The 72089-nt window shown below is 41.2% G+C and overlaps 1 protein-coding gene across 1 annotated transcript; it reads right to left on the bottom strand.

Annotated features, from left to right (window-relative positions):
• Positions 1-22532: 22532 nt before the first annotated feature.
• On the bottom strand, positions 22533-48969 carry LOC308369680 (ribonuclease-like 3; the record flags this gene model as incomplete). Its single annotated transcript, XM_080844187.1, is given in 5 exon segments — positions 22533-22642; positions 34828-35018; positions 35020-35247; positions 47595-47678; positions 48905-48969. Coding segments are annotated over 5 exon segments (678 nt in total).
• Between the last annotated feature and the right edge of the window lie 23120 nt (positions 48970-72089).

A 72089-nucleotide genomic window follows, 5' to 3' on the forward strand; every position in this document is an offset into this window, starting at 1 on the left:
CGCCTTTCTGACAAGTTTGTCCAGCCGCCCAGTGTCCCTCTTACCCAGCAGACTGCAGCAAAAAGAGCACGCTCGCCATAACAGATTGGTAAAACATGCATAGCATCTCTTTACATATATCAAAGAACCTGAGTTTCCTCAGGAAGAACAATCTGCTCTGTCCCTTTTTATATGTAGCACCTGCGTTAGCTGACCAGTTCAGCTTGTCGTCGAGATGCACCCCCAGGAACTTGTAGGTCTGCACCACCGCGATGTCCTTGCCCTGAATGTTAATAGGCTGCAAATGTGACTTAGACCTACGAAAGGCTACGTTGTTGACAATTCTCACAAAGACACGCGATCTGAATTGCACAGAGACGGGCGCATATGAGACATAGCCCATACGTTGTTGACTCACAAAGACAAAACAAATAGCTGCACGTAGCCTATAAACGTTGTTGAGACTCTTATTAAAGATTTTACTCATTCTCGTGGTTGAAAGTCGGTACAGAATTGCACAGAGACGGGCGCATATGAGACATATACGTTGTTGACTCACAAAGACAAAACAAATAGCTACACGTAGCCTATAAACGTTGTTGAGACTCTTATTAAAGATTTTACTCATTCTCGTGGTTGAAAGTCGGTAACAAAACAGAGACAAATAGCTACACGTTCAAGCAATGTCATTTCATGTCATTTATTTCAAAAACAAACAATCAAAGTGTAAGAGCTCTGGTTCCAAGACACAAAAAAGCCAGGAACCAGGTCTGATGGCCCATCAACCTAAACAATAGGCCAGGAGTCGCCTTAATGGTTGTAACCTGGTGCTGTGTAAACTACCTTGTGGGTATTGAATTGGTATTTTTTTTGTTCAGCCACTTAACATTTTATAGTGTATTCATATCTATTTATGTCATATCATGCCTCTTAACTTACCACATATTCATTGTACTTATATATCTTATCATGTCTTACCTCATTCATAACCTCTATTGCTACCTTCACCTGTACCTATATCATACCTGCACTAATGACCAACTATTGCTGCCAATTACTGCTCATACCCCATATATCTTGTACTGTCATATCATACTGTATGCATCCCATCTATTTATTTTTATATTACCACTATGCAGAATACTCTGCACTCTTCTGCTATGGTTCCTTTGGTTAGATTCCGTTGCATTGTACTTATATCATATCAACATCAGCAATGATCTCACCAAAAGTCAAAGCTGCCCGAAAATGCCTCTTCTTCCTGAGGAGACTCAGGAAGTTTGGCATGAATCCAGACATTCTCACCAACTTCTATAGATGCACTATAGAAAGCATCTTGACTGTTAGCATCTCAGTGTGGTTTGGAAGCTGCACAGCCATGGACCGTAAGGCCCTACGCAGTGTGGTCATATCCGTTGAGTTCATCATCGGCAGGAAACTACCATCCCTTCAGGACATCTACCTTAAAAGATGCCTCCGAAGAGCTGGCAGGATCCTAAAAGACTGTCATCACCCATCCTTCAGACTGTTCACCCTGCTGCCTTCTGGTAGGTGGTTCCGAAGTGTCCGGTCTCGCACCCGCAGACTGGAGAACAGTTTCTACCCTGAAGGCCGAATTATGCTCTGTTTTAGACGTAACGCGTAAGCACGTAAGATACATAACCCCCCCTTGCGGGGTAAAATATCCCCCCTTACGTGCTTAAGTGCGTCGCCCAAAATTCCTGACTATGCGACTAAAACACTACGGCCCTACACAGCTCGCAAAGGCTGTGATTGGCCGGCTACCACAACCTTTCACAGAGTCTCACGTTTCCGGGTTAATAGCATACTACAGCCTTTTTTAGACCCAGACATTTTTTTAAATCATGAATACCCTGCAGACCGTCTCACAAGCCTTTTCTTATGGATTAGGAACAAACATAACAGAAGAGGTCCAAAGACATGAACTCCTTTACAAATCCTCTTTAAACACTTATAGAATGCTTAAATTACCGCGAATTTATGGAGAATAGGCTATCCCATTCTCACCCGCGATTGTTTGGAGAGAATGTGGTCATTCACGAACAAATAGGTACTTTCATATTCATTTTCCGCCACTTGTGAGTCATGGTGATATCTTTCATTGAGTTCATATTGACGTGAATCATCAATTGCACCAGCGAGATTGATAGAATGAGCCCGTCTGCTCATATACAAAAGTTAACAGTAACCTGCCGTTACCTTAGAGAATATCCCATTCTCACCCGCGATTGTTAGGAGAAAATGTGCTAATTCACGAACAAATACTTTCATATTCATTTTCCACCACTTGTGAGTCATGGTGGTATCATTCATTGAGTTCATATTGACGTGAATCAATCAATTGCACCCGCGATTTTGATAGAATGAGCCCGGTCTGCTCATATACAAAAGTTAACATTAACGTGGGCTTAACTGATGGCCAGCACCATTGTAGTTACAAGCATTGACAACATGATGAGATTCCCTCACCGTTTACCACCTCATCTTAAATAATGTAACTCATAAACACATCGTTTTAAAGCCTGTCGCAGTCATTAAAAGATGTCAATAAACGAACTTTTGCGTCATGTCTTTTTCGCCACTGGTACTGAATTGCCAACATTTGTATTTTGTGTAACACATGTATTCATAACATCAAGCCTTTCGCCCACTACACTTTCATGCTCCGGTAAGTTTTTTTCCTTTGTCCTGCTGCAATAAATAGGCTTACTTAACTCAAAATAAATCTACAGTTCTGGCGTCAATTTGCTTTGCAACACGCAACACAAGCCTTGCAACACGCTCTGCGTCTAAAACGAACCTTAAATCAAAACTTGTCTAAAACAAGTTCCTTGTGTAAATTACGTGCTTAGGCGTTACGTCTAAAACAGAGCATAATTCGGCCTTGAGGCCATCAGACACCTAAATGAACAATAATGCACTCCTCACTTTACACTCGCCACTTTACTCTTCACTGGCTCACCTTTTTTGCTGTTTGCACTACTTTCTCAGTCCAGCTCATGTTCAGTTTAGCTCATGTAGGTTGTTTATCTGTTTAGTATCTGTTTAATATGTGTATTTATGTTTAGTATCTATGGTAGTGTGGTATGGTGTCCTGTCTTAAGCATTTCAGTGCCCAGTCCAACTCTGTTGTTCTGTGTATCTGACAATAAAAGAGTTGACTTGACTTGACTTGACTTGTACCTGTATCATATCTGCGCTAATAACATACTGCAGCATTGGACCATCTGCACTACTAATGCGATGATGGTTAAGAGATATGGAGAGACATTCTGGAATCACTTACCACTGTTGTGTATTCATTAGTATACTAGTTCAACAAGGACACCTGGTGATACTATTGCTGCCAATGTTACAACTGCTGTCATATCATACTGAATACAAATGCTTTACATTATCTGTAAGGTTGTGAGTGTGCAGTGGTAATGTAAGTTGATATTGATTATGTTTTTATTCAGTCACACACAGTAACAACAAACAAGTTCAACACAAATAATAATACATTCAAAGTGACTGAAAAGGCACAAGCTGAAGCATAATGCTTGTATTTAAGCCTGTCCTGTTTGACCAATTTAAGCTACCCATCAACATATGCATTATTTTTTTTTGTTACAATACATGTAATGGAAATAAAAAAACAAACAAAAGAATTGCCTCCAAAAAGTTAGTCACAAGAAGAGCAATGAAGCAAGATCCCAAATAAACAGCACAAAATCCTGCATACATTATGGACACTTGTAGCCCTCAAAAATTGCTTTAGCTACCATCCCTTTGAAAACAAAAAATGTCTTACACTTTCTTAAGATTATGTTAGCATAATTCCATAATGAACTTCCAACAACAGATATAGATCTCCTTTTAATTTATTTTTTGGCATTTGGTACACTAAATTTACAGACATCTCTGAGATTATATTTTGTCTCTTGAAATGAGAAAAACCTTTGTATGCTGACTGGGAGTTGGTTTGATTTAGCTCGATACATTATTTGCATTATTTTATAATATACCAGGGCCTCGTTTCCCGATAACGATGTATCTTAACGTTCTACGTGGATTTTCGCGACATAGTTGACGGCCGAACTCTTTCTACTTACGAGGGTTTCCCAACCATCAACTTAAAGTCAGGTGCACGAGCGCAACGTGCACGAGCTCTTAAGTAGCTCTTAGGAGCTGTTTACGTCAGGTTAACCTGTTTACGTTAATTGCTGTGAAATTAGCTAGCCTATGCGTGCATCGAACGTGGAATGTGCACTCAATTCGGGGCGGGGATAGTAACGCCATCTCCAGCAGAGAAGCCTATTTAAACTGTGTTCCCATTGTAAGGACATTTATTACGATCTGTCTGAGAGTGGGCTGTCAAAGCTAGCATCATCGAAGTCATACAGTACAGTAGGCTACATACATTCAATAAAATTAACCTACATTTGAGTCCAACTGCATGACCATTCTTGCCCTACACTTACCCTTACAATAAAGAAGTGATCCTATTTCAACCATAACTTCATTTTAAATAATGTCTTTCTTTATGACATTTAGTTCATAGTTTAGACAGCAACGTTGACAACTACAGTATATTCAACTGCATCCACTACATAATCTCAAACTTTATTTGTTGGTAACTCTCCAAAAAGGCTACCATTAACACATTTCTTAATGAAAAGGAAACATGCATCACAATAATACTTCAGTGTAACCTGTACCTATGTGGAGTGCAAATATGTCTTGCCATTACACTACCCAACAGCCCTACGTCTGCTAACACTACAGAATGCATAATTCCTACGGGCACTGCACTAGTTTTGTATAGCCTAATCTTTATTTTCAAATACTCAATATTCTTTATTTCTATTTTGATGGGAATAGGCAGGTGAAACAATGACATTCTCATGATGTGCTATACACAGAAACATCGTTTGGATTTCTTCTACAATAGGCCGAACGACACCCCTGGATAAGGTGTCGAGGGGTTTGAAGCGTACGTCATGCGTGACTGTATGAGCTATGAAACTAGCGATTTAAAAAAAGTTTCAATGAAGAACATTGCAAATATGTATACAACCATCTAGCTAGAAGCTACCATATAAGCCAATGGAGTGGTGGCATAAGCGCTAAATGTGCCATCAAACTACTGTTTGAAAGCTTCAGTCAAGACCTAAATACTCTGCATTGGTCACGTAGCACATTTCCGATCAAACCGAGTCATTATAAACATATAAAAAGTTGTGTAGATAGCTTGTTTCATGTAAAATATTCCCCGCTTCAAGTAGCCATGTTTTTTTTTTTTTAAATCCCGTTTCTTCCGAACGACGGTCGAACGACGCCCCTGGTGGATTAAATCGCTAAGTGTGAAGTTACTACTGGTCCTGACCACACGTAGAATTCCTCTCAATGAAAGATACACTTAAGCTAAAGGCTGATTCATGCTTCCTTACGTAAGCGTAAGCGCAAGCGCAAGAGGCCGCGCAAGCCCCTTGCGCGACCCTTGCGCGACTTCTTACGTCTTGCGTGCGTCGGCCCCTTTTTCTAGACTTGCGTCATTTTTTACGTAAGCCCTTACGCGAGCCTCGCAGCCTGCATTCTATCAACGAATGATACGAGATGAGGTTACTAAAATATTCTGCATGTCTACTCAGTTTTACAGTGCTTCCCAAGTAAAGGTTTGAAAAGAACTTCAAGCTTCAGACTTTCTGTTAGGGAACCTGTTATCTATCTGCAGAGCAAATGTCAGGCTCATACAAAAACATTAACGTGAATTACTTGATGCTAATACCTAGCGCGGTGTCTATAGGATTTTCCATATACGTTAGCATTAAGCTAACGTATTTTCTACCACAGTTAAACATGCAATACTATGTGATTGTTTTTAGAAAACGAATGTTACGTGATGAGATTACTCAAATGTAGTATGCATGTCTGCTCAGTTTAACAGTGCTACCCAAGCAAAGGTTTGGAAAGAACTTCAAGCTTCAGACTTTCTGTTAGGGAAACAGCTTTGTATCTGCCAGGCAAATGGCAGGCTCATGACAACACGCGCAACCTTTGGGAGCATGAACTGCACCGAGTAAATTTTGCGCAACCGTTAACCCCCAACGCTGTAGCATGCAGCCGCCTTTAGTGTGGCGTTGGGAAACCCGTCTGCAACGTAGGAATCCTCTTACGAGCGATTTCAAGTGCTTTTTAGGCTAAGTGCGCGTTCGGGAAACTGGGCCCAGATCATTAAATTTCATAACAAATGATTTCATAAACAATGGGTTAGTGGGTGCATAATAATCAACCTTATTTATTATCCTTATGGCTCGTTTTTGCAAAATAATGATTTCATTGACAGTTTTTTTATATGTCAATCCCCAGACTTCCACGCAATATGATATGTAGGGAAGTATAAGTGAACAGTAAATAATATGTAAGGCCTTATAGTTTAACATGCTTCTTGATTTGTACAAAATTGCTATCATCTTAGAGATCTTTCCTTTGATATAATAAACATGTGGTTTCCATATTAATTTATGGTCAATGACAACTCCTAGAAATGTTGCTATACACAGAAACATCGTTTGGATTTCTTCTACAATAGGCCGAACGACACCCCTGGATAAGGTGTCGAGGGGTTTGAAGCGTACGTCATGCGTGACTGTATGAGCTATGTCAATCCCCAGACTTCCACGCAATATGATATGTAGGGAAGTATAAGTGAACAGTAAATAATATGTAAGGCCTTATAGTTTAACATGCTTCTTGATTTGTACAAAATTGCTATCATCTTAGAGATCTTTCCTTTGATATAATAAACATGTGGTTTCCATGTTAATTTATGGTCAATGACCACTCCTAGAAATGTTATCTCGGTCACTCGTTCAGCATCACTTATTTTTAATTGAATGTCCTTACCTATTTCCTTTTCGATTTCCAAAGACCATGAATTAGTTTTTTATTTTTCTATTGAGTGACAATCTATTAACATCAAACCAGGTTTTGAGGATTTCTAAATCTCTTTCAATAGAAGTCAAGAGTTGCTGTAGATTATTACCCGAACAGTAGGCTACATGTTTGTATCAGTTGGATTCGTAGAACGTAATAAATTACATTGCTTGACCGTGTGGCTATTTGTCTCTGTTTTGTTATTGTTGTTGTTACCGACCACGAGAATGAGTAAGATCTTTAATAAAAGTCTCAACAACGTTTATAGGTTACGTGTAGAATTGTGCCTGATTCGCGTGAAGCGAATGGCGACTCTCGCACATGCGAATTGTACCCGTTCGCAGACAAGACCTTGGGCCTCATTTATAAAACGTTGCGTAGAAACCATCCTACATTTTGTCTAAGACATTTCCTGAAATGAGCGTAAGTGAGATCCACAGAAAACAGACGTACACACAAAAAACACGTGTACGCCAATCCTTCGGTTATAAATCACAAATGGTCGTGAAATTGTGCGCAACTGAATCTCCGCCCTCAAAACGCCCCTATTTAATCTAATCAGCATATTTTCAATGCACAAACAGAGCGCATCCTCAATCCACAAACTCTCTGTGAAAGTGGCAAGAAAGAAAGAAACATGTAAACAGATAAATTAAAGTGAGGTTGACATCAACGTTCTGCTGATGGAACAGCAGATGCGGGCCAAAACATCGTTAGAAAGCCTGTCTGGTGGCGTAATGGCAAAAGCAAAGTATTTGACATGTAGTAGACACGTCTCCGAAGCACGAGCAGCACCAGAAGCCGCATCTGCGGCAGCAGCACCAAGGCTTTGGTGCGCTCCACTACCGACCTGTGCTGTATTGAAGTGGGCTTCCTAGGCTTTCTGAGTGTGCGAAATCTGGATGAGAATACATTGGGAACCCTGTTTTACGCAGGGAATCCTCTTTCACATTTAGCTGGGCACTGTATGGAAATCTAATAAATTGCGGGCATATGGGATAGTAGGCTATACTACGAAGAACATCGGGCAAAATTCTGCTTAATGATGACGGGGATTGCTCGACTGGTCTCCAATTTCTCATCGGAACGTTCCTGTAGGGAAATGTACTTACACGAACTGAAACCAGAAGTAGAGATACGTCCTTTTCTACGTCTAAGACGGTTTTTATAAATCTGTACTTAGACGTGGATTTGATCGCACGCACAGTCTAAGATCAGTTCTGTGCGTAAGTACGTTTTATAAATGAGGCCCCTTAGCTCACTCGGTCTTGCTGGTGTTTAGGAGTAGGCCATTCCTGTCACTCCAGTCGCCGAAGGCTTTCGCCACTCGCCAGTTCCCCTCCTGCTCCTCCCTCACACACGCCACTATAGCCGTGTCGTCAGAGTATTTTTAGACGTAACAGGTATCAGAATTGTAGATGAAGGGCCTCCTTTATAAAACGTACTTACGCTCATAATTGATCTGTGCGTGCGATCAAATCCACGTCTAAGTACAGATTTATAAAAACCGTCTTAGACGTAGAAAAGGACGTATCTCTACGTCTGGTTTTAGTTCGTGTAAGTACATTTCCTTGTGGCAATACTGGAGTACTGCAGGAATTTAGAACTCAAAGCACCGACACGCAGTTTCATTATCATCATAGTGCACCACCACCTAATACAATCAATTAAACTATTAGAACAATTCACACATGAATGAGATTCACGTCTAATAGGTATTCCGTTTTTATTTCACAAGTGTAAAACATTTCGCTCAATCTATAGCCTATAGAAAGTCTAATAGTGGCTTAGTTTTCATTAGGAGATATAGCTGCATTGGCGTTGTTAGAGGATATTGCCAACTGCGCAATAAGGAGAGAAAGGGTTTTTTCGTGATCGCGCACACTTTTTGACACAGGATGATGTATGGCTGATAAGCAGGTAGGCCTACAGCTTGTCGAGAGCGTTGTGCCCAAATAGCCTCTCGTCTACAGAGGCGCACCAGATGCAACCAGGCCATACACGTTCAGGTTTAGTCTGTTCTTGGATTCCTGGCTACAGGAACGTTCCGATGAGAAATTGGAATTCATTTAGCAGAATTTTGCCCGATGTTCTTCGCAGTATTATCAGTTTATATGCCCGTAATGTATTAGATTTCCATACAGTGCCCAGGAAAAGCAAAATGTGTAAGAGGATTTCCTGCGTAAAACAGGGTTCCCAATGTATTTTCATCCAGATTGCGCACACTCAAACAGCCTAGGAAGACCACTTTAAAGGCACCCAGTGCAACTTTCGAGGCCTAAAAATAAACATTCAATTTCTAGTCTTTTTTACACGTAGTGATACGAACTGATAGAAAACCGATAGCAACAACAATCGCCGCCATTTTCTTTATTTTTTGTAACCTACAATAAATACAGCAGGATTCCAGTCAATGGAAAAATGGCCACTCCCCACCGGCGATTGTTGTTGTTTACTATTTTCTATCAGTTCTCACCACACAACGACGTCTCATCTTTGCTCCTTGAATGACGATATGTAATGGTATGGAGTTATTGAAACGTACTACGTGTAAAAAAGACTGGAAATTGAATGTTTATTTTTCATTGAATGTTTACATAAAGTTGCACTGGGTGCCTTTAATACAGCACATGCCCGTGCGCGGTTGGTAGTGGAGTACAGCAAAGGCATGCCTAAAGGCATTTTTATGCTACTCCGTACGACAGGTTTTTGGGCACATAGGAACGCCTTCAGGTAAGTGAAACGCCTTCTCCGGTAGCTGAAACGCCCTCTCCGTGCTCTCCAGAGACGTCGGACAGCTCTCCGTGTCCCCGCAAAAATTTCTGTCGGTCCGCTCATGGCGACGGATACTCCTTGGCCGTGATTGGCACACTACAACCTCATTTCCATACGACATCAACTCCGGAAACTAACATTTCTGGACCTAGCGTTTCCTGTTTCATTACCTTTATATCCATATATATATATGCATAACAGCCACTGTCAAAGGCGCAGATCCTTTCCTTGAAAACTATTCCCTGTATATCACAATACATGAGCCGGCCCAAGTAGCCTACTGCCAGAGAACCAGCATGAGCGACGGCAATTAAAGATGTGTTTCAACAACGGTAGAAAACTGTGTGTGCTCCGTATTTTACTGAACTCATAATTATATGACAGTGGTATTAGTTACAGTTGAGACACCCGAAATAACGTGCATGCGCAGAAATCCTGAGACGTGACTTTTAGTCTGCACATGAATACATGAATTTCTTTGATCCCAGGAAATTTGAGCACACAACCCATCTCCCTTACGGAGATATTGGCGAAAGTTGTTTTACCTACTTCATTTCAAACGTTGCAAACGTGTCTAGTTTTTGTGCAGTAGTGAATAGAGTCTCAGTTTACTACACCGCATATCATGTTTGTAGAAAATGATTAAGGTGCAACAAATGGCAATGATTAAGGTGCAACAAATGGCAATGATTCACATTGCAAGTAAAATGGTGCGGCTGGAGCAGATACAGGGAGGGACAACGGTGACGCAGTTTGGATGTAGCGACAAACGTTTATGTGCTGTAACAAACAGTGTTAACCAGTATGTGAGTAACGTGGGTTTTATTAAAACATAGTGTGTAATGTGTAGCTATTTCATTCTGTTTATTAACCTTTCCGGCTGTCTGTAGGCTATGTATTAACTAGCCAGCAGTAGACGAAAGGGAATTAACCCCGAAGTTAAAAACATGTAATCTACTTCGGGAGCATTTTACTCCCCCGCATTCTCCCATGATAAAGATAAGTTTGCCCTATCAGGTGTATATATAGCATTAGACACAGTCACAATATTGTGTATCTGCTGACACCTGTTGCATTTGAGTAGTGGCAGCTGGTGAGAGAGTAGAAATTGACTGTTGTGGAGGAGAGGTAAAGCCAACTAACGATTTCCATCGCACAAAGACGTCATGGGGTAGCTTGTCTTTCGGGACTTAAACCGTTACTCCCCCTACTGTTGTGGAAGAGAATTGTTTTCAGCACCCACAGCCGTTGGAGTACTATAAGGGAAGGTGGCGATGGCCAGCGAGACTCCGATGCTGGAGCAGCAGTGCGACAGTTGCGGCCGCTGGTGCTTCGGAGACGTGCCTTCTACATGTCAAATACTTTGCTTTTGCCATTACGCCACCAGACAGGCTTTTCTAACGATGTTTTGGCCCGCATCTGCTGTTCCATCAGCAGAACGTCGATGTCAGCCTCACTTTAATTCTTCTGTTTACATGTTTCTTTCTTGCTTGCCACTGTCACAGAGAGTTTGTGTATTGAGGATGCGCTCTGTTTGTGCATTCATAATATGCCGATTAGATTAAATAGGGGCGTTTTGAGGGCGGAGATTCAGTTGCGCACAATTTCACGACCATTTGTGATTTATAACCGAAAGATTGGCGTACACGTGTTTTTTGTGTGTACGTCTGTTTACTGTGGATCTCACTTACGCTCATTTCAGGAAATGTCTTAGACAAAATGTAGGATGGTTTTTACGCAACGTTTTATAAATGAGGCCCATAGTCAGATGTGTAGAGGGTGAACAGGAACGGAGCCAGCACAGTCCCCTGCGGAGCCCCAGTGCTACTCACAACTATGGGCCTCATTTATAAAACGTTGCGTAGAAACTGTAGCTGCCAAATGTGAGGACCCTGCCTGATGTGAGTCCGCCAATAGGATGTCTAGAGTCCGCCGTTGCCTGATGTGAGTCCGCATGCGCAAACACAAATGGTTTACGGCAGAAGGCTCAGGAGCAAACTATCCAAGACGTGCATTCTCATACATGGTTTAATATCAACGTATCTGGCTTCTCTTAACGCATAATGTAGGTTTATTTAACGTAGTGTTTTATAATTTTGTCAACGGTTTACAGCATATGGCTCAGTGTCAACATATGGGGCTATGTTGTATTACTGTTACTAGTAGGCTAATGAATGCACTGCTTAACTAATAATTCAATAAACATGAAGCTTAACATCATAAACCTTGGTGGATTTCAAACGTAAACAAATGCGCTTGTCATTCCACTTCATGCTGTAGCCTACACCACCGGCATTACCTGGCTCGTTGTATGGCTCGTTGTACTACAATAGTGTCGCAAAGTTTGCGCATGCGGCCTCACATCAGGCAGGTCCTCACATTTGGCAGCGACAGAAACCATCCTACATTTTGTCTAAGACATTTCCTGAAATGAACGTAAGTGAGATCCACAGAAAACAGACGTACCCACAAAAAACACGTGTACGCCCTCAAAACGCCCCTATTTAATCTAATCAGCATATTATCAATGCACAAACAGAGCGCATCCTCAATTACACATCAGCAGGTCAAAAAGTGATTCTTTGATTCAATCACAAGTTCATGTGAAGACATTTGAGAATGTTAAGTACACAAATCTGAAAATAAGTTGACTGTAAATTGAAAAGTAGATTTTTGGTGAATATTTGAAATACACATGCTTGACTAATTGCTAGGGTGATTTCCAAAGGAGTGTGTGGCTTTGCTCCGCGTGACCTAGACACAGTGACGTCACATGGTACCCAAGACAACGGTGGAAGGTGAACAAGAAAGTTAGAACCATTTTGTTACTGAGAGAGGAACACGAGTACAGAAGTTTGTCGTTTACATTTCACCGTAAGTAATGGAAGCATACCTACTACTGTTTAATGTACTGTATGTGCCTGTACGGTTGGGTTATTTGTTCGTCATGTAGCTTATTGTGTTGTTTAAATTTCTGCATTCCAAGTATTTGTGACTGGTCTTACAGCGCACGTGTTTTTGGTCGAAATGGTAGCTAGCTAGCACAGACAGTCTTTCGACATGCGGTTAGTATCGATAGTTACTGTAAGCACATTTATTTGCGGTATTGGATGGTTAAATGGGCTGTGACAGATTTGTGTAAATTCATGTGGGATTTTATTGTTGCTATTGTTCGTAGTAATTATTATTTTCACTTGGTGATGGCGTGTGTAATGTGTAGGCCGTTTGTTAAAGTTTCCTGGCGTCTTCAAAATGGTAGCTAGCTAGCACAGATAGTCTTTCGACATGAGGTTAGTATGGATAGTTACTGTTAGCACATTTATTTGCGGTATTGGTTGGTTAAATGAGCTGTGACAGATTTGTGTAAATTCATGTGGGATTTTATTTTTGCTATTGTTCGTAGTAATTATTGTTTTCACTTGGTGGTGGCGTGTGTAATGTGTAGGCTATTTCTTTCCGTTTGTTAAAGTTTCCTGGCGTCTTTAAAGTGGTAGCTAGCTAGCACATATAGTCTTTCGACATGAGGTTAGTATGCATAGTTACTGTAAGCACATTTATTTGCGGTATTGGGTGGTTAAATGGGCTGTGACAGATTTGTGTAAATTCATGTGGGATTTTATTGTTCGTAGTAATTATTGTTTTCACTTGGTGGTGGCGTGTGTAATGTGTAGGCTATTTCATTCCGTTTGTTAAAGTTTCATGGCGTCTCTTTTTAGCCGTAGTCGGTGATAGCAGTGGAGTATTGCATGTTTGTAACTTCGAAGATCATTTCTTTCCTTCCCGTCTGCTGCTGGTTATTAAATAAATGTCGACTGTGTTTTTTCTGAGGATGTATTCTTGACACACTTGTGTAGCACATATGTTTTTGGCTCCCTTCGCAACACCCAAACTATAAGCAGCACTGTTCTCTCTCTGTATCTCTACTATATCCACCCTTTACGTGCTGAAGGGTTGGCCTTATATAGGCGAGAGAGGGGCTGAGAGGCATGTCCAAGCATGCCTCAGGAACCCTGCACGAGTTTCATAAAAGCCAGGCTATTCATAAGAAACGTAAGTCAATTTGCGTTGAGCATAGTTATACATTGTGTTGCCGTGTGCGTTACAGACAACGTAATTTTATAATTTCATGTGACCGCTAGCCTTACTTTTCTCATGTTAATGTTTACTAGCACGAGCTGCTATTATAAGTCATTTTCTTGCATACGTTGCAACGAACTGTTTTGGTCTGTCTCCGACGGTGATCTTTACATCCAATTTTTTGATATTGCCGTCGCTTAAAGTTCAGCCTGCTAGGCCATTTGTGGTCTTGGAGTTCCATCTCGTTGTTTAGTGATGTACAGCATTAGCGCCAGTATTAATATGTTGTTACTTCAGTTAGTTTAGCAATTCTGTTTTGTGTAATTGTGAATTTGTTTGCGGTATTGGTTGGTTAAATTGGCTGTGACAGATGTGTGTAAATTCATGTGGGATTTAATTGTTGCTATTGTTCGTAGTAATTATTGTTTTCACTTGGTGATAGCGTGTGTAATGTGTAGGCTATTTCTTTCCGTTTGTAAAAGTTTCCTGGCGTCTTCAAAATGGTAGCTAGCACAGGCAGTCTTTCCACATGAGGTTAGTATGGATAGTTACTGTAAGCACAGTTATTTGCGGTATTGGTTGGTTAAATGGGCTGTGACAGATTTGTGTAGATTCATGTGGGATTTTATTGTTACTATTGTTCGTAGTAATTATTGTTTTCACCTGGTGATCGCGTGTGACGGGTGACATCCCATGTATGTGTAGGCTATTTCATTCCGTTTTTTAAAGCTTCCTGGCGTCTGTTTTTTTAGCCGTAGTCGGAGATAGCACGAGATGTTATTATTAGTCATTTTCTTGCATATGTTGCAACTAACTGTTTTGGTCTGTCTCCGACGCTGATCTTAATATCCAAATATTTGATATTGCCGTTAGCTTAAAGTTCAGCCTGCCAGGCCATTTGTGGTCTTGGAGTGCCATCTTGTGGTTTTGTGATGTAAAGTATACTTGTATACTTGTATACTTTGAAAGATTCATAACTGAAAGCTAATTGTTTGTATTGTTCAGATATGTATATATTTATATTGGTACGGATTGCTGATTGTGTGTATATATTAGTGTTGCACCGATGCCATTTTTTGGCTCCGATACCGATACCGATACCTGGCTGTGCAGTATCGGCCGATACCGATACCATACCGATACCACTCTGTTTGAAATTTGAAAAATATATATATATTTTTTTTTAATTTATTTTTAATTTTTTTTTTATCAATGGTTTGGTCCCATGTATAATACTAGTGTAACAGTAAGAAAGTCAAATTACATTTCTTGACAGTTTCAGCACTTCAGACATAACTGAGGACTAGTCCTCTATAATTGATGGTTTACCTTACTGAGCAGCACAGTGGCTTTTCTGATTTTGAACACAATAGAGTTAAAGTTTGGTCAGTTCTTTTTTTTTTTCTTTCCCTGTATTGTTTCTTTGTGTGTTTGTTTTGTTTGTGGACCAAACCATTGATAAAAAAAAAAAAAAAAAAAATTAAAAAAAAAAAAAAGTATCTGCACTATTTGTTGGTACTCGCCGATACCGATACCACCATTTTAGTGCTGTATCGGGGCCCTATCCGATACTGGTATCGGTATCGGTGCAACACTAGTATATATTCTGTACTTTGTTATGCACAAACCACACGAAAACTACACACAATACTCCAATACTTTTAATTTCATACATTACAAATACTTGATCTACCCACTTGAGGTTACACTCGAATAAACATCTGTCTACTACACCTGAAGGTTGTGGCTATTTTCTGACTGGAGTACATAGTCAGATAAGGGCAAACCAGTTTCTTAACGCCCACGGACTTCACAGCCAGCTTGCAGATTGTAACGATAGCCCATGGATGTTGAGTTAGACAATTTTGTAGCTATCTAATGTCAGTTAGCTGTATTTAACATTGTAGTGGGTCATGCAGCTGTTTGATCAACTGACATAATTTTGAAATGTTATGTTGTATTAGCTATTTGCTTACTTAACCCATTGGCGCCGGATGCTGCGTAGCGCAGCATAGGCTTTCCTGCCGGTTGCTGCGTAGCGCAGCATAGGCTTTCCTGCCGGTTGCTGCGTAGCGCAGCATTTTGTACACGTGCTGTTTTCATGACGAATGCAGCGTATAACTCACTCTGGTTGGTTAAAATTACACATGGGATGGGTCTTAAGGCTTTGCTAAAGATCAGATGACCACCAAAATGAACTTTGGTTGGCTGAAAATCACGTCAATCAATCAGATAGCCACGCGATATTCTGTGCTTGTTTTCATTGATACCATGCTGGCTAGCGAGAAGTAGCAGTGAAGAAGTAGCAGTGAACATGGAGTATTTTGATAGCGATGTCAGTGATTTCGACATAGATTTTGAAGGATTTGAGTCTGAGAGGGAGAAGGATAATGACTTTGTGTCAGAGGATCCATTAGATACGGCACAGGAGTGGGATTTTGTGGGCACGGAAGGAGAGGAGGAGGGATTCCAGGTGGACTGGACAACCGGCAATGATCTGGAGGTAATTATTTATGTTTTGTTTTCTTGTGCGATCTTCCGAGTTCTCTTCTCTTAGAAAACGGAATGGGCAGTAATGATAGTGGTGCTATAGCGATTACTAATGGTGATGATGGTTGATAATATATACATGCAATAATGTTAGTTATAGATACTGTTACAAGCCCATTTTAAATAAACATGGGAGTGGAACATAAAGACCAGGAAACAACTGGTGCGGGGTCAAGTATGGCGATTTTTATTTGTCAAGATCTCAAAAGTTTACAAAAACGGCGTCGGACGCCTGGACAACAACAAAACAGAGGATGTCACGTAACTCAAGTCTAGGAGGAAAATAAAAACCCTATTATAAAAACCTAACTTTAAAATCCAGAAACTTTCTTACCTCCTCGAAATGAAAACACGTGAATCTTCCGCAAGCTTCCTGACTCCTTAACTAAAGCCTGTGTCGTGCTCAAAGTTGAAAGAATATAATCACCACCTCGCCACCAATTACAAAAGTCAAGGTTATCTAACAAGACAATAATGATTATGCGCTAAGGGCAGAGTAATTCGAGTTTTGCCAAGAGCTTCTTAGAACGCGACGTGCAGCATGAGAGCGCAGAGCAGAGAGAGTGGAGATTGGAGGCTGGAACTTTTATCCACGGCTCGGCCAATGAGGGCACTCCTTCCCATGGGCACACCTGCACACAACCACACTAGAGGAAGCAGAGCGCAATCAGGGCAACAATTAGTGGTTACAATTAAGACCAGTGAAAGCCAAACTAGGGATGGAAAAAGAGGGCCACGTAACACCCCCACCCTTAAGAAATAAGTTGGCGGCAAAATTAACCAACTCTACAATATTGTAGTAAACTAGGAAAAACACCACTTAAGATTACAATAGTAAACCAATACAATAATACTTACCACTAACTTACCCGACAACTTATTTGGTAACAGTGTTTTACGCACGGGATAAAGCGTCAGCAACAACATTATCCCGACCACGAATGTGCTTGATGTTTAAATTAAAACCTTGAAGGACAAGGCACCAACGCATTAACCGCTGGTTGCTGTTGCACATGCGGTGAAGAAAAGTTAGCGGATTGTGGTCCGTAAACACAGTCACAGTCGCCGCTCCACCTACATAAACCTCAAAGTGCTGGAGCCCCAGCACGAGCGCAAGCGCTTCTTTTTCCATGGTAGAATAAGCGCGTTGGTAGTGGTTGAATTTTCGCGAGAAAAATCCAACAGGGTGGTCTACACCATCGGTACCTTTTTGGAACAAGACCGCCCCTGCGCCTAAATCACTTGCATCGACTGCAATGGAGAAGGGTAGGCTAAAGTTTGGGGCAGCCAAAACGGGAGCAGTGGTGAGCAGCGCTTTAACGCATTCAAACGCCGCTTGACAGGCGTCTCCCCACTTAAACACGCGTTTGGTACTAAGCATGTCCGTAAGAGGGGCAGCGACTGTGGAGAAATTCTTACAGAAGGACCTATAGTACCCCACCATTCCAAGGAACCTGCGTAATTCACGTCTGGTGGTAGGAGCAGGGAAATTCAGAATTGCCTCCACTTTGGAGTGGACCGGACGAACCTCCCCACGCCCAACAACTTTTCCGAGGTACACCACCGTGGCCTGGCCAAAGACGCACTTTGCTAAATTAACGGTCAAGTTCGCTTTTGACAGCCGGTCAAATACAGTAGCCAAGTGTTCCATGTGTGACGGCCATGTGGCGCTGTACACGATCAAATCATCTAAATATGCCTCACAATTAGACACGCCATCCAACACACTATTGATTAAACGTTGAAATGTGGCGGGTGCGTTTCGAAGACCAAAGGGCATACACAAATAGCGCAGGAAGTGGTCTGGTGTAACGAAGGCTGAGATTTCTTTGCCACGCTCGGTTAGAGGAACTTGCCAATATCCCTTAAGGAGATCTAGCTTGCTAACATGATTGGCCATACCAAGGCGGTCAATGCAGTCATCCATGCGAGGTAACGGATAACTGTCGGGCTTAGTCACCGCGTTAACGCGCCTAAAGTCAGTGCAAAACCTGAATGTGCCGTCAGGCTTTGGGACCAACAGGCAGGGTGAACTCCATGGACTATTACTGGCCTCAGCAATGTTGTTTTCCAGCATAAATTTAACTTCCTGCCTCATTACTTCGCGCTTCAATGGGTTTGCACGGTATGGATGTTGCCGGATTGGTTTCGTGTTCTCGACCTCAATGTCATGCACTATAGCGGTAGTACAGCGAGGAACATCAGAAAACAGGGACTCGTGTGATTCAAACAACGCCGTTAAACCGGTGGCCTCGGACTTAGAAAGGTGTGCTAAATATGAGGATAGGTCATTCAAGATTTCAGAATTTTTCAGCCTCCCTTCAATGACTTCCATAGAAGGGCCAGGAACATCAGGAGGTGGATCAGAGAGGACAGTGGCAGCGCGCGGAACAGCTACAGCGGCAATTTCAGCACTAGGTGCCGTGACCAACAAACGCTTACTGTCACCGTCACTACAGGTGGCTGCGTGTGTGTCAGACTGTGAGCGTCGCGTGCGATAAGGCTTTAACCTGTTAATGTGGCACAAGCGTGTTACTTTCCTACGATCAGGAGTGGCAATCACATAATTCAGGTCACCTACCCTACGCTCCACTCGATAGGGCCCCGCATAACGCGCTTGTAAAGCAGAGCCCATCACAGGCAGTAAAACCAGTACCTTGTCACCCGGAGAAAAGTGGCGAGACACAGCTTTTCGGTCATACCGTTTCTTCATTTTCCCCTGGGCGACTTCGAGGTTCTCCTTGGCCAGTTGACATGCACGCTGGAGCCTATAACGCATTTTAGACACATAATCAGTCAAATCAGGATAGTTAGTAGATTCAGTAAGCCACGCATCTTTCAAAACTCTCAATGGCCCACGCACAGTGTGCCCAAAAACTAGCTCTGCAGGGCTAAACCCCAAACTCTCCTGGACCACCCCGCGTATAGCAAAGAGAGCCATCGGAACCCCCTCGTCCCAGTCACGCTGAAATTCAAGGCAGTAGGTTTTTAACATCGTTTTGAGGGTTTGATGAAAACGCTCGAGTGCGCCTTGGGACTGCGGGTGGTAACTGCTCGACGTGACATGCTGAATTGCCAACTGTTGCATGACCTGTTTGAACACTCTAGACATGAAATTGGTCCCTTGATCTGTCTGGACCAATTTTGGGAGACCAAACATAGAAAAAAAGTTCAGCATCGCCTTCAGAATAACGGGTGCTGTAATCTTCCTAAGTGGAATGGCCTCGGGGAAACGCGTTAAACTACACATTATCGTCAGTAGATATTGGTTTCCGGATTTGGTTTTCGGCAGAGGGCCAACACAGTCCAAGATAACGCGTTCGAATGGTTCTGACGACACTGGGATCGGTTTTAACGGGGCAGGCGGAATTACCTGGTTCGGTTTCCCTGCCACTTGACACGGATGACAAGTCGTACAGAACTTTGCAATATCGCGCTTAATTCCTGGCCAAAAGAAATTATGCATTATTCGGTCTGCCGTCTTTTTGATACCCAGATGTCCCGCAAAGTGGTGGTCATGAGCTAGACTAAGTATTTCCTCTCTATAAGCGGTTGGCACGACAATTTGATTCACAACATGCCAAACATCATGTGCAGGGGCAGTCAACGGCCGCCACTTGCGCATTAACACGCCATCCTGTACAAAATATCCTTGTGGACCAACATCACTATTTGACAAGGCCTCTGGGAACAGTGGCGAGAGAGAGGGGTCGTCTTTTTGCTCTTTAATGAGTTGCTCGCGATTTAGAGGCAAACTAGCCGAGACCGAAGGAGAAACGCAAGGCAACTGGACACCATCAGCCGACGGACGCGCAAGGAAGGTGTCACTGAGACCAACCACATCATCTGGACTATCATCTTCTACGCGCTGCGCCATGGCGCGTGTAACAACACTGGACGGAAAGACTTCAGGGTAATCCGTGGACATGTCATCATTATCACCTGAAGATTTAGGAGACACAATTGGGCATGGAAAAACTTTTCCACCGGCTAAGTCGTTTCCAAGTAGCATGGCTACGCCTTCAACGGGGAGACTGGGGCGAACTCCCACAACGACATTCCCAGTGATAAGTTCGGACGAGAGAGAGACCTTGTGTAAAGGTACATTAACGTAGCCCATTTCAATTCCCCTAACGAGGATGCTATCTCCTGTTTGGGTACTGTCGCAAAAGGGTAACACGTCTTGCAATACAAAGCTTTGCGAAGCTCCCGTGTCACGCAATATTTTGATAGGCGTAGGCTCGCCAGGCACCCCAGGTAGAGCGACAGTGCCATCCAATATAAACGGCGCAAAGGACCCATTTGTAATAGGTTTCTCAGTCTTTAATTTTGACTGCTTAATCTCGTCCCTTTTCAGACTGGAAACACAGAGACCCGTTTCGGTTTTACCCGGATATGCGGGATACGCTTGGTCTTTACGCTTGTACCTGTAACAGTCAGCAATTACATGGCCTTTTTTCTTACAGTAAAGGCAGGTTGGAACTGGGTTTCTAAATGATGGTCTGCGCCTGAATTTGTCCTGCGGCGGAGAAGGAGTGCGAGTACGGACAGACACCGGGCTTTTAACAGACCCGCTTGCTTTTGCACTACTTCTGGCAGTAAAGTCGCGTTTATGAGCAAGCACATACTCATCAGCCAACCCGGCGGCTTGGGACGGTGTTAAGTTTTTGTGCTCGCTTAAGTGGGTCGCGACGCCCTGTGGCAAGTTGTTAGTGAAATCCTCCACGATCACTAGATTGCGTAAAGCGTCAAAAGTGGTAACCTTTTCAGCTTGTAACCAACGGTCGAAAAGAAGTTCTTTCTCTCTAACAAACTCCACATAAGTTAGCGAGTCAGTTTTTGGATACGATCTGTATTTTTGCCTGTAGGCCTCGGGGACTAGAGAATAAATTTGTAGTACCGCCTTCTTCACCTTCTCGTAATCAGAGGCGTCTCTAAGCGGCAAGGAGGAATAAGCCTCCTGTGCCTTACCCTTGAAAACGCACTGCAAGACCATCGTCCACGCGTCAGCTGGCCATTTTAAAGTTGTAGCTACACGCTCGAAATGATTAAAGAATTTGTCGACCTCTTTTTCATTGAACGGCGGGACAATTCTAATATTGCGGGCCACATCAAAATCAGACTGGGCTGAAACACCAGCCTGTCGATTTTCCAGTTCCTTTAATTTTAGCGCCTGTTCGTGTTCCATCTTTATAACGCGGAGTTCATGCTCACGCTGCTCTCTCTCTTGCTCTCTTTGTTCACGAAGTTTAGCTTGTTCCCACTCCAGTTCCTTTTCCTTAAGAGCTAGACGCTTAAAGTCAAGCGAGCTTTTTGTGGGAGTGGCCGGAGGGTCGGGAGCTACTTTATCTACTTCGCCAAATACACCGCTGCTATGCAGTGCATCAATGAGCTGCACCTGTAAATCACCCTTAGAGATGCCGCGACGTACCTCTACTTTGTACACACCGGCAACACGTAATAATTCGTCACGAGTTATGCTAAGCAGAACCTCCTGCGTGGGCGCTTTGATGAACTCGTCGAGATCAAACATTGTTGCGAGAGGTAACGAAAAACAGAGAAGTCTATGGCAAAACAAACAAAACTCTTACGCATCAATTAACCTGGCTATCAGAGAAGAAAGATCCTACACAGAGGAAAAGGGCAGCGCATCACCGAAGGCGGCGTGCAGCAACAACCTCAAAACTCGGATCTATTCGGGAGAGAAGAAAAAAACGTGATTAATCACCTTACGTTAAAAATCACCTTACCAATTTGTGGCTAATTAATTCAATCCCGGACGAGCCCCCATATATGTTACAAGCCCATTTTAAATAAACATGGGAGTGGAACATAAAGACCAGGAAACAACTGGTGCGGGGTCAAGTATGGCGATTTTTATTTGTCAAGATCTCAAAAGTTTACAAAAACGGCGTCGGACGCCTGGACAACAACAAAACAGAGGATGTCACGTAACTCAAGTCTAGGAGGAAAATAAAAACCCTATTATAAAAACCTAACTTTAAAATCCAGAAACTTTCTTACCTCCTCGAAATGAAAACACGTGAATCTTCCGCAAGCTTCCTGACTCCTTAACTAAAGCCTGTGTCGTGCTCAAAGTTGAAAGAATATAATCACCACCTCGCCACCAATTACAAAAGTCAAGGTTATCTAACAAGACAATAATGATTATGCGCTAAGGGCAGAGTAATTCGAGTTTTGCCAAGAGCTTCTTAGAACGCGACGTGCAGCATGAGAGCGCAGAGCAGAGAGAGTGGAGATTGGAGGCTGGAACTTTTATCCACGGCTCGGCCAATGAGGGCACTCCTTCCCATGGGCACACCTGCACACAACCACACTAGAGGAAGCAGAGCGCAATCAGGGCAACAATTAGTGGTTACAATTAAGACCAGTGAAAGCCAAACTAGGGATGGAAAAAGAGGGCCACGTAACAGATACAATAATGGCATAATGAATAAATAGCATTTACATTTAGCAGACGTTTTTGTCCAAAGATTTTAGATAAGAAAAATAACGTGGAGAACTGTATAGCATAATACATCATAATGAATAGTAATACAATTATGAATAAATAAATACTATAAATAACATTGATGGAACTGGAAATATACTATTCTGTTAGTGTAGCTTTATTGTGTATCCAACTTGAATGTGTACTCCCTGTCTGTGCCTCAAAGAGACCTGAACAATTGGCATATGAACACCTATAACCCCTATACCCTATAGACAGTCTAGTAGGCCATTGTCTTAGCACCAGCTGAGAGGGTGGGTCTCATAATAATACAATGATTGAATGCTTTGCCATACGTTTTTACAGATATCTCCATCTCCAGGATAACGTTGACCCCGCCATGGCTTCATGCTCCATGTGAACTGCGAGGCCAGCTCCACCCCAGGATGTCTCCATCCCTCTCCTCTCCTCCCTCCCCATTTCTCTTTCCCCCTCCCTCCCCCTCTTCCCCTCCCTCATAATGTTTGCATACTTGAAAATTGTATTTATTGTATTTTATATCATTGATTTATATTGTTTTTGTGTGTTTGAGAGTTTTTTACAAATGTTATTGTTGTTTGTGTGTTCAGGGAGCAGGTTTTAATAAAACCTGCAGTTCTTACCTTCACAATGCATCTTATTTCATGTTTCTAAGTGCTACAGAGGCTTAGATATTAAGGTTTTTGTAGACGTTGACAATTCTTACTGTTTTCTCAGAAAACCCTCAGGAAATGAGGTACTTTCTCATAGAATAGCATAGGATTTAACAGGCGTTTTTAGCAGGCGTTTTAGGCAGAAATGGGTTAAGCAAGTCACAGTATTTCCAAGCTGTCCTAGTGTAACTGAGACTACAGAGTAACTAATTCCTCTTGTGATACAAACTTTAATAGTTGGTATATTTGTTTTGTTTTACACCACACAGACAAACAAACATATACTAAACCCAAGCTATTAAAGTTAAACAAAAGAAGAATTCCTGTTCGTGCCTTGTTTGTGTGTTCTTATGAACATTCCATGGTGACAACAAAATGAATCTTGTGCCAACACCCAACCTCTTCAAAATGTGGTGTGTTACATTGTAAGGTTTTTTGATGTGATCTTAGATGCCACGATCCAGCAAACGATCAACAGCTGCGAAGAATTGGAACGCTGCAAATGCCACTGTTAAGGTTTGACTTCCTTGTGAAAATAGAAAAATCAGCTTGTTAACGTAATAACATTAATTGCAACAAATTATTGTCAATGAGCATTCTTAATAATGTCATTGTTACAGATACATAGGTGCAGTTTTCCTACTTTAGTCAGTGTTTGTATAGTTGTCGTTGTGTGTTTTTTTTCTTTTCTATTGTCCCCTCTTTCTTGCTATGTGCTGCATGTTGGTGTGGTTGGTGGTTCCCAATTTTGTCATCGGAAATCAGCTGCCCTCTTCCAATCAGCTGTGTAGTTTCACATGAAATTCTCAGTTGTCTGGTGTTTGGGCAGACATTTGCTTCTTCACAGTTTTTCACAGAGACTTCAAGTTTAAATCATTGTTAATGTTGTAAATATTTAGTTTGAATGGTTTGTTTTATAGTGCACTCCCTCACTACATTAGGTATTTTGTTCATGTTTGATCTCAAAAAGAAACTGGATAGCGCATCATAATGGTTTGGGTCCGCGATAATTGACGCTCGAGCAATTTAACGTTTCTTTTTGAGATCAGTGCAGCTACCTCGTTGGTGTAGAACGATCACGTGTCGAACCGTGCCACCACCCGCGACCAAAATCTTATTACGCTGCGAAGGCTCTAGTTCTGCATAAAACATAGACGTATCGACAATCGACACGAAAGTAAGCGGCGAACTTTTTTTTGGTAGCTCAGCACGACTCGTTCTTTTTTATGAGCTAAAGATTGTGTAGTTCGCCGTCTGTGGAGCGGGATGAAACGATAACAGGGTTCACCATACGGCCTAATAGGCTACGTTGTAATGGCAGCGATAGACGTCCTCAAACTAAGATTCTAGAACCCACTGCCTCAAACATACTCGGTTACGGGTGGGTAAAATGCAATGTGAGTACAGAGACCAAATTGCTGTTTGCTCCCATACAGTCACACATACATTTTTTGGGGGGAATGCATTAATTTACTTAATTTACTTCATCCATTGACAGCTAGCTCCTATGGGCTAGTTCAGAGGTTACACCACTCCTTTTGAGCGTGCACTCCTGTACTGTACACACACGACAATATGTTTATTGAATTGTGCATTTGTATTGAATTGTGTGAATTTGCTGGATGTAGGTGTCAATAATACAGTGATGCAATTGATTAATCTTTAAGTTCTTGCGTGTTTTTTTTCATAAGATAGACACACACAAAATCAATTAAGTGGAAGCTGCCACTGCTGACTAATGCTTAAACACTGAATTTTACTACTGTGTCATTATGGCATAAAGTCAAAAAGAAGCCAAAATCAGTAAAGGTATCGCAATGTATTTCTAATACAGGAACGGCAAATTGGCATGTTACCTTTTACACAAGAAGATGATTGATTAAATAAATAAATATGCCGCGAGTTTAACCCCCCCAATGGTAGACCCAAAGTTACGCCCTTGGTTCTATGATATACTGTGGGCCCTATGCATAGTCTTTAGAGCTTTAGAGTCTTGTAATTTACAGCTTGCCACTTATTGTTAAAGGCCTTGTGCTTAAATATAGGGTCATGCTGCCCTCTTCTGGCAATGACAAAATGTTGTGAGACAGCAGTCAAAGGCACAGGGGGAAACATTGATTCAGAGAAATAGTCATACAGTGATATTGAATGGGAGAGAGTTGGGGGAAGCGGTGGGGGTGGGAGGGGTGTGTGTGTGAAGGGGGTTGAGTGGAGGAGGCTGAAGTAACAGACATCTACTGTCAATCAAAAAGTACAGTAATAATAATAGAGCAAGACAAAAGAAAGGGAGTAATGAACTAGGGCCAATAGTTTTCCGCGAAAACGGAAAACGGACGGAATACGCGGAATGGACCATCTGAAACGGAATGGACCACTGAAAACGGAATTGCAACTTTTTAAACGGAAACATAATTTTGTGCATCAAAATCGCCCAAAACCCCCTGTATTTTACCCTGTAAGACTGAATTTCTTTCAAATAAACACAACAACGATCGCAACAATGAACAAACATTAATTAAAGAACAAAAGCTGTCAGAAAATGTCACGTCTGCGCTGAACTCTGCTCCGGTCACGCCCCCCTTTTCAACGGTCTTCACGTTCATTTGCTCATCTTCCCAATCGCATTAAAAACTAAAAACGTTAAGTCTTCTGTTGTGTTGATGGCTGTCAAACAACAATCTAAGAAGGGCACGTATTATTCACTGAGTTACCAAGCAGTCTAATTTATGGGGACTAATTAGCACTGCACTGAATTACATTACCATTAGTTATTGCTACACAATAACAATTACACAACTAATATTACTAGATACATATAATAGTGGACATTCCAGTAGGCAACATGGATCTCATTCATATCTCATCCAGTCGAAATCTTAACAGGATTGAACCCATCTTTATTACAGCGTATCAACATAAGAACAGAACATAGCTAAATCTCCGCTTAGCATCATGCTAATCACTACTAATAGCACAAGCAGGTAGCTCAAAATTTGGTATTTAATACACAATCTATTACAGAAGCAACTTCGTGAAAACCCTTACTTTCATTAAGTATGCACATAATGCCTCACATACAGGTCGAACAATGATGATTTAAGCATTGGAAATGTATAAGGCACAGTATGGTCAACTACTTAGCGACAAACTGAACTCGACAGTATCTTAACTGTGCGCTGCACGCACGCAACAGCTGTTTTTATTTTTTTGACGCGGAATCACGGAATTACCAAAAACGTGACACGGAATTTGCTTTTTTTTGACGCGGAAAACTATTGGCCCTAATGAACATGCATCCAATTCCATGATAGCAGATAATGAGTAGCAATCATGAATGTTTTCTGTTTCTGTTTATTATCAACAGTTACTTATTTATGCTAGTCAGTATAACGAAGGTCAGAATGTGTAAGGGCTCAGATACACATACGCGTTTTTGTAAAAACGCGACGCAAGGACATACATTGATTCCTATGGTACGGCGCGCTTTCACGCAAAGCGCCCCGTACCATAGGAATCAATGCATTTCCTAGCGTCGCGTTTTTACAAAAACGCGTATGTGTATCTGAGCCCTAATAATACATATGTTAATTAAAATAGCCTGCTGCACATGTTATTCCCATCCAAAATGTTTTACATCAGAATATATGCTGTCTTCCTCTCTTGAGTTCTTGTCACCTGATCTTTGCTCATTCTTCTTCTTCTCCTCTAGTTGTACGTTGTGGTTGGGGAAGTTGAGGGAGGAGTACTGCACATCTTCTTTTTGTATCTAAAGTTACATGCAGAATAGGTCTCAATGGCATTTTTTCCAACATTTTCTATGGGAACTGTGCATTGTTCAAAAATGCTTACAGAAAACAGTATGAAGTACCTCATTTAATCCTTAATACTGTAGAAATGTAAGGGTATTTGAACTGGTAATACCTGATAATCCTGCTCATCACCGGACTCTTCACCAGCCTCTGCATCCCCTGATTGAGAAAAATGTCCTCAAAGTCAGAAAGACTTTAGTTTGAACGCATTACAAGCTCTCTTGTGTGATGTTGACAGTTGTTTGCATATGTTTGGTAATTGGCGAATTGTATGACACATTCATTATCACTATGTAAGGTGTAATAGAAACTACACATTCATTATCATAAGTGTTTGGAGGCGGTTGAGTGGTGGGGGCTGAAGTAACGAAAATCTACCGTCAATCAAAAAGTACAGTGATTATAATAGAGCAAGACAAAAGAAAGAGAGTAATAAACCTGCTGCCAATTCTATGGGGCAGCAGATAATGAGTAGCCATCATGAATGTTTTCTGTTTCTGTTTATTATCAACAGTTATTTATTTATGCTAGTCAGTATAACGAAGGTCAGAATGTGTAATAATCCATCTGTTAATTAAAATAGCCTGCTGCACATGTTATTACCATCAAAAATGTTTTACATCAGAATATATGCTCACCTGATCTTTGCTCGTTCTTTTTATTCTCCTCTAGTTGTGCGTTGTGGTTGGGGAAGTTCAGGGGGGAGTACTGCACATCTTCATTTTGTATCTACAGTTACATGCAAAAGGAGCCTCGATGACATTTTTCAAACATTTTCTAAGGGGACTGCATTTTGTATCTAGAGTTACATGCAGAAGGAGTCTGCATAAGGGAACTGTGCATTGTTTAAAAATGCTAACAGAAAATAGTATGTAGTACCTCAGTGTTTCCCACAGAAATTTTGGAGACTATGGGGGGGGGGGGGGGGGGGGGGGGCGCACATGTCCGGGGGTGGGGGGGACGTGCGGTGGGCGCATGTTTACCGGTTTACCACTTTGAGGGGGGGGATGTTTTTTCGGCCTAAAATTCCTGATTTCGCGGGAGCTTCCCACTTTTGGGGGGGATAAGCCCCTACATAAAACCTATTATTTTTCCTGTGACCCAACAAAACTAGGGGGGTCTGGGGCATGCTCCCCCATAAGATTTTTTTTTTTTAAAAATAACCTTTTAAATAGTGTCCTCTAGTGGGTTTTAGGAAGATAAATTAACAAATTGAGATTTAAAATATGGCACAAATATAAACATATTGAAGACATCTGCTGAGATTTTGTTTGGGATTTGTGTGAAGCAAGAGCACCCTGACCCGGGAGAGAAAGCTTAGGAACAGCTACTACACTTTGCCTCCACATATTAATGTGAGGCCTCCTTCTCTGCAATGACTGATCAAAACAAAGCAGAGAAACAGACTGTGCCTGGAGAAGAGCTTGATACCAGCAGTTGCCTCCCTTTGTTTTAGGAAGAGAAATTAACAAATGTAGATTTAAAATATGGCACAAAAATAAACATATTGAAGACTATAATGGTCTAAAGGTGCTCATTATAGTTAATGTCAGATATCCTCTGTTCAATTTTCAAACTCTCCCTCACTATATTACTTTTTTGATCGAGCAATATTCCATGACACCTGATACGATGCCAACGTGACCATTTCAGAGTACTTAGCCGAGTTTGACTGATGTATCAAAGAATGTACCTTGTGCTTGCCCAGCTCTGCTTTTAGGAACTCCTGGGCTATGTTAGCATCCAAGTTCAAGGCTTTAAAATGCGACCGTGACGTCTGCATATTAAGCATATTAATTCCTCCCATTCAGGCAAGAAGGCCCGGTGTTCATATTCATACATTCGTTTAGCTCTACGCTTTGCTGGATCCATGGCATTCTTTCAGTAGCTAACTACCGCTAGTCTGGCTAGTAACTTCCTGAAACTGGGTGCACACATTAGAATGTTTCACTTTGGAACATTAACGTTACTTGAAGACCTCTCTCAAGATCGAGTGATGACAAAATATACATTAATAAATACCCCCATTCAAATCGGACAGCTTTTTGACTGTATTTCCAAATATATTGCGAGCAAAATATGCATTTTAGATGGCCGGCAAGGCAACTACTAACTGCTATCTTATCTTCAAACAGAAAGTAACGTGTGCGCATCCGGACAGAAGTCCGCAGAGGACAATTGTAAACGCGCGATCATCTAGTGACAAAAATGACATGCCGTTGTGCAAATAAGATAAATAACACAAAGCTATTTATTGTGTTTAATAAAATAACAAGCTATAGAGTATAGACCTGTTCTATAGGAAAGGTATCCTTAACTGACTTAACTCCGTTGTGATCTGGCGCTTTAAAGAAAATTAAATTGAGCGAAGTTAACTTGACCTTTCAGGGGGGGTGCCGTTGGGGGGTAGGGGAAACACTAACATATCTCAACAGTGTTTTGTTTTCGGCACAGTCGCAGGCAGACAGCCGAACTTCGTGCTCTCATGCAATCCCAATGAGAGCGACACGAACTTCGTCTGAGCAAAAAAAAAAAAAACTTCATGTGCACGCAGAGACTATGGCGGCCGAAATTAGACTATGGCGGTGCGCCATAGTCTCGTCAATGTGTGGGAAACACTGAGTACCTAATTTCTGTTTCATTATATATCAACCATTATCATCCTTATTACTGTATAGTCAGTGGGCTGAGACCGTCTATCTTGCTTAGTTCTCGAGTTGATAGTTACCCTGCAGCTGTGAAGCTAATTTTTTGAAGGAAGCTGAACCAGATAATAAGAAACATATAGCCGTTTGTTTCCAACGCGGGAAGTTGCACATTTTAATAGTATTTTACGATTAAGTTCTCAAAAATATCATCAAAGTTTTCCGGCGTGACGTCCAATCAAAACCGCGGATTGGGGTATTTCAACCAATTGCGTTTCTCGGTGACGCATCGTCACACCAGGAAATGCACATCGACTTCATCTGCCCCTGGAAAATAGCTGAGATACAGCTTTGAGGTAAGAATTGTTTAACTTCGAGTGGATATTTCAACACATGACTATTTTTCTTGTCATAAATGAAACCTGTTTAAGGCTACATGTTGTTAATTTCGTCAGTATAGGGTGTGAAACATTGATTACAATAGACGTGAAGCGAGATCCCCTCTCCTCATATGAACATGGCCATAGGCGTCTACTGAACAATTTTCTCCGACAAAGTCTCTCCTCCCGTTAGTCCAAACGACGAGCTTAATTACAACAGTCATACAATTTAAACATTGACAACTGCGTAGCACTTCTGTGAACTAACTTATGTCAAATAATATCTCTAAAGGTAGCATCTTAGGCTACAAGACCCCACATGACATCCATCAGATCCCTCGTCCATCTGACTGGTGCAATATATGCCACTTCCTCTCGGTAGGCTTTTTCATATTTTAATTGTTTATTTTTTTTCATGCATATGAGGCAACCAGCTGGGAGTAAACCACATGGCAACACAGACAACATTTAGACAGCAAACTCATGCCAATATAATGCATTTACTGTGATGCAGTTTCACATGTAATATGACATGGTTTGTAAAGCAATGTTTGAAATTGCAGTTGCAATACAACGAAGTTATTTTCAGGGGATCTAGTGAAGATGGGGTCTGTTGTAAAGGTGACCACGTTCAATATAGGCCTAAAGTGCTGGCGGAAAATCCTTTTGTATCCATAGTACGGCCCTTGGGGCTTTATAAAAAAAATTGAAATGACATTTAAAATGAATTGTTCCTCACCCCTGTTGTAATCCCCCTGCTATATTATAGTATATTTTAACGAAGTCCTTTACGTTCAGGAACAAAAACATTGCAGCTGAGTGGGGAAATCCAGAAACCTCCACCCTGAGGTGATCAAGCAGAGCCAGTGGACCTGTGGCCATGAAAAGCCACATCTTGTTAAACTGGCTTAATTTGACTTATTGTCATATAGCCAGTGGACTGTTCTTTTATTTACTTGCAAATCAACGTCACACAAGGAAGGAATACTGCATGTTCCCTTTGTAAGACATTGGTTTCGAGATACTGTTTCTTTTTTAATAATGTTCATTTATTGTATCTTGGAAATTATCTGAATAAAATCCAATAACAGTCATCACTGTCTGTGCCTTGCTTTATTCAGGGGTCACTTCTATTAAGGTTATGTGGCACCAGCCTGTCGAGGGCGTTTGGCCTTAAATATTTCACACATCACTGAAGAGGTTCAAGCAGGTGTCAGTGTGGAAGCCATGGACCTTAATGTCTCAGTAATGAAGGAGTTTCATCTACACCATATCTCTGTCATGTCAATGTCTTGAGTTACTTGCTCAAACCCTGTTGGGTACACAGACCTCATATAATACAGGCGAAAAGGAAATCATACTCTGAGTACAAACCTTCACTGTCCTTGGCTGCCTTTTCTTTCCCTTTCGTGCTCTTTCAATGTGTGCTTCATTGGTGAACAGCATGTAGCATTTGCGGTGGTATCTTATTGCAATACTAGCTGGCAATTCCTGGTCTTCTTCAAGATTTAAATCCTCTAGGGCATTTCTGGCCACTTCCCCCTCTTTGCAGGGTTGCAGGTTCAGCCATGAATGGGCACACTGCAGGAACTTTGACCAACTTATATTTGAAAATTGTACTACTCACTCGACAAAATGAATTTATTTATTAAATGGGAACTTAATTTGCATTATCATACATTAAGAAAGTCATTGACTTTTTAACCATAGAAAATGATTGGAAACGCAAAGATGAGGCAACATCACCTACTCCAAGACTTAAAGTAGAGAAAATGGTGTTTTAACATTCAGTAATAATGTATTACACATTACAGATAATGTGCCTTATCTAAAATATGTCACTCCAGTTGCAATCTCCCCTGGAGAGAAGAGTATTTAGTAAGGTTCAGCAATAATTATTTCTCCAGACAGCGACACCCGAGGTTGCTTACGTCTTGTTCTCATTGAAACGCACGGTCTCAAATAGTTGCCCTGAACATTCGCCCGATCAAAAAACAGAGACTTTACAACGATATGTTCGCCAAATGTGCACGAAACGAAGGTGGAAACAAAGCAAATACAGTTTGATGTATTTTTATGAATCCATCCTTTAAAAATGGGCTTCACAGCTGGACGGTAAGTATTAAATTCACAATTCGGGGGTCCAGCCCACCACCTATGTAAGAATGCAAGGGTATTTGAATGGTAATACCTGGTCATCCTGCTCATCACTGGACTCTTCACCGGCCTCCGCATCCACTGGTTGAAAACAACGTCCTAAAAGTCAGAAAGTCTTCGGTTTGATGATTGGTAATTGATGAATTGTATTACACATCCATGTAAGGTGCTATACAAAACTATTCATGTATGTTTTTGAGATTTCACATCACTTCTTGCAAAATGAAAAAAGATATGTATTAGTATAAGTCACACAGTACAGACAAGGGGAAATATATTAGCAAGAACTACTCATGTTGTGGGTATATCATTACACACAATTTACCATAACATGAACATCCCTTGTGCCTGTACAATACAATTTCCTTTAAACATCTTGCAAATATTCACTGTTTAATGCTCTTCATCAACACCCATATGCTGCTTTTTTAACTTGTTATTCGATGCACACAAACATTGATTATCATATGCTTATGAATGTGTTTTACAATCCTAATATTGGTACCCTTCAACTACGGATTTACTATATGTTTTATTAACCTGAAGCAACGCTCAGCGTAAGCTCTACATGTGGCGTTTCATGCAAACATCGGTGAAGGATTGATGATTAGGTGGAGGCTTGATGATTAGGTGGAGGATTGATGATTAGGTGGAGGATTGTATAGGTGTTCATAAAAGCTGAAATATTATATGAGGTAACATTGCTTTGATAATGACAACAATGAAGGATTACATGTTATACAATTTACAAACTAAGGAACCATACATTTTCACTGCAATTGAAATGCAGAGTTCCTAGCTTACAAATTAGGTTTCACTTAAAGATGTGCAATTGAAAAGCAGAGTTCATATTTGGTCTGTCTGTCTGTCTGTCTGTCTGTCCTTTTTTTTAATATTTTTTTTGCCATTTGCAAAACCAAGAAATGAATGTGCAAAACCAGCGAACCCAAGAGCACAGAAGTGGGTGACACAAGCGAACCCAAGAGCACAAAAGTGGGTGACACAAGTCACAATGTGGCCCAGTGCAGCAGAGATCAGTGGTTTCAGTGACAGCACAGGTGATTGTCTAAAATCAGTTTAATTGTTGTCTAATGTCACTAATGTTTTTTTATGCTGAAGATGTGCACCCAGTCATCTTATTTTGTTTAATTAACTACACACGGGCAAGCTTTTGTTTCACTTACGGTGGCAATTTTCGATTATATTTCCATATCTCGTGCTGTAGAAATAGTAGATGTTCAGTATTACAGATAAGATCAGTGCTTCACCAAGACAGAATATAACAGGAATTAGTGTGTTTCCATTTCTTTGACCTGAAAGCAAACACAGCAAGAAAAATACCATCAATAATGATTCAAAGACATGTCTGATACCAATAGGATTATCTTGTCATTTCTTATCAGTCATATTCTTTTCCAAGATGAAAACATCAAGGCCCTGTCCGTATATACTCTAAAAACTAGAAACCATTTGCAGAACCGCAATGTAGAACAAAGACTTTTGAAAAATAGACATTTCTTACACTCACATCCATGTTCGTCGGTGGTGTTTGAATCATTGCACTTTTTTTTTTTTATCATAAGCACCGTAAACGTAATGATCTGTGGTCAACCATAAAGAGCATGTCATACTAAATGATCACTGTGTCAGACAGAGAATAAAAATGTGTGTGTGTCTGTTTGTGTGTGTGTATGTGTGTATGTGTTTCGGGTAAGCTAGGCAGGTCAAAAGCAATGCATTTAGACACACCTCTATCCACCTCCACACACACACACACACACACACACACACAGAAACCACAACCACATGTCCAGTTCAAATTGGAAGCCGAGCATGCAGCAGTTCATCGAGTCTATTTTTGGCTGCTGTTGAATGTAGTGTTTGATCTAACCCCTAGACATCTATGCACATCTATGTGCACTATAGGTCAGATTACACTAAAAGTATTCAAATAAATAATAATATTTAGAAATATAATTCATCACTAAAAATACTCTTTTCATAATGTTCCATTAGCAAACATCAGTTAGCAATCTAATATGAACGTAGCCCTAGTGTCTGTGTTTTCCCCCTAATTATTAGATCCAGGGTCCACTAACAACTGAATTTAAAAATGGGTGGGAGAACCTATTAACTTAATCACAAACTAACATTTATTAATATACTACACATTTACAAATGCAAATGTTGCAGACCAGACTTTATTAATGTTTTGTATTGTAATTAATGTTACTTATTTGAACATTTGGTGAGGTCAAAAATAACTGATGTTATCTCTGCCTCAGGAATTAATTCTACTTTTAACAATTTAATATTGTATTTTAATCTGAACAGAGTTATAATTAAGTAGTATGGGAACATGAAAGAAAATACATATGACCAGGTCGTCGTCCTCGTAGTGAACTGGCCAGCCCCCCTCGCAGGCGATGGCGATGTAGCGTGTGCTCTTGTGGCCACGGTACTCGGACCTGGGGTGGCGTGCTCCGCTGCGGTGTGTGCAGGTGACGATGGGGAAGGGCTGGTTGCTCTTGAACAGATTGCCACTGTAATTTGTCCCTGCGTCCACACAGCTTGACAAGCTGCGCGGAAGCCTGGATGAAGGTGTTCCTCTCTTTGCAGTTGTTGCTGTTGGTGTGGGGGATCTTGCGCCCGCGGATTTCCCGTTCGCAGATGTACTCGTTCATGTTGCCATTGATGTGCTGGGTGACAAACTTCTGGTAGCGTTGGCTGACCTCCGCAGACTGGCTGTGAGCACGCAGGGTGACGCACAGGAGAAAACACAAACTGCTGGGCCTTCATTGTGGAGGCTAAAAGAAATCAAGAGCGATACAGCACTTCAATTCAGTTCAGCTTCAGATTCAGTCTTCATTGTTAATTAACGTTTTAGGATAATTTCGGAATTAACACTATCTCAAGGCACTTTACAGGACCCAAGGCCTGAACCCTATAGAGTAAGGTCACAGGTGACAGTGGCAAAGAAAAACCTTGTGTAGAAAACCTTGAGACAAACTTTGTGAACCGATGTCCATTTGCCAAAGGTCAGGCTGCTGCACCACCGAACTTGTTGTTGTTGACCATTTATAACACAATAACATGACACAACATGTATTTGAGTATTAATAACACAATAACATCACACAACATGGATGTGGTATATATAACACAATAACATCACACAACATGAAATAAGACTTTGAATTCTGTGTTTGAAATGGGAACAAAAATCAGCCCTAAGATGATTCTTCAACTGAAAAGGAACAAAAACACACACTCACACACACACTGTACCTTAAGGTGGTGATGGATCTGAGCTGTTGATGTCCTCTTTGTGATGCCTTTCAGTTATTAAAGCAGCACAACGGATCAATAGCTATTCGCTAACGGCATGCTAGCAGCTAAAACTAACGAAATCTCTTGAAATGTGCTGACTTTGACATTATGACAAACTAGTTACTCAACGACTGTCCTTACACAGTCAAACATCAAGCAAGTGCAACACAAGACAAAGCAAGACGGCAAATAAGCTACTTACTAGATCGGCAGAAAGTAAACAAGTCAGGCCGGCGGGCTGCGGCAGGCAAAACTACAGAACGCAGTTATATGCCTCTGGACCCTGGCATGGCAATGGCACGGAGGCGATTCTCCATATTAAAAGTCATTGTAGCGCCCCAATTTTTTTTAAGCTGTTATTTTAAGGTTAAACTGCTTATCCTAAACCTAATCCTGAAGTATAATTGTTGCATAATGGGGCTTTAATGGAAAGTAACTGAAGTCCACTAGACAAACTCTTTAGGCCGAATCTCGAATTCTTCCCCTTGCCCCTTTTGCTTTGTCTTTGTCTTTGTCTTAACCCTAGCACTTGCAAGTGTAAGGGCCAAGGGCTGAAAACTTTCCCCTATGAAATGAGACGCCACTCGGTTTCGGGTACGTCATGCGTGACTGTATGAGCTATGAAACTAGCGATTTAAAAAAAGTTTCAATGAAGAACATGGTTGCAAATATATACAGCCGCGGAAAAAATTAAGAGACCACTTCAAAATTATCAGTTTCTCTGGTTTTACTATTTATTGGTATGTGTTAAAGTAAAATGTACATTTTTGTTTTATTCTATAACCTACTGGCAACATTCCTACCAAATTTCAAATAAAAATATTGTCATTTAGATCATTTATTTGCAGAAAAATGACAATTGGTCAAAATAGCAAAAATGATGCAGTGTCTTCAGATCTCGAATAATGCAAAGAAAACAAGCTCGTATTCATTTTTAAACTACACAATACTAATGCTTACACTTAGGAAGAGTTCAGAAATCAATATTTGGTGGAATAACCTTGATTTAAAATCACAACTTTCATGTGTCTTGGCATGCTCTCCACCAGTCTTTCACATTGCCGTTGGGTGACTTTATGCTACTCCTGGCGCAAGAATTCAAGCAGCTCGGCTTCTTTTCATGGCTTGTGACCATCCATCTTCCTCTTGATCACATTTCAGAGGTTTTTTTATGGGATTCAGGTCTCGAAATTGGGCTGGCCATGACAGGGTCCTGATCTGGTGGTACTCCATCCACACCTTTACTGGCCTGGCTGTGTGGCATGGAGCATTGCCCTGCTGGAAAAAAACACTTCTCAGAGTTGGGGAACATTGTCAGAGCAAAAGGAAGCAAGTTTTTCTTCCGAGACAACGTTGTACTTTGCCTGGCTGAGGTTTGTAAAAGACCATAAGGATTGAAAAAGCGGACTGGAGGTTCTTCTAAGTTCGTCTTCTCTGATGAGTCCGATTTCACAGTAGGTGCAAGACTCTCTGGCTTGTAGGTCTCTCCAGGTCTCCGTCTAACCATCAGACGACCATGTGTTGGGCAAAGCTGAAAATTGGACTCATCAGAGAAGACGAACTAGAAGACCCTCCAGTCCGCTTTTTTCAATCCTTATGGTCTTTTACAAACCTCAGCCAGGCAAAGTACAACGTTGTCCCGGAAGAAAAACTTGCTTCCTTTAGCTCTGACAATGTTCCCCAACTCTGAGAAATGTTTTTTCCAGCAGGGCAATGCTCCATGCCACACAGCCAGGCCAGTAAAGGTGTGGATGGAGTACCACCAGATCAGGACCCTGTCATGGCCAGCCCAATTTCGAGACCTGAATCCCATAAAAAAACCTCTGAAATGTGATCAAGAGGAAGATGGATGATCACAAGCCATGAAAAGAAGCCGAGCTGCTTGAATTCTTGCGCCAGGAGTAGCATAAAGTCACCCAACGGCAATGTGAAAGACTGGTGGAGAGCATGCCAAGACACATGAAAGTTGTGATTTTAAATCAAGGTTATTCCACCAAATATTGATTTCTGAACTCTTCCTAAGTGTAAGCATTAGTATTGTGTAGTTTAAAAATGAATATGAGCTTGTTTTCTTTGCATTATTCGAGATCTGAAGACACTGCATCTTTTTTGCTATTTTGACCAATTGTCATTTTTCTGCAAATAAATGATCTAAATGACAATATTTTTATTTGAAATTTGGTAGGAATGTTGCCAGTAGGTTATAGAATAAAACAAAAATGTACATTTTACTTTAACACATACCAATAAATAGTAAAACCAGAGAAACTGATAATTTTGAAGTGGTCTCTTAATTTTTTCCGCGGCTGTATGTATACAACTGTGTAGAGCACGAAACAAGACTGTCGTCATTTTTAAATTAATTATAAGCCAAAAATACTTACATGTAGTGTATGTAGCATCTAGCTGGCAAGCTACCATATAAGCCAATGGAGTGGTGGTATACGCGCTAATTGTACCCTAAAACTACCATTTGAAAGCTTCAGTTAAGACCTACAATACTATGCATCGTACGTGTAGCATATTTCAGATCAAACCGAGTCATTATAAACATATAAAAAGTTGTGTAGATAGCTTTATTCATGTAAAATACTCCTTGCTTCAAGCAGCCATGTTTTTTTGAAAATTCCCGAACTGGTTTCGCTATGTGCTCTGGGATAGCCCTTGGAGGAGCAAGTGAGCTCTCAGATAATCTTAAAAATAAGGGGTACACAGCCCTCAATCTTATCCCTTAATCTTTATCAAATTGGGTATTGAGACACCACTAGCTCTCACATGAACGCGCAATTTCAAGGGTAAGGGGGAAGATAAGGGGAAGTATTGAGATTGGGCCTTATTCTTTCCTATTTTTGGTCTCAAATAGTCAGCAGTGTCCTTCACTCCTGTTTCTAGACTGTGTGCACTGGGTTTGCACTCGACTTCTTTTGCAAAGAATGTGAACTTTGCATGCAGAGATCCCTAGTAGAGTAAACACCCCAACCAGCTACGGCTGCAAGCAACACTGAGGAGACAAACAAACTGAGGGCAGCAACGACCTCTAGCACCATATTGTGACGAAAGGAAATAAAATAGGTTTATATATAGTTATATATAAAAATAGACTAAGGGTTTGCAGACACATCCTCACTTCCTGGTTTGATGTAGCTTCACCTTGCTTCATGAAATAAAAATAAAGTAATGTGCTTTTGAATATTTAAATACATATCCAGTTGAATTTATACTATAAAGGTTCAAGGGTCAGTGGGTTCAGTTAAGGCCTGTTCTCTCTATTTGTGTTCAGTTTGATAAAAAAGGTCAGTCAGTCACCTCAGATGCACTAAGTGTGTAAATATTACTGCCTACAATGTATGTTAGTATTTCAGTGACCACTAGATGTCACCCTTCAATACTTTTTTTCTTCTTTAGGTGAGGACACACCAAAATACCACACACTACCAGCGCATTTTTATGCATTATCATAAAAAAGAATCACAACAAATATGGTTGCAAAAGACAGACTGTGTGTGTGTTTGTGCTTCTGTATGTGTATGTATACAATGCGCTATGCAGTCAGAGGTAGTTAAACAGCACAGAACCAAAACTTTAAAAAATCTACTGAAGATTATCAAAATATAGAAGTCCCATTTGTACCGGTAAAAGCTCATGCAAGACAGTGAAGGAATGTACTGCCATCCTCCCTGGAACACCACTGATATTTGCTACTGTAACTAAAGTCTCAGAGCCTAAGGCAAGTAAAAGACAAACTATTCCCTAGACCTCAATTACAGAGGAAAATGAAGAAACTGCTCAAACAAGACAGAGAAAAACTACTGTAAATGGATACAGGTGATGCCAAAGAGAGCTAATACTGCTATCATCTCAACATCTTGCTCAGGAGCTTCATTTACAAAACAGCATGCACACCCCTGAGACATACTGTATCCACCAATGCAAGGAGAGTAATGAGAGATTCATTTAGTCGACAATGGCAGGTGCGTGTTCCTTGAAGCAACTCAAAATGTCGTATTAGTCCAGACGGATTGTATTCCAAGGTTCTCTCATTATCTCAACACAGGTAGCCCTGCCCTCGCATTCCTCACCCTCACAGCTACCATCTGGGTATTGGCTAGCTGCTGGTATCGGTAAATGATTCAGCGCTATGAGATTCAGTGGTGTCTTTAAACAACAGACTTCTAGATTTTACTTTTTAATTAACCTGCTTGTGTTGTGTTTGGAGAATTATGAGAGAGCTGATTTGAGTTTTCCAGTTTATTGTCCGTTTTATTGCAGATAGAAAGAATAGTTCTTCGAAAAGAGAGTATGATGTGTTCAGAATTATTTTGGAATGGATAAGAATACTCAGGCTTACACTAATTGAGTTAAACTTCTTACCCACCCAATTATTAATTTGACAGCTGCTCTCATCCAAAGGAAGATATATACATACAAATATGGTATGGATTGATATACTGAATCTTTAAAATAATGCAAATCACATAATATATAATAATAGTATTCAGCCATAGACTATTCATCTCCTTGAGTCTATGCAGAGGATACTATCATGTTTGAAATAGGCCTATTACAAATTTAAAGATGGCAGCTTGTTGCAACTTTTTAACATTTCATTCAATTCAACATCATTATAGGCTATTGTGTAAAGCAACACAGTTCTCTACTAGTCCAAATGACAGATCAGTCTCACCACTCATAAAGTAATTATATTGTTAATGTCATTTTAGTCTCAGCAGCCATTGGCAGTAAACTGCTGTCAATTGTGCCTCACATTGTTCTCTTTTGCAGTAAGAAGAAGAGGAATAAGTGGTCTAAAAAAGCAGCATTATGCAAAAGACAGTTTCAGGAGATACACTGTCGACAAACAAACTGTTTGAATATTTCAAAAGGAAGCCCCTAGCCTCACCTCATTAAAACCTTCCACTATGAGAGTCTTTTCCTGAAGAGCTATAAAGAGAAATAGAAAAAGGGGCTGCTTTTTCTGTCAGACGGCACCCGGCACCAACCGGCACGCCTGCCTATGAAAATAAGAGTTACCCCAAGGGAGTATTGACAAGGAAACATTGTCTGGCCTAATTGCATAAGCCATTAGCGATCTCACATTTCCCCTATGTGCTGACAGGGCAGGCTCTAATAGCCACAGACACTAATTGTTCCTTCTATTCTTTTTTTTACGGCACTGTTTTTATCTTTTCCACTGTGTACTGTCACGGAGTGATTTAATTCATACCATCTGTGTACTGTCACACAGTGATTAAATTCATACCATCATATTGAAGAGAAGGGAGAAGTGACAGAAAGAGAGAGAGACTCCCAAGGAGAGATACAGAGAGAAAGAGAGAGAGATTTGCAATAGAACTGAGCAGAGACAGAGATAGAAGAAGAAAAGACTGACTATAATGGCAAGGAAACGTGTGTGTGCAGAAGAGACGTGTGTGTGTGTGTGTGTGTGTGTGTGTGTGTGTGTGTGTGTGTGTGTGCAGGAGAGACGTGTGTGTGTGTGTGTGTTTGTGTGTGTATGCAGGAGAGACGTGTGTGTGTGAGTGTGTTTGCAAGAGAGACTGCTCCCTCTGACATTGCCTGATAGTTCTTGTCATTCCCAGTCATTGCCAGTGAAGTTGCTCGAATGTGGGGTTTTGAAAGGCCCAGGTGGAGCCCCTATTTGATACAAGTTTTAATGATGTCACTCAGGGCCATTACGTAACACACACGCACACCAGCATCTGAAATACACGCGGGGGTAAAGGAAAAAACTGCCTCTAAGAAATATAATTTTGCAAATCACAAGGAGAGGGGCAAAAATGCCCCCATCATTTCCTCTAATAATAATTGAATGAACTTTAATGAAAAACATTGTGGCCTATATGACCCAGTCCAGTTGCCATAAAATGTTTTTGATTTTCGCCTTGACTGATGTTGCGTGTGAATGAAACCTTGTGCTGTCCTCCGGCAAAATTGTCGGATGCCCATGCTTGGTTCAAGTTAGCATGTTCAGAATAACAGACTTGTAGAAGACGGCTTAGCGAAAGAATGTGTTTATTCAATCACATGCCACGGTCAGCTCCATACAACACAAGCATGCACAAGGCACGACTGCATGCTGAGGAGTCGGTCTCCTTGCTTCTTCTTCTTCTCATTACAAAAGTTTGTGACTCTTATTGTATAGAATTAACATGTAAACAATAACAAGAAATGAAAGGTGTGTCCATAAATGAAAGTAGGAGGTATTAACTAATTTGGTCTAATTTAATTAAGTGTTTGTCTGGGGTCCTGGCTCAGGGACATCCCATACAACCATTGATCTCCAGCTGTCCTTCCTGGCCCTGGACAAAAGACAGGATTTATCTTGATGTCTCAGCCAGACATCAAATGGTCAGGGAACCAGATGTTAAGGAAGCAGGGCTGACGTTCCGTCTGTGAGACCTAGATGTATATTCACAGAATGGGCCTTGCCATGACGCAAATGAGATTATATTATGTAAACTGAAACCTAGGTATTTAACTGAATCTAACAGTGTGCGTGAAGAACCGAACGTAACAAAAATTATAAATGGAGCACTTCTTAATCAGACCTGTGACTTGTGAGTGTGAGGAAAAATGAGGATCAGCAAACACAGTCTCAGGTTCCAAAAGATAACATTTACGCACCCAGCGACCATTGGAAAATTGAAGCTAGATTGGATTGGGGTGGAGGATGATGACGACGAGAAAAAGATCTATTTTTTTTTCAAGGCATCCAACGAGTTGCCAAAGTCATTGTTAATCTTGCACAGGCAAATTATTCTGCTGACATTCATGGCCTTTCGTCACCAGGCGCCAAGAAACACGCCATCGCCTACGGTGAATGATAACTAGTAATACTCATTTTTGAAATGAGTTAGCTAACGTTAGCTAGCCCTGAAAGTACGTTAGCTACAAAGGCTTGCTTGCTGTACTATGTTGTTAATAGTTGTTTAAATTTTTTTTAATAATAACATTAAATAATCACAAAGAAATAATTAAATTGAATATGATTGTCTGATTTATGTTTTTCTGTTTGTTTTTTGTTCAATACATCTAAGAAAACACTTTGAATTTGTAGACTACTACCTTATAGCCTTGTTATTGCCATTGCTCATATACTGTAAGCCTAAATAAGTATGTTTATTATTTTGAACAAAGGTTAAATGTCATTTCAAAAAGTGCCCCCAATTTTGTTTTAAATGCCCCTGGATTTCAGAAGAATAATTGCCCCCTAAAAAATGTGTAAATGACGCACACACACACACACACACACACACACACATAAAGACATACACACATCTGGTCTGAGAGATCTGTGCAAGAATGCTTCCAAGATTAGCTTCTATCTGGACAGAGCCATATGTCAGGGTGGCTTTGTTTGGTCTCTGCATTTACATATAATTTGGCCGCACACCATTATTACAGCAAGTGTTTTTTTTTCCCTTTTCAAGTCATTAGATTTAGAAAGAAGCATTTCTGCAAGTGTTCTTTATTCCATTCCCTAATAGCTCTCCCATTAACCTCTTAACATTTGACATTGTACTTCAGCCTGTCAGACTAAACGGTGGACACAGTCATCAGAACATTACAAAGCAAAAAGTTTCACTTCAATGAATAAGGAAATACTGCACAATTAAAACAGTCTATTCATGCAGAAATAAGCTATTATGACATTCAGCTTACTTTCACCCTTCCAACCTCTTTTAACAGCCTTGTGTGTATTATCCTTAAGGTAAAGGAAGAAAAGCACTCGCTGGTCAAGGATCAACAAGCACAGATTAGGAAAGATAGTAGAGGGAATGATAGACAGAGAGAGGAACAGGGGGAAATATAGAGAGGGAGAGAGAGGGAAAGAGAGGGGGCATAGAGAGTAAGAAAGAGAGACATGAAGAGAGAGAGATGGGGGAACAGAGCGAGGGATAAAGAGAAAGAGAGATAGGGAGAGGGCGAAAAAGAAAAAAAAAGAGAGGGGGGAACAGAAAGACAGAAAGAGAGAAAGGGGGGAACAGAGAGGGAGGAAGAGAGAAAGACAGAGAGGGGGAAACAGAGAAAGAGATAAAGAGAAAGAGAGAGAGGGGGAGACAGACAGAGGGAGAAAGGGGAGACACAGGGGTGTTGCATTGAAGACTAATGAAAAATTAGCTACCACCAGGCAATGCAAAAACTGTAATTATCTGAGACAAAATATCAAGGCGAATGCACTCAGGGGCTTTGTGCGAGTGCACAGCACAGACAGGGAGGAAAGGAAAGGAGCATATTTTAATGAACTAGACCATGTGCCTGTGGGTCAGCCCTTGTCTCGGAGGGACCAAGGGCTCTGACAACGACGCTTCACACATTCCTTGCTTCCTATACCAAAGTGGTCTTTATTCCCCTGTTCTCCATTGATGTGGCTTCACAGTTATGTGCACTGTATGTATCATATGATCATATGCTTTAAGCCCAGAGCTTTGCTTCGTCTTCATCAGGTGCCTTTTCCTCATGCCAGGCTACTCCCCCATATATATATATATTTTCCTTCTTCTTCTCGCCCTGTATTCCTGTTGTCCCACAGCGCTTTTTTTCCCCTGTGATTGAAATATATGGAGAGAGAAAGAGAGAAAGAGAAAGAGATAGAGGTGGACCGAGTAGCATTTGACCAGAATTAAATATTTCTGTGATTTACCCGCACCAGAACATTACCCTTTGAATCGTCTGTTAGACCATTTGCTCATTAAGGATCCAACATTCAAGTCTGGAGTAATCAAACCAGTTGGCATATAGTTGAATGTGAGACATTGCTCCGGATTACACAGCCTTTGCATCACTTGCTGGTATTTTACCAACTGTGTAGAAAAGGGTGAAGTAACATGACTGACTTTCAGACACTAATATCTCAGACCAGGAATCAGTGGAAGGGACACACTCTTTGATGTACACCAGTACATACAGGCATAATTTATAATACAATACCTTTTATGTCTGAAATCACAAAGCTGTAATGGACAAGCACATGCTGATACATTTGGCCATTATTAAAAGATAAAGAGCTTAGCCGCATTAGTTGCAAATGAAGACAAAAATACATTATTTTTGTGTGGTCTCTCTCAATCTGTCTCTCCCTCTCTCTTTCTCTCTCACACACACACACACACATACAAGTGTGCAAACAGGAATGATGTATAGTAAAAATATATATATATACATATAATATGTACATATAATCAGTACTGTATAAACACTGAATATTGCTCATACCTGCCCCATCTTTGTATATATAGCATCTTTTTCCTTTTTTACAAGCTGAAACAGTAATTATAACAGGTGAAGAAAAAAAAACCACTAAAAATAAAATCATCTTTGAAGTACCTTCATGTTAATAAAACTATGAGACTGTGTATATATATAGAGTTTTGTATATATATTCAGACTTCGTTTTGTATATATATTCAGACTTTGTTTTGTATATATATTCAGACTTCGTTTTGTATATATATTCAGACTTTTGTATATATATTCAGACTTTTGTATATATATATTCAGAGTTTTGTATATATATTCAGACTTTTGTATATATATATTCAGACTTTTGTATATATATTCAGAGTTTTGTATATATATTCAGACTTTTGTATATATATATCCAGTCTTTTGAATATATATTCAGAGTTTTGTATATATATTCAGACTTTTGTATATATATTCAGAGTTTTGTATATATATTCAGACTTTTGTATATATATATTCAAATGTTAATTTCCTGAACGGCATGCCATAATATATATATATATATATATATATCGAGAGAGAGAGAGAGAGAGAGAGAGAGAGAGAGAGAGACAGAGAGTGACAGAGAGAGACAGAGAGAGAGAAATCGGGTTTGTTTGCACATCTGCGAGGGACAAGCAGAGGGCCAATGAAATATCTTGCCCTGCTAACAGGACTGTCATAATGGGAGCATTCTCAGCATTTTACAACTTCTGCAGCATCGTGACTTACTCAAATGACTCAGGTGAAATGGGTCGGACTCGTATCCGGTTGAGTGAAAGACTAACTCAAAGGACTCATATTGAATGGGTCGGACATATTTTAATATTAAAAAGGATGCAAACATCGGAGATGTCGCCAACGTGACTTCTATCTGAGACTGATAGGCACATGCATGAAACTCACTCTGCTTACTCATACTAGTCCCATGTCTGTACTCTGAAAAGCACAAATGCTTTTCAGAGTACAGACATGGGACCAGTATGAGTAATCAGAGTACTGTATCATACTGTATCTTATACTATCTCATTATGTATATACCACTGCCATTCATATGCACATATTCTGCACTTTCTGCTTATTTGCACTTCCTGTTAGATACTAAACTGCATTTCGTTATTTAGTCTTGTGAAACACCGTGTCAAATTCATTCAACTTGCTCATTCAAAATTACATTAATTCATTTTGTAGTCATGGCTGGGGTAGGCTATATATTTCCACAGAACAAAAAGGTGTTCTTTTGCGTTCGCTATTATCCGAGGTTTTTGGAAGAAAAACATCGGTTGTTTGTACTCTTTAGAACAGTTCTAAGGACTGTAATCACTTGTGTTCTTCTCTTCCATCTCTTTCACAAATGAAATCGTAGTATAGTATTTTTCCCTGCGTTTGTTTAGGCGAACTGCGAGTGGTGCGTCAAGGGGGTGCATATTCTGACGGGGGTGCTGAATCGGGTACAACACCGGAAAGGCAGGGTAAATTCCAAACAATTGGGTCCTCTGAGCGCATTCGCCTCCACTCTCCACCTATACTCAGGTAAACAGCGACAGTCCTCTCGCGTCACGTCCCTCTTGCCCTTTTAAAGAAAGTGCAATAAGAGCCCCATGACCCCGAAACCCACGTTCCTCAGGTCAGCTGACTACAAACTCTCATACATGGCGGGATACACATGAGAAAACAGATTACAATAAATAATAATCTCATATTATGTGCCATGTAACAAGGTGAATTTTAGGCAACCTTTACAACAGGAGACGGCAAATTCTTCAGCAGGATGGCGCTTCTTCTCATATTTCGGCCTCCACATCAAAGTGGATGCAGTATGGATGCAGTCCTCCAAGCTCATCTGAGTCATATATGATATTGTTTTTTTCCCCCAGGGCACCATGACTTTATGCTCTGATGCTATTGTAGCATTCTTGTGTTATCAAAGTAAAATTCAAAATTAAAAAAAATATTTTTGTGTATGCGACAAGACTTTTGTCCAAACCCAATCTGACCTGTCTGTCCTTATTACATGATAAAACTCAATTAATGATACACAACTTTATGTTGGTATAATAAGCATAATCTAGAGGCCTTTGCCTTTCTTATGAGCCATTTCTGATTCCAATTGATCAACTACAAGTCAAGTTATTATCTGTTGTTCCTACAACTTGGATAAGTGACATGACTTTTGTCAGGCATTGTACAGAAATCTCACCATGTGAAGAATTTAATATGTATGTTTTCAGTAAATTCCTGTAAACTGAAATACAAAATTCTCATCATTTCAGGACCTTTTGGAAATACACAACATTGACACAGAATTGTCATATTACAGTCCGCCAACATGGGTTCAGCAGTAATTGTTTTCACTAGATTGTGTGGTTTATCGCAGTGTATGATGATGTTCAGTGTGGGAATACAGCTGTACAGCTTGTCAACACTTTCAAGCACTGAGGGACTACACATGTTTACAGCACTGTTTCACACAAATCTCGGAGGATTGAGTTAGAGAACAAACATTAATGGGCAGAAATGAAACTATGCCTGCATGGGCAAGGCACTGTGCAGTCTTAGGCACTGACAGTTCTGTCTTAGTTAACTCAGATTGACTGTTGGTGTCCAGAGGCGTTGAGGCGGTACTTTGTGCTTCATTCTCCAGGGTAAATCTGCAAAGCACACATGAAATATTAGTCATAATGAGATTACTGAGACTACAGAGATCCAGCTGTTTTCTCAATGGCAAAGATACAAAAAAACTTTGGAGAATAGTGTCTGCTAAATACATGAAGGATCAACTTATAATTTCATTCATGTAATTTCTCTCAGATCTGATGAACGGGGGTATAGCTCCAGCAGTTTTCGGTGAGAAAGTAAGATATAAATAAAAATACATAATCCTAAATGTAAAACTGTGACCTGTTGAATGGTGTCTCTGATTCATCTCCTATGAGGCCAGCAGGTTAAATAGGGAGTGTGACCAGGTAAGAGCTAGTACGCGAATTGCAGCAACTCGTTTGGGTGAGTCGCTTAATCTGGTGAGTGAGACGCGCTCGAGGCGCATTGCATCACTTAGAGGCAGGGGCGCGAACGGACATAGCCTACTACTTACGATAGAGCCTACTAGTCACGATAAACGTTGTAAAAACTCTAATTAAAGATCTTACTCATTCTCGTGGTTGAAAGTCGGTAACAAAACGGAGACAAAAACACAGATCTTACTCATTCTCGAGGTTGAAAGTCGGTAACAAGTCACGATAAACGTTGTTGAGACTCTTGCCTACTAGTCACAATGAACGTTGTTAAGCCTCTTATTAAAGATCTTACACATTCTTGTGGTTGAAAGTCGGTAACAAAACAGAGACAAAAACACAGATCTTACTCATTCTCGTGGTTGAAAGTCGGTAACAAGTCAAGATAAACGTTGTTGAGACTCTTATTAAAGATCTTACTCATTCTCGTGGTTGAAAGTCGGTAACAAAACAGAGACAAAAACACTGATCTTACTAATTCTTGTGGTTGAAAGTCGGTAACAAAACAGGGTTGAAAGTCGGTAACAAAACAGAGACAAGTAGCTACACATACAGTTATCCTTAATAGTTAACTATTTGTAGCCACTCATTCTACTATACGTAGCCACTCATTCTCATGGTTGAAAGTCGGTAACAAAGCAGGGTTGAAAGTCGGTAACAAATCAGAGACAAATAGCTACACAGTCAAGCAATGTCATTTATTTCCTACAAAAAAACACGGAAAATACACAATCACCCTAAAAAGGGTTGAAAGTCGGTAACCAAACAGAGACAAATAGCTACACGGTCATGCAATGTAATTCATTTCCTACAAAAAACACGGAAAATCACCCTTGCCCTCTTCTGGAGCTGATCTGGCCCACAGCCTTTCCATCGGCGAGGCAGCGACTTCTGGATTGCCCAAAGACTTGTAAATCACCCTGGCCATTGTCTTTGACTGTGGTGTCCCAGAATGTTTACACCTTTGACTGAGGTGTCCCAGAATGTTTAGTTAAAAAGAAAACTTCCAAAATATGTACAATGTTTCTTTGTACAAAGTCTGAGCACCTCCAAAGCTAGATTCAATTTTAGTGTCTTTAGATTTAATTTTAATAAAACACTTTTTTACTACATTCCTTTTACTGCCATTGTATTATTGCTGAGGCGTTCTAGTGTACATCTACCAAGGCCACACACTCGCACTAACAAGTTTCATTGTATATGCCTAACTAGGTTAGACATTTAGAAGTTTGTCTTGCAGGCTAGCAAACCAAGCTAGTAGGCTAGTCAGAGGCCGGCCAGCCTAGCTAGAGTTTCCACTCTAGTTTTTAGAGAAAAAAGGTGACTTACGGGACAATGGCGACTGCGGTGATCCACCCGCCATCTAGCCAACTACTGGAGGGATGCTCCTCCACACCGGCGACCCCACCATCCGCACAGAGCGCCGAGATATCCAGCGTAAGGTCGGAATGTCGCTCCATCCAGGCTCTTCTGGACGAGATCGCCCGCCGCCAGTCTCTCCTCCTCTCCCGGCTGGACTCTCTCCAACCTGGTGCCACATCTCACATGGAGGATAAAGTTCCAACTCCTCTCTCCTGTCCGGTGTCTCCGCTTGGCCCAAAAAACAGTTGGCTAACAGTGAGGAGTGGGAAACCTCGGAAATGCTCTTCCCCTTCGAGTTCCGAAACAGAGGACGGCACCATCACGCTGTACAACTCCTTTGCCCCGCTTCAGTTACTCATGGACGCCAAGCTTGGTGAATCTGGCGCGGACAAACCTACATCTCCTTCAGCTTCTCGTCGCACTTCACCGCTCCCCAGCCCAACTTTAGCGATTGCAAAGCGCTCCATCTGCAGCCCAACGGAACGACCATCCAAGCCTGCTCCCCCACGGGCAGAGGTTCAACCCGTCAACCTGGCTGTGCCGCACCTGCCGTCGGTGCTTCGGACAAGAAAACGTCCTACTTCTCCCTCTCACAACCTACATGTAAAACGGCGTTGCTGCCTCTCCCCCTCTGATACTCCTGATGAAGGCCATACACCGGCTAGCTCTTCGGCCGGCAACCAAGCCATCTCTCCAGCATCCTCCACGAGATCTTCCTCGACATCTGATGACGTCATCCACCTGAGCCCTACTTCTCTGTTACCAGTGCCAATGACTCCACCCGCCGAGAAGGCACTGCTGTCCCCTAACGTCCGCCATGCCCAGCATTCCTCTCCTCACCAGTTACCCCCAAAGCACACTGTTTACAAATATGATCACACCTCAGCCCCACAGATCCTCCTATTAGGGGATTCTATAATTAGACAAGTAAAACTCCCTGCTGCCATCACATACTGTGTTGATAATGGCAGGGTAAACAATCTTTTTCCTCTCTTGCCAAAGATCCTACAGCTTTTCCCCTCCATATCCAAGATAATTATCCACATCGGGTCAAATAATGTCATGGACAGAAAATCTGCTCAGCTCCACAGTGAGATCGAAGAACTTTGTGTCAAACTGGAATCTCTTGGCAAATCCTGTATTCTGTCTGGCCCCATACCCTCCCCTGCAAGTGGCTCTGAATGTTTCAGCCGGCTTTACAGCCTTCATCAATGGCTTAAAAATTTCAGCATAGCCGCCGGTTATAATTTCATTGGAAATTTTGACCTCTTCTGGACCCGTTATGACTTTTATGACAAAGACCAGTTTCATCCTAATAAGGAAGGAATTAAACAGCTCACTTTCAACTTCCTAAATTTCATAGCCTTTGTCCCCCTCTGACTCTCTTCTCGGCCTAGCCCTCCCACCGTCCATGCCCTAAGTACCCTCTCTACTATACAAGAAGGCCTGGCCGATCTACACTCCCTCCCCCCTCCTCTCCCCCCTCCTCTCCCCCGCTTCATCCCTGTAATAATCAGACCTAGAGTACTTGAAACACGGCCCATCTCACATTCCAACCCTGCCAACCTGCTGCTGGTGTTAATACAAAACTCTCTCCCCCTCCCCAGCAATCCTTCGCCAACAACTAAGATGGCTTTCCTAAATGCTAGATCTCTATCTAATAAGTCATTTTTAATCAATGATATTATTACTGAGCATAAGATTGATTTTCTGATGTTAACTGAAACCTGGCTGGACAATTCAAGAAGTGAAACCACACTCATTGAAGCCACACCCCCAAACTTTGTTTTTTGTTATGCAGCCAGACAACATGGAAGAGGTGGAGGAATAGCCACCATCTCCAGGTCATCCTATCAATGCAAACAACTCACTCTCTGTAACTTCTCCTCCTTCGAGTACCTAGCCAGGATCATTACAGGTCCACCACAGATCCTGCTCATAACCATCTATAGATCCCCAAAGCGATCTGCCAGTAGCTTCCTTGATGAATTCACTGAACTCTTATCATCCATCTGCACTGACTATGACTGCCTCATTTTAACTGGAGGCTTCAATTTTCACATTGACATCCCAACAAACCACCACACCAGAGACTTCACTGCCATACTGGATACCTTCTCCCTTACCCAGCACATTGACCAACCAACACACACCCATGGTCATACCCTAGACCTAGTTATAACAAAAGGTCTTACAATCACCACAACTGTGCTAGACCTGGGGCTCTCTGACCACTTCTGTGTCTTTTTCGACGTGTCTCTCCCACTCCCTGCCCCCCAAATACCAATGTCAACAAAGAGGCGCATTATAAATGCAAACACCGTTACTCTTTTCGGGAAGGCCATCACAACCATCCGTCCAGAAATGCCAAAGGAGCCACCTGTCTCAGCGGAAACAGCACTGGACATCTTCACTACCAAGATGACCAATATCATGGATAGCATCGCCCCGTTGAAGACAAAAAAGTCACTAAGAAAAATAGTTCTCCCTGGCTCTCCCTCCCCTCTGTCAAAATACTCAAACAAGACTGTAGAAAGAGTGAGAGGAAATGGCGTAAGCACAGACGACCCTCTGACTACACTACCTATAAGGAAAAGCTCTGTGCTTAAAACAATGAGATCCGCAATTCCAGACAGTCCTACTTCTCAAACCTCATCAATAACAACATCAATAACACTCGGGTGCTTTTTTCTACAATGGAGAAATTAACCATTTCCCCCACCCAACTTCCATCACACTTTCTCTCCACTAACGCCTGTAATAAATTTGCCTCCTTTTTCAAGAAAAAAATTGAGGACATTAGAGCTAGTATTCCCCCACCCACAACCTCCCGCTTTGACCTACTGCCGCCATCTGGTGGTAACACTACCATTTTCTCTGAATTCTCCCAAGTGACCCTGGAAGCTTTATCAGAGACAGTAAGCAGGCTAAACTCCACCACCTGCAGCCTTGACACCCTTCCGACTAACTTCCTGAAGTCTGTTTTCCCTTTCATCTCCTCAGAGCTGCGGGCCATTACAAACTTGTAACTCTAAAAACGGCACTTGTCAGGCCAATCCTCAAGAAAAGAAGTCTGGATCCCACTCTTCTTAATAACTACAGGCCTATCTCAAACCTACCTTTTATAGGCAAAGTACTTGAGAAAATTGTTTTTACTCAACTGACTGATTTTTTAACCTCCCATCACTGCTTTGACGCCTTCCAATCAGGCTTTCAGGCACATCACAGCACTGAGACAGCACTGATCAAGGTTTTGAACGACATACGTCTTAACTTGGATACAGGCAAGGCAACTGTGTTGGTTCTATTGGACCTTAGTGCAGCATTTGACACGGTAGACCATTCCATCTTACTCCACAGACTTGAGCACTGGGTCGGTCTTTCCGGTACAGTCCTTGGCTGGCTAAAGTCATATCTAGAAGGAAGACAATTCTATGTATCCATAGGCAACTGGTCATCACCTCCCACCCCCCTCCACTGTGGTGTCCCACAAGGATCCATTTTAGGCCCTCTTTTATTCAATCTGTACATGCTCCCACTGGGACAGGTCATTCGTCAGCGTCGGATCTCCTACCACAGTTACGCTGACGATACACAGCTTTATTTTTCCCTCTCCCCCAACGACCTCAGCCCACTGGACACACTGACTTGCTGTGTGGAAGATGTTAAAAACTGGATGAGCACTAACTTTCTGCAGCTGAACAACGAGAAAACGGAAATAATAGTTTTTGGAAAAAAGGATCTCAGAGGCTGCATCTCATCCAAACTGACCTGCAGTGGCTACCTAGTCAAAACAACGGTAAAAAACCTGGGTGTGCAGTTGGACAGTGAACTCTCTTTTAACTCCCACATCAAAGCCATCACAAAATCCTCCTACTACCACCTAAAACACATCTCGAAATATAAGAATTTCATGTCGCAAGATGACCTCGAAAAACGTATCCATGCCTTTGTTTCCAGTAGGTTGGACTATTGTAATGGTCTCCTTACAGGCCTGCCCAAGAAAACTATCAGACAGCTCCAGCTGATCCAAAATGCGGCAGCCAGAATCCTGATGAGGGCTAAAAGGACAGACCACATTACATCACTGCTTAAACACCTCCACTGGCTACCAGTTCAGTTCAGAATTGATTTTAAGATTTTATTATTGGTTTTTAAGTCTCTAAATGGAACTGGCCCTGTCTACCTGAAAGACCTATTGCAGCACTACACCCCTACCAGGTCTCTCAGATCCCAAGAAAGGGTCCTCCTGATCCCACCCATTACCAGAACAAAACAGGGAGAAGCTGCTTTTGGCTCATATGCTGTTAAAGTTTGGAACTGCTTACCTGAGTACACAAAAACTGCTCCAACAACAAGCTGTTTTAAAAGCAGGCTAAAGACACACCTCTTCTCCCTCGCCTATGCCTAGGTCTTTCCATCCCAACGTTCCTTTAGAGCTCTCCCCTCACTCATCTATGCAAACACTTTTTCTGCTTTTAGGGATTTTATGTTTTAAAGGTTTTTATGGTCTTATTATTAAACATTTTTGTTTTGCCTCAGCTTTTATTGAAATATACATCTAAAACTCTAACTTTGTACTTGTAATTTTTAAACGTACACTTTTAGAGTATAAATGCGCTTTCCTATTTTATTCATTTTTCATTTTTGCATGTGAAGCACTTTGAATTGCCCTGGTACGAAAATGTGCTATATAAAAAATTGTGCCGTGCCGTGTATTCATATCTTTATCTACTTATTTCAAATTGTTGTCCCTATTCATTGTATTTATATCATATCATGCCTCTTACCTTATATTCATTGTACTTATATCTTATTATGCCTCTTACCTCATATTCATTGTATATATATATATCATATCATGCCTCGTACCTCATATTCATTGTACTTAGTGTATATCTTATCATGCCTCTTACCTCATATTCATTGTATATATATATATCATATCATGCCTCTTACCTCATATTCATTGTACTTATATCTTATCATGCCTCTTACAGTGGCGGCTCCTGAAAAAATGCTCAGGGGGGGTACATTAAGTTAGCCGAATTCCTCATACAGCAATACCTTTTTGTCCACTATTGGCAGCAACCAACAGTAATATTTCCCCTCTTTCATGATGTGGCTCCACTTTAAATGATCCCACTTTTTCATTATCCACAAGTCTCAAATGTTGTATGATGTAACAAAGCTGAACAGGACACATGATATGTCCACTAACAACATAAAGAAGGGGGGCAGCATACGTTAAAACCAACGATATTTATTGACTGAACTTGAAAGTATTGGCTTACAAAAGCAAAATAAGTCATCACATAAAAAAATATTCATAGTTAGTTCACACTGTGAAACCTATGAAAAGTGACAGTGGTATATAGAAATACAGACCGCGTTAGCCACTTCACGACCACGATTTTCTTTCGTTCCAATTCCCCTCCCTTTGTAGGAACCTGTTGAATGGATACATTCGGTCTAGGATGTCATAATTGTTTTTTGGGTCAATTTATCTTCATTAGTACGCCGACTAAAAAGAAGATTATGTCAAAGAGCGGATGGAGTTGTTGTACAGCACTCTTCTGCTATCTGCACTTCTGGTTAGATTTCATTGTCTCAGTACTTGTACTTTGTGCAATGACAATAAAGTTAAATCTAATCTAATGTCAATTTCCTGTGTAATGCTGACCACAACCCCCTGTTAGGGATAATCTGTAACTTGTGGAATTGTATTGTTAAACGGTGAGTACTTTGGTAGATTCAATTGTAAACTTTGAATGCATATGCTAGTACAACTTTTATACATTATCTGTAATGTTGTGAGTGTGCTGTGGTAATGTAGCCTACATTGGATTCGTAAAACGTATTTTAGGAAATAAATGAAATTGCTTGACTGATTGATTTGTCTCTGTTTTGTTACCAACTTTCAACCACGAGAATGAGTAAGATCTTTAATAAGAGTCTTTGACTACTATAAACGTTAACTATACGTTATCAACAACGTTTATCGTGACTAGTAGGCTCTGTCGTAAGTAGTAGGCTCTAGTAGCCTATAGGATGTCTGTTCGCGCCCCTGCCTCTAAGTGATGCAATGCGCCTCGAGCGCGTCTCATCCACCAGGTGACTCACCCAAGCGAGTCGCTGCAATTCGGATACCGGAACTTAGCTCGTGTGACCGACTGAGGCACCACCACGTGTTTTGGGATGTGGGCTGACTGGAGTTAGTGCTGAAGATGGGAAAAACAGTAACACAATGCAGGAGTTGGTAGCTTCTTGTAAAAAAATACATTCATATTTATTTACAAAGGGGACTCTCCGGTATTGACCCCAAACAGGTGCCCACAAAATACACAAACATAAATCACAAAGACAAACAAACTCAAAGTGCTACATTTAATTAGGCACAATTCTCTATGCACATTTAACTAGGCACAATTAACTATGTACATTAAGCACTAAGCAGAATTAGGCTCTAGGCACTCAACTAGGCACATATTCACTAGGCACAGATTCACTTCACCTCACACCAGGTAAGTGTTCCTTTACATGCCTTCTCAAATGTGGGGGAACCCGGACCCAAACATAGTAGTGGGGGAGACCTCCCCCGATAGTTCCCAAACTCCTCTCTAGTTTGACGCAGTGAGCATGGGATTTCAACTTCTCACAGCTGCTTTAATGCCTATCCGTTCTGGTTCTTAGCTGTCTCCATCTTCAAAATGCATCTCCAATATTTACCTACATTTTACTAATGTCTCTGGTAATATAGGAAGGATGCTGGGGCTGTTTTGGTTGGGCAGAATGAAGCATTATTTTTGTTGGTCCAGTTCGTTTGTTAACTTCCTTAGCTGTGTTTGCGTCGGGCGCTCCCAGGCTGTCAATGGTACTGGAGAAATGGGCAAAGGATGGAATCACACAGGCCGAAACACAAACAGACGTTTCTGCTCTGGAATGGTGTTTTCAAAAAGAAAATTGGCTGTAGCAATTTTGTCGGAGGAGTAAGTATTTTAGGTTAGCATGTTTCCTTAATCTCTGATGATGATATTTCATGGTTGTTTTAAGATGTAGTACAGCTAATGTATTACATATTTGTCTTTTAATGCATCTCTGTCCCACTGTCCCAAACTCCCAAATAATATTGAAATGTTGAAAAAACGTTCTCTCTTAATAGCATAAACATAATGATCATTGTGTGATGGAGTTCTTTACAACTAATTATCTTGACAAATTACCATTCCTCACATGCTAATGAGTCTGGCTTTATGTAAATGCTATAATGAAGACAATGCAGAGATCAAATGTGTTTTGTACTGTACGGTCACAATGTGCTATTTGCAACTCTCTGGTGGAACTCTTTGAAAGAGATAATTTGAAAAAGCATTTTGTTGTCGATGTGAATATTCTAATTTAGTAATTTTGGAAGTTTCCAAAGTGTAGACACAAATGAACTGAGCATAGCCGAAATTTGAGAAATTACAGGTTGAGGGATAATTCTTTTTTTCTGTTTTAAGCGAGACAAAATGTGCACCTATGACAGGTAACTGTAGGGTTATGAAACAATACACGTTCTGTATCGTATTGACAGCCCTTAATTGTTCTTTAATTGTTCTTATTCTGCTTTATGAATTTTAACACAAAGGGCAAAACTGATAGTGACAGCATTACATTCATTGTATTACTTTTATCTGTGTAGTTATGGATTCTTTAAAAAGTGACACAAAGAGACTCATAAAACACTTTTACACACACACACACACATGTTATATGACATACTACGTTAGTGACACACTTTTTTGTGTTTGATGAACATGCAGTGATCAAACCCTGTTAATCTTCTCCTTTACTTCTTTTTTTTGAGTCCACAATTCAGAATAAATATACAGACAGACACAAGTTTAACAGATGCATTCATTGCCTCAGACGCCAGTACTTAAACAGCAGCACACCATATCTAATGGGTAAATACAGCACTTTGTCCTCCAAATGTGGCCACTTCCAATTATGTACGAGACAGAACAGCACTTTGCCAGCTGTTTTGCTGTCAGTTTTGAGAATCCGACAATCCTGAGACCCTTAGTATCCAGCTTATGTACATGACTTAAACTGGCAAATATGAATACAACATACTTATACACACACACACACACACACGCACACGCACATGTGCAAGCACACACACACAAACACACACGTACATGCGCGCACACACACACACACACACACACACTCATGCACAAACACACACACACACACACACATACACATACACACACACAGACATACGTGGTATTTATCAAACCAGATCTGCGCTGGGCAAACTGTGTTTACTCCGCCCTATATAAGGCCTGATTTACTAACATTGCGACCGCTGCTTAAACTGTGTTCGCACATTAACGCACAGTGTTTTTGCGCATTTTCCATGGTATTTATTTAGGAAGAGAAAATGAAGCTTCAGCGAAGTGGAGATAGATATATTGGTTCACGTTCGCTCAATCACTGAACCTGATTCAATGTGTACTCTGCTATATTGTTGTTCTGCCCGCCATCACCTACAGCGAGATGTTTAAAAGAACACGATTATAAAGAATATGCTATTGGTGGCATTAATGCATAAACTGTCTATTATAACAATATAGATGTGTACATGGCGAGATTAATAATTTCTACAAGGGACATGGGTTCACTACAATATACAGCCGCGGAAAAAATTAAGAGACCACTTCAAAATTATCAGTTTCTCTGGTTTTACTATTTATTGGTATGTGTTAAAGTAAAATGTACATTTTTGTTTTATTCTATAACCTACTGGCAACATTCCTACCAAATTTCAAATAAAAATATTGTCATTTAGATCATTTATTTGCAGAAAAATGACAATTGGTCAAAATAGCAAAAAAGATGCAGTGTCTTCAGATCTCGAATAATGCAAAGAAAACAAGCTCGTATTCATTTTTAAACTACACAATACTAATGCTTTAACTTAGGAAGAGTTCAGAAATCAATATTTGGTGGAATAACCTTGATTTAAAATCACAACTTTCATGTGCCTTGGCATGCTCTCCACCAGTCTTTCACATTGCCGTTGGGTGACTTTATGCTACTCCTGGCGCAAGAATTCAAGCAGCTCGGCTTCTTTTCATGGCTTGTGACCATCCATCTTCCTCTTGATCACATTTCAGAGGTTTTTTATGGGATTCAGGTCTCGAAATTGGGCTGGCCATGACAGGGCCCTGATCTGGTGATACTCCATCCACACCTTTACTGGCCTGGCTGTGTGGCATGGAGCATTGCCCTGCTGGAAAAAACACTTCTCAGAGTTGGGGAACATTGTCAGAGCAAAAGGAAGCAAGTTTTTCTTCCGGGACAACGTTGTACTTTGCCTGGCTGAGCTTTGTAAAAGACCATAAGGATTGAGCCAAAGCGGACTGGAGGGTCTCCTAGTTCGTCTTCTCTGATGAGTCCAATTTTCAGCTTTGCCCAACACATGGTCGTCTGATGGTTAGACGGAGACCTGGAGAGGCCTACAAGCCACAGAGTCTTGCACCTACTGTGAAATTGGACTCATCAGAGAAGACGAACTAGGAGACCCTCCAGTCCGCTTTGGTTCAATCCTTATGGTCTTTTACAAACCTCAGCCAGGCAAAGTACAACGTTGTCCCGGAAGAAAAACTTGCTTCCTTTTGCTCTGACAATGTTCCCCAACTCTGAGAAGTATTTTTCCAGCAGGGCAATGCTCCATGCCACACAGCCAGGCCAGTAAAGGTGTGGATGGAGTATCACCAGATCAGGACCCTGTCATGGCCAGCCCAATTTCGAGACCTGAATCCCATAAAAAAAACTCTGAAATGTGATCAAGAGGAAGATGGATGGTCACAAGCCATGAAAAGAAGCCGAGCTGCTTGAATTCTTGCGCCAGGAGTAGCATAAAGTCACCCAACGGCAATGTGAAAGACTGGTGGAGAGCATGCCAAGACACATGAAAGTTGTGATTTTAAATCAAGGTTATTCCACCAAATATTGATTTCTGAACTCTTCCTAAGTTAAAGCATTAGTATTGTGTAGTTTAAAAATGAATATGAGCTTGTTTTCTTTGCATTATTCGAGATCTGAAGAGACTGCATCTTTTTTGCTATTTTGACCAATTGTCATTTTTCTGCAAATAAATGATCTAAATGACAATATTTTTATTTGAAATTTGGTAGGAATGTTGCCAGTAGGTTATAGAATAAAACAAAAATGTACATTTTACTTTAACACATACCAATAAATAGTAAAACCAGAGAAACTGATAATTTTGAAGTGGTCTCTTAATTTTTTCCGCGGCTGTATATGGACGTGGGTGCAATCAAGGGTTCATATTACGTTCGGAAAGTTTGCGATTTCAAAAAAAGTCCTGTTTGATGTCTCTAATTTCAGATGTGGCAGTGGGGAAATGTATTGACCAGTGCCCGTAGCAATGCGTCGAGTACCTGTGTGAATATTTGGCTGAGTGAAGGCTGGGATATACCAACTGCTGATGCTATAACTGTTTGAAATGATCCGATGCCAATATTTGCAATGTTGTCCAGAGTTTACCAACTGATTGAATGGAATGTGATCCCCGTTTGGAGGGTTAGATGTCGTCTCTGATCTGGTTCAGTAATTGAAGTATTGCGTGGCTTTTAACCTGTAGCGTCTAATGATTTGTGGTTCTTTTAACTGAAAATGTGTTATACGAGTTGAAAAAAATATTTCTGTGCGCTGTCTCTGTCTTCTTTCTTCGCCTTGCTGTTATTACTGCTGCCATATCAACGTTTTCAGACTCAATGGAAATGCGTTTCCTGGTTAAGACGTGCATTTATGAGGCAGAGAATTAGCGCGCAAATCGGGAACGTGCGCTCGCCAGGCAGTTTAGTAAGTACCACGCAATACATCATTAGGCGCACTCCTCCCATTAAAGTGCGCTTCACGCCTACGTTACCACCCACGTCTCCGTGCCATCCCACCTGTTGGCAGGTACACACCCTCAAAGCGTTAATATGCGACTCTACTCAAATGCGCCCCCTTAGTAAATACCGTTTTATGTTTACGACCGCTATTTTACGCCAGAAATGGGCGCAATCTTGTTAGTAAATCAGGCCCTCAGTGTTACAGAGCAAAGAGAGTCAGTGTTACAGAGCAAAGAGAGATGGAAAGAGATAGATAACAAGAGAGAGTGGAGAAAGAGAGAAGTGAAAACAATCATAGAAGAATCCTTGAACCGTGGGGGATTGAGGCCTCTAATTATCATAGAGGGGATAATTCCGTCAATCCTTTAATGTGCCATATTTCTTTGAAGGGGGATGATCCGTCTGCCTTACACCCAAAGCCATCTTCACACTGTGCCTTCCCTGCTCCATGAGACACACTTGGGCTTTTACTCTATACACCACTAGCAGCTAATTATTAAATCCAACCAAAATGAGGAGAAACACACACACACACACACACACACACACACACACACACACACACACACACAAATGATCCAGGATTGATTTAATACCAGATTCCAGATTCCAACTGTCTCAGGAGTCTCTGGAGTCATCATTATCCACGCGACATTTTTTTTCATTTAACCCAGTACAGTTGTCCTCAAAAGGTACAGAACTTGGTGATTTGATATAGGCAAGCCTCAGTTGCCATCCTTCAAGGGTGTATAAAAATATATATATAAAAAAACATAGTTGATGTTATATTGAACAAGCAAACTTTATTTAAATGTATTAACATTTGTGTACTAGCTTGTGGAACTTGGAACTGATTTAAAGAGCAAGAGCATACCATATTTCATTATTCATTCATTAATTCATTCATTATCACATAAATAAATCCACATTGCTCCTATGAGCTTACATGTGGATGGCTGAAACAAAGGGTCATGCTGAGCACATGGCATGCCCATTAAAGCTCCAAACAAAGTACATGGATAGCTAAATTCAAAGGATCATGATACTTCACACAACACTGCATATAACAACAAACACAGGGAAATAGACACTTACAATGTCTCAAACGCAACAATCCACTCTGCTGGGTGAGGATGCAGCCACTGCAAACAGAGAGCCATCTACAACCATACTGAGGACACTGGTAGAAGACTCAGGTTGATTTCTTAATCAGGTGCAGGTGGAGTGTAAGAGGTTGTGTCTCAATGTGGCAGGGGGAAAAGTACTGGGATTTCGAACAATACTGTTTTACTTCAATAGTCAATGGCACAATTTACCCCAATGTATTCTCTTTAATTGCACAACTTGCCCCCGAACACTTTTTTTCAGAAAGCTATATTTCTTAAATACTATATTTCAGATCCAAAGTGATTGTTCCCAAGGATGCACCACATCCTGAAATATATGTACAAAGTTGGAAGCTTTACTGTCATGGCCTCGCTTAAAAGTCACTTTAAAAAAAACTGGCACAACTCACCCCACTCTCCCCTACTGGATTGCAGTGTAATGTAATATTGTATTGATTAATTATATGCTGCATACATTTGGGCATCCCAATTTATTGCACATTTTTACTACCTACAATGTATAACATTTATTCTCAAAATAGCCAGTGTGAATGATAACATTCATGGGTCACATTGTCTTAACATCCCTTAAAAAACTGTATTTGAATGCAATCTTTACCAAAAATGGACAATTCAACGTCTTATCTGAACCCCTTATGCTGATTAATCATCACCCTGCTCTTCATCTGTAGTTTCAGGTTGAATTTTATCCTGCACAGCAATTCATCAATTCAATACAATCACTAACCATGCTAAGTTGACTGCTGATTACTTTTGCCTTCAACAAGACCAGCTACTGCTAACACACTGGTCGAAAGATTGCAGACGATAGGGATAGATTTAATACAAGCAAAAGGTATATGCTCTACACACGAACAACTTTTAAAACATGTTTCCATTGTAGAATGGGTGGCGAAGTAACTGTGTGGGTAGTGTTCCCTGCTAGCTAGCTAACAACGAATGGGCTTCTTGATAGCGCCTGTCTCTCTTGGTAGAAAAAAACTTCTGGCATCTCTCTTCTTTTTAGGTGGCTTTTTCCTATCTACAAAGCACAAAAGGGTCAAAATATCAATGCTGAGACCAAACGAAATATGATCAAACCGATATGAGGCTTTATTTTTTCCTGGCGTATTTAGTAGCTTACCGTGACAGACTACTGCCAGTGGCAGCTCATTTCTGCAAGTCAGGTTTCACAACGTGTTTCTGACTCTGCCACTTCAGCCAATTAAATGACAGCATTTTGTCTCGCAGGCTCGAGGGAATTGGAAAACCTGGAAATGTATTTTTCAATCTTTTGGGCGACGAACATAGTATTGATAATAATATGAATGAGTTTGCAAATATATTGTGACCATTTTTTTTCTCAAATTAACAACATATTGGTGGGGACTTTTTTTTCTTTCCCAAACTTTGGTCGTGACTAGCCCCTACCAACCCTATGCAAACCTACACCCTTGCCATCCTTATCAGAAACCTTTCTCATCTGAACGTTTCTTATGTCTCCATTTAGAGGCCCATTGTGATGGCTATTGTTTTGTGCTCTGTCATTTCTCTAGACTATGGAGTCGTCAATATCCATGAAACATCTTCATTCATTTAACCCAGTAAGGTTTTTTTATATAGTTGTCCTCAAAAGGAATTGGTTCGTTCGCAGGCCTCAGTTGCCATCCTTATAAGAAATGTTTCTCATTTGGATGGACGTTGGATTCCATTTAGAGGCCCACGGTGATGGCTGTTGTCTTGTGCTCTTTCATTTGTGTAGTGAGAACAATATCGCAGATGTTGAGGGAAACTCAATGAAGGGAAAACCTGATTCATTGTTATTGAGGACAATTTGACAACAATTAAGGGAAAGGCACATTTATAACAATACTTTTCACACATGTTTTCTTTCAGAAGGATAGCCTTAAAAGAGGAAAAAAACCCTCCATGGCTCGTCTTTATGATTGGCAGTTTTCCTAGCTGTTCCGGCAGCAGTGCGTCTTTGTTCAAAGTTTCTGCCTGACTTTACCGGGGGAGTGGAGCAGGAGGTGTGCGAGGACTGTGCCTAAATCCCTAATCTCAAATTACTAATTTAACACAGAGTGCACAACCCCAATGCAAGCAAAGAGATAGGATACTTTCTGGGAACTTTCCAGAAGGATTCTTAAAGAAAATATATAATTTAACCTACCTGATCTCCCCCCATGCTAAAACACCACTGCTTTTACCTATGCAGGTGCCGACTCTTGAGGTATTTGTTATGGTTGTCCGACGAGGAGAATGATTTGCTAAATCCCTGTATTAGGCAGGCTGAGCCCATTTGCATGCGTTCTCCATAGCTGTCGTGACTTGTCAAATCTGGATTGCATTCCAAGCAGGAAGGGGAGTAAAAAGAGGGAAGGGGGGAATGTGAGGCAAATAAACCCTCAACCCCCACAGGATGCTCCAGTTTTGTTCTCCCTTCTTTTGCCCCCCCACCAACCCACCCATTTGCGAATTAAAGTGTGCTGCATTGAGAAGAGTATGGTTGGCCAATTGGTCTGGCAGTGTGTTGCTGCATCAATGAGATGCCTGTGAGAAATGGGGATGTGACGTGACAATGGCAACGATGGGTACCAGGCTGAGTTGACAGGCATCACAGACACAGGCTGAGATTGTTTTACTGTCAGCTTGGAGTGTATTACCAGGCTTGAACGAGTGTGCAATTTACATGCCAAGCGTCCTATATTACTGAGAAGGCAGTTCTTCAAAAATCTTTTGTAGGTCAGTAAGCTGACTGTTAACTTGCTTTGTTATTAGGTTTCCTTTTTGGTTTGGGAGCCAGAGAACCATTTGTTGCCACTGTTTTGATCTTTAAAGAAAACAAGTCATATATTCCCATAGACGATTCAAATGAGTTGAATGCATTAAATACATGTAGACTCAAAGGCATTAAAACAATTACATTGGAATCCCCCACTTTTTAAAAGCATTAATGAGATAGCGTAACTGTGTTAAATATCGGGCACTTTGCTAAGAAATCGCTATACTATGTCTATTTATTAGAGCCGTGAAAAATAACGCGTTATGATTAATTTACAGGATTAATCCGTTATTTTTTTTTAACTCATTTGTGCCGAATGAGCTTCCAATAAACCCACAATCGACCGTTCGCAAAACTCCTCCCTAGAACGGCCCTCGTCCAATCCTACCTGAGCAACCTCTACTAATATAAAAAAAAGAGGGTCAGACAACGAGGCATAGACATGTACATGTACATGTATACATGTCTATGCAACGTACATGTACATGTATACATGTCTATGCAACGAGGTCTGATGAGCATGGTGAAACGGTGTTCATACGGGACTTGTAGATCATCTGAGACAAGGTACCCTGAGATTTTAGAGCGACATGTCGTTTTCCCCCCCGCATTTCTAACGCCCAAAACAAAGGAGGAAAGGAGCTGGCTGTGGATTTAACAGTGTGGGAGACCCCGCTCCCAACTCAATGTATCAAAGATCAACAAACACACATGTCTGCTCCAAAGTAAATTAAGCTTCTTGAGCTTGCCAGCTAGCGAACTAGCTATGCTATCTAGCTAACTATCTAGTTGAGAGAACACCCCCAAACAGTTATGGTTCATGTCAACTAGTATTACAACGACTACAAATACATAACTAGTCTCTCCAACAAATGTGTTAATGTTAAAATAAAATGTTAATGTTACTGTCAAAATGTTAATGTTACCATCTGTAAGGTTGCACACTTAGCTAGCGAAAGCAAACGAGCTGTATCAATCTTGAACAAAACGTCCCAAAAGGCCATTATGAACTTTTTTTTATTTTAATCTTTGTAGCATTTTGTGAACGGGCAACCTGCTCCTGGGTATCCCAAGGTATGTGTGGTGTAGTGAAGCTTCAGAATAACGACAAGCAGGATGATATTAACACTCTACTGAGAACTGCCAGCAGCATGAACGTACATGACTGGTTCACTCTTCTGCTCTATGTACGTAAGTTAGCTAGGATTGGTTGCGGAACAGTGCCTCCTAGTGGTAACACAATATAGAACAGTATTACAGAACACAACGGTATGCCAGTGGCGGTCCGTCAGGGCCTTCAAGGCCTTCTCTGCTGGCCTAAACATCATCAGAAAATAAATGTAATAAAATAAATTTAATTTTAATATTTTCTTTTCATAAATATGTATTAAATGATTCCCCATAGTCCATTATCTTCATTTCATGCTTCCAGCGTTGTTCATTTATGTTAGAGCTTTCATCCAATCATATTTCCGCTATCATGTGTTGCCACGCTCCTTGAAATCTTCCCAGAGAACAGAAATCTTCCCTGAGGCCTTCAGAATTCACATTGAAGGCCCGTGTACATCTGATTGGCTATCACAACTTGCTGTTTCAGTTCATTTAAGTTGAATGAACTGAAACAGACAGTTGTGACAACCAATCAGATTTCGAGTTGGTGACACTGGGCCTTCTAGAAGGCCCGGAAAATGTCTTTCCTCGCGTTGAACGTGACACGTAAACGTCCTTTGATTGGATACTGAGGCAGACCGGTGCAGTGCTTCAGTGCTCAGTTTAGCTGGCTAAAACGACGTACATCGGTTTCAATGCTTATTCTTCTAGTTGTTTCAATTGGTAAGACTAAATATAATTACATTAACCAACTCAAATAAATTAGTTTACACAAACTTGATAATTCCAGTTTTTGATACAATTACAACGCCATTTTCAAGACGGAACTTTCAAGAAAAACTGGATATCGTGAGGATGGGAAGTTTAATGAAACTGCTTTGCAGGTGGGACAATGCGATGTTACTTGTTAAACTTGTTAAACCTCACATTGAGTCACATAGGCTACTTTTGGTGGACTTAATAAAACTTTGTAGACTAATCCCTGAAAATCGCCTTTTATTTTTAAGTTGTGACAGTAATATCCAAGCGATCATATAACTTAGAGTTTACTACTCTTAATGTATTGTTAATACGGGTGTATTGATTTGAAATGCTCCGGAAATATTAATAAAGTCTGTTGTACTCGACTATGTTAAGGTGATGCAATGCTCACTTATACTGCCTTTCTGTATAAAATATACTGGTTCGAGATCCATGGCGTCATAATGATGGTATTAGGAGGTGGATTCACTCAGTTTAACATCGTGTAGGACATCGCTGAAGGCCTAGTCGTGAAATGCACGGACCGCCACTGCGGTATGCATAAGGCACAACCTGAGAGCAATAACCGGTGCTTAGATACAAAGCCATATCATTATATGAGGATCATCATTTTAGATGTATTAATGTCCCATATGGAATAGCAAAGATTATTGCTTTGCAGCATTTGCAGCACTATTATTCTAGTTTTTTATGAATAAATATTTGGTATCGTTTCACAGCCCTACTATTTATAGATTAATGTTAGGTATAAACGTACCCAAACCAACGGTTTTCGAGAGAGATTTTTGTCCTTTTCAACTTGTACGACTCGTTTAACACCGCATGAAACCGTATTTCTAAATATCTCTGTCAGTGGCGATTTTAGCCTGAAATTTCTGGTGGGGCAAATTTATATGACGTCATATTACATTACAAAAATAGAGGTAGCTGATTATTATAACAGTAGGCCTACATATATAGACCAGTCAGGTATACAATGGGCTGCATTTTGAGTGCCAGCAGGGAGCAGACATCCTATTTCAAATACATGTCACATGCTTTACCGCTCAGCACGACACAAAGATGTTGCCTATAATAATATTAATAATAATATTGCATTATATTTTAAACGCACTCTTCGTTCCAAATAATCTCAGAGCGCCAACATGGTACGCAATATAATATAGCATTAAAGTAAAAAGATCAGACAGACACATAGCTTCAATAACTTGCATAATTTATTAAACTAAACGATCTCCTTCAGCTCAGTTTTGACTCACCAATGCAGAGCCCAGTTTCCCGAACGCTAAAGAGGACTTGAAATCGGTCGTAAGAGGGATATTGCAGAGCGGTTTCCCGACGCCGCACTTACGGCAATGATGAGTCTATGATGTCGCCAAAATCCACGTAGGCCGTTAAGATACGTCGTTATCGGGAAACGAGGCCCAGATCACTTAAAAGGAAGTTGGCTCCACGGTTCTTTGCTTGAGCAAACCTCTCGATTACGTTGTCGTTAAAATCCAGCAGTCCATTAATGAAGGTGTTTTCAATAGAAAGCATGGACTGTGTGGTCCCAAACGTTGTATTTCCAATTTTTCTTCCTGCGGCAATGTGCTGAAATGCACCCTCAGCAAACAATCTACGTTATTCATTCTTATCCATTCATTCAAAAACTCTTTCAAAATTGTGTAAAATCTACCGATAGCGAACTCTTCTGTAAGTCTCCTGTAACTCCTGATCTCACTCTCACTGTATGTTTTTTTTTTTTTGCTTAGTCTCGGGGTAGAGTTCTCGCGGGTTTCCCATTATCCCAGTCTACATTACGTAGAATACGTAGATTACGCAGTTAACGTCTAGGGGCAAATTTGAAATTGCCCCTAGCCTCAATGTTAACTTTGGCCGGTGTGGTTCGCGCTCATTGGTGTTTCTATGGTAACGGTGGGGCAGCGTGGGCCTTTGCCCCTCCGGAAACAGGAAACGGAAATATAGACATAACGTTCATTCATGCCTATGGCAAGCACACAGGCAGTAGAACACACGAATCAAATTACTCCAAAACAAGAATATAATGCTTGTGAGTCAAGTTTATTCACACAAATATGTACGCTACTTTGCATATAAAAATATATATATAGTTTGCCACGAAGTAGGAATGGATTGAGCCTTCTGCTCAACAGCGCCATCTCGTGGGTCTGGTGGGGCACTGCCCCACCTGCCCCTAATGTAGAAACGCCACTGATCTCTGTTAATGTTAACGGTGACACGTTTTCGAGTAGGCCTACGTTTTTTAAAAGGGTCAAATATCAGACACTCCCACTTTGTTCCACTTACCGCGTTGAATTCGTGATAATAATATGCTTTTCTTCTTGCTTTGACGTATACCGGTATCATTTCTGTACAAATGCCTTAGTCACAATATGTTTTGACAAGCAAACGTTAATCTCACTGGTGTTATTTTTGTTTAATTTGGGTATTTTGTGGCCTTGTTTTGACGTGATTCTGTTGTAGGTGCAGTCTATTCACTTAAACATGCACAAAACAAACATGGCATGATTATGTATGTTATGTATTAAACATGAAGATGTAACAGGAGCATAAGGGGGGAACCCCACAGCCCTGTGTAAGTAGCCAACTACGCCACCCTGGGAATTACACCCAGAGAAAATCTAATCTAAATGTTCTTAGACACCTCAGCCCTCGAGAACAGGTTCGATACACACAGCACACAAGAGTCGTGAGTTACAGAATATATTTATTTTAAAGAATAGCAATTACGATGTAGATGTGGGGAGATGGACCTAGACAACTGAGAGGTTAGTCAGGGTAGAAAAGTATTTATTTAATCAGTAATAAAAAGGCTCAAACAGTCATGACTAGGGCTGGCAAACACACTAGGTAAGGGAACTATAACAGGCAGAGACTTACCTTAGAGGGGCGGCGGGCTAACTGGGAAGTGTGCTCAGGATTCACACCACCCTGGTGAAGGCAAACACGGCACAGCACAGCACACGGAAAGTGACCAAAGTGACACAGCAACCACACAGCAACCAATGATCACACGTGAGCATGCAATAACGGGACTCCACCACCAGGTGACTAGCCCCCCCTCCAGGATAGCACAATGCCTGCTCAGACACACAAAAGGGGATAAAAGAAACTATTAAGCACCAGTCGATCCCAGTTAAGACAACACATAAACACAAACACTAAAGGGCAGGATAGTCTCCCCTCTCACAGGATACCTGCACTACCCATAAACAATACACATGCAGACAATACAAAACAAAACACAAGAATAAACTATGCTTTACGCCACTATGCCCATACACGGACATAAAACACGAAAATAACAAAACGAAAGCAACAGAATAACAAGTGAAGCACGCCAAAACAAAGCAATTAAACTAGGTGAGACGAGACAAAAGCAAGCACGTGAACAAATGACAGACACGCCGTTTAGGTTACACGGCAGAGTATAGGGAAAGGCTGACGCCAAATCCCCAAACAAACTCGGGAAAACCAAATCAAAAGAAAGACAAGACAAGACAGCAGCTCGTGGCTCCAGCCCTCCACCAGGCTGGGTTGCGTGTTACTCGAGGACACTGGCTGCCGTGGGAACGTGCGTCCTCACTGGAACTAGTGGGCCACCGTTCTCGAGGTCAGCGAAGGAGGAGAGGATCACAACACCAGGCACGGGAGAATTAGGACACCACTCTGCACAGGATGTAGCAATTCGCCATCTACAACTAGTGCAAACTTCTAGGCTTTTATAGCCACACCCAAGCAATGGCCACTTATTGAACAGGTGTACTAAATGAGTGCAGTGACGTGAGAGTGCAGGTGAATTCATCTCACTACAAAGACATCAATATAAGTGTAAAGTATTGAGGATTGGCTGGTTAGGAATAGTGCTGCCAGAATGATTGTGTCTATTAAAACACGGTAATCCAGTTTCCGATTCACTTTGAATCTTTATTTTCTTTTGAGTGATATTGCTGGTGTCTACAAACAAACAACCAACAAGGCAATCTTAGTAACACATTCAAATAATAAAGGAAAAACAGCCATAGCATTATAGCAATGCTTAAACAAATACATAATTAAGCAAGAGCATACCATATTATATTAACACATAAATAAATCCACATTGCTCCTATGAGCTTACATGTGGATGGCTGAAACAAAGGATCATGCTGAGCACATGGCATGCCCATTAAAGCTCCAAACAAAGTACATGGATAGCTAAATTCAAAGGATCATGATACTTCACACAACATTTCCACACAACACTGCATATAACAACAAACACAGGGAAATAGGCACTTACAATGTCTCAAACGCAACAATCCACTCTGCTGGGTGAGGATGCAGCCACTGCAAACAGAGAGCCATCTCCAACCATACTGAGGACACTGGTAGAAGACTCAGGTTGATTGCTTAATCAGGTGCAGGTGGAGTGTAAGAGGGCGTGTCTCAATGTGGCAGGGGGAAAAGTACTGGGATTTCGAACAGCCGCCCCCAAATATGATTACATATTTGTCCAAAGAAATTCCAATCATACAGGGTGGTTATTGGGAAAGGCAGGAAGAACTACTAGACGGCTGACAGGACGGATGAAATGTTTCCCATTGATCACAATCTCAACCACTCTGACCCTGCCATTGGAACTCGGCAGGATCTTGGTGACTGTTCCAATGGGCCAAGAGCCCCGAGGAGGGGGTCAATCAAGCAGCAGGGGAGATTGCAGGACCATCTGCTCTCCACTTCTGACGGCTCTGAAGGCTTGGGAGGTAGTCTTTAATAAAGCTGGTCCAGAACCGGTCAGCAAGGATTTGACTGTGTCTCCACTTCCGGGGGGTTAAGAGCTCTGAGTCGGCGTACATTACTTGAGGAAGAGACGCGCTCGTCGGGGAAGGCGCCGGTCGATGGCAGACGCGCACCGCACAGCCGTTTGTCAAGCGTAGAGCGAGCCGTGAGAATGCCATGTACATCAACACATCGCAACAACACAGCGCAAAGAATAAAGAAAGCGACGTTTCCAACCACCAACAGGTGGCGCTATAGGCGAGTGACATTATGGGCATATATCCGAGTTCAGAACGGGTCCAGCGTCCACCCTATGAAGTTTGGTCAGGATCGGACAATGTGCAATGTTTCCAACCACCAACAGGTGGCGCTATAGGGGAGTGGCATTATGGGCAAATGTATGCGTTCAGGCTGGGTCCAGCGTTCACCCTATTCAGTTTGGTGAGGATCTGACAATGCAGGCAGGATTTTTAAGTGAGTTTGTGGTTTTGGCGAGTAGTGGCGAGTCGATGTTTGAGGGTCTGCCACGCCCACACCTTTCAGATTTTGGACAATCCCTCAATACAATTTGATCCCCCATGGCTGAAGAGTATCCTGACCAAGTTTGAAGGCGTTTCCATTAAATCTGTAGGAGGAGTTCGATCAGATGCGACGTGTGTAAATGGCGAGCACTGGCGAGTCGTAAAAGTTTGAGGGTCTGCCACGCCCACACCTTTGAGAAATTCAAAAATCTGGTAATACAATTTCATCCCCCATGGCTGAAGAGTATCCTGACCAAGTTTGAAGTCATTCCCATGAAATCTGTAGGAGGAGTTTGATCAGATGCGAGGTGTGAAAAGGGCCAAAAACAGGTAAAAACGCACGTTCCACTCAAAATTGCCAACTTCCTGTTGACCTGCCACCATTTCGTCAATACACTTTTTGGTGCGTCTGGGCATGACAAAAACAGAATGATTTTTTTGCTATGCCAAACTAACCCCAATGCATAGGGGTATTTGCAATGTTCTAGGGGGTTCTAGGGGGCGCTACAGAGCCATTTTGCCCCGCCCGAAAATTCTTTGAACGCAAAAGATCTTAGAATTCCTGTTATTATGTCCCTGCCAAATTTGGTGAGTTTTCCAGGAAGTTTCGCACAGAATAAAAATAATAAGAACTACAGCAGCTCGGGCCCTAATAAACCATAGGAAAACAATAGGGCTTCGCTGCCTACAGCAGCTCG

This window comes from Sprattus sprattus (genome assembly GCF_963457725.1).
Source record: "Sprattus sprattus genome assembly, chromosome: 8".
Classification (NCBI taxonomy): Eukaryota; Metazoa; Chordata; class Actinopteri; order Clupeiformes; family Clupeidae; genus Sprattus; species Sprattus sprattus.